Source organism: Bombyx mandarina, chromosome 08, assembly GCF_030267445.1.
Source record: "Bombyx mandarina strain Sakado chromosome 08, ASM3026744v2".
Taxonomy (NCBI): Eukaryota; Metazoa; Arthropoda; class Insecta; order Lepidoptera; family Bombycidae; genus Bombyx; species Bombyx mandarina.
Genome location: NC_143215.1, coordinates 6,154,882 through 6,211,555, shown reverse-complemented (window position 1 = coordinate 6,211,555; position 56,674 = coordinate 6,154,882). Strand labels below are relative to the sequence as shown.

Sequence of the window (56,674 nt, the reverse complement as noted above, 5' to 3'; positions counted from 1 at the left end):
TCTGGTTTGTCTGGATTGTTCGATTACACATCAAGATCTACGTGGTATCGTGTTGATCCCCAAAAATCCTGAGAGTTCAGTGAATTTCTCGAACAAAAAATAATTTTTAAAATTTAATGGAAGAAAAATGATCGAGTGCAGGAAAGTAAAAATTTACACTAAATTAAACCAAAAATGTACAACGAGTTCAATGAGTAACGAGGACGATCAATGTTTTTTGTAAATAATTAAAACAAATTAGGTATAAAATGAAAATCGTAAAACACATTACAAACGCTTTGGTAAATTTCAGTTATTCAACCTTAAACTAGACTTCTTGGAATCAAAATACCTATTCACGATGGCACCGCAACCAAGTAACTTTTGTATTTGTGATAATGGTAATAAAACCAATATTACATAGCGGTAAATGGTAAAACCGTTATTACGTCGTCGTAAAAAGTTTCAATACGTACTGATATACATTTTTAATTACCGTATTCTGCATTTGGACACGGTATCGCTGTGAATAAATAATAGCATTTTGATGTTATCATTACTTACGGAAACCTTAATATTTGTATTGACTGCACACTTGTTCAGTCAAAAGTTCAGTGTACAAGCCTATATTAGAACCTGTGATGTTTCTTACACGCTTAAGAAAGTATATTTATCCTCCGCGGGAGTCCTTAAATTTGCAGAATATATTTAAGCCGTTTTATGTTATGTTATCTTTATTAGGTTTATTTCCATATAGTATTCGATTCGTGGGCGGTAAAAAGTTTTTGATTAAACCTAAATCGATTTATACTAACGCGGTCTGTGCTCTTTCATTAATGCTGTCCATGACTTTGTTCTTGATTTTTCACATCGACCATATTATCTATAAATCAACTGAAGACAATTCTTTGACTGAAGGCTTCATGACCCAAGTGAACTATATAATCGAGATGTTAAATTTGGAGATATTTTGTGTCGTTTACTATTTTTCTTCGTTTCTCAACAGAAATAAGTTTGTCAAGGTGCTGAACACAGTGGCTGTATGGTCGGACCGTATCTCCATCTCCGGTATCAAAACTCTAAGTTTCCTACGTCTAAAAATTCATTTCACCATTGGAATCCTAATGTTCTTGTTAATAAGTCAAGTATGTGTCAACTTTACCCGTGTTGATAGCCTCTGGAAGAAAGTATTGGTTATGTTTACATTCAATATTCCTCAAATGATACAATTTACAGCCATATTGTTTTATTACATACTTGTTAACATGGTAATTATGTTGTTAGTAATTATCCAGGAAAATATTTCAACAAGCACGAGAGATACAAAAACAAGTTCTTTCATAAGAGTGGAACATAGAACGCCGTTATCGTTGAAACAACTGGAATTGATTTACATAAAGGCTTTTGAACTGAAAAGAGATATCAATAAAGCTTTTGAAGCTCCAATATTGTTGACTACAATGCAATGTTTTCACTCAATAGTAAGCGAGTCACATATCATCTACCACGGTGCGGTAATGGAGCCACACATGGTACTACATTCAATAATGAATTGCTCTGTTTGGATACTATATCAGCTATTCAAATTATATATTTTAGCTTCAACAGGTCATTTGCTACAGGAGAAGGTACTTTTATTTATATATATTTAACGGTTGTGTTCGCATTGAAAGAAAGTGCCATTGCAAGTACCTCAATGTGACCGATCCGTCTAAGACGTTTTAAAGATTTGCAGGTTTTATTAAGAAAAGAAAAAAATAATAAAAACTCTCTGTCTCATGTTATTGTTAATTTACAGAACCTTAAGATTGGCCAAATGCTACATAGTATACGAAAAGACAAAAACGACTTTCAATTGTTATTAGAGGTAGTATTTTTTTTTTTCGCATTATGTGCGTTTGCATTTTAAGTATCCCGTCTGATCCATGAAGGTTTCAATGATGGTAAGACTATTATGACCACGGCATGTTGCCTATATCTGCTGTGAAGCAATCAGTTGGAAAGGTGTAGTGGCATACGAAGAAAAATTGAGATTTTGACTTCATGTTTCAAAGTGGGTAGTAGTAATAATTTAAGGAATAAATATCTAATGATGAAAGCCAATAGTCACCAAGATGAATAACCTAGAATATCAGTGATTTACTCACATGCGCCTAACACGCGTAGTTATTAAAGATGGAGACAAAATACCAAAAACTTATCCTTTTAATATTGTAGAAGAATTTATATAAATTTTAAATTTAATTTAATCAATCTGTTCGGGTTTTTATTATAAATCACAGCTTAAAACCGCTTAAACAACTTAAGACTACTTTTACTTACTTTGAGACTAACTAAATCTGATTGCAGATACAACATTTTTCAAATCTAATACACTTCCATGGAAAAGGATTAACCGTGTATGGATTATTCCCATTGGATGGCACCTTAATGTTCAAAGTAAGCAAGTCAATGTTAATTAATTAAGTCTTGTACAAGTTTACTACAAAACTTGATCAAATTAAGTTAATAAATATGTATTCCTGTAGACAATCTATATTGGTGATCTTTGCTAATATTTTCATCGTTTTACAGGTCGTTGCTTCAGCTGCGATGTACCTTATTATTTTAGTTCAGTTTGATAAAAGAAATTAATGTAGGTACTAATTTTTTTTTGTAACTTAATGTCTTAAAATTATGCATTAATATTTAAGAAAATAAACAATTATTTGAGTTATGCAAGTGTAGGTTTTATTTTTAATTTTTTGTTTATAGTATATGAATTAAAAGGTGGCTTTTAACAATCGTATAGGAATCAAACTTGTAAAGAAGCATGAAATTCAGTGTTAACATTTTTGTATAAATTTTAGGAAATTATATTATATATTACTTTAAATAACCTTAAACTGTAATTCATTTTCAAAATAATATCGTCACACACTTAAACAATACACATTCACCCGTGCGTAGGAGGTCAGCGCGGACCGCTAGTTTTCAAAATCTCTTTTTGTGAGTTTTTGGATGTAAAACTTGCATCAACTTCGATAAATAAGAACACAAAATGATATCAAAATTAAACTATTATTCGCACACGACTAAGCCTTTCCTGTTCGGTTTTATATTAGTTTCTAGGTTACAAAAGTGTGATTCGTAAAAACCATTGATTAAAAGAAGGAAAATAGGTAAAAAGCGCAACGACCTGTGACAACTAGTGAAGATACTTTATTCATTAGAAAAATAAATTATGATAACTGCAACACGGCACCTGATAAAGCAGGCGCCAAAAACGTCGTAGTCTTTGCCCAGCGCTTGCCCATAGGGGTTTTCTTTAAGAGGCAGCCTTCTATAAAAAAGCGGTAACAGTGCGAGGGGGAGGAGTGGACGCCCCGTGGCACATTATCAGCTTACTAGCGCGAGGCCGTGTAGACATCAACAACAATGAACGATGGTTTGGCGGTGTATTGGCGATACGTCGGAGTACCAACTCCGCAGGCTGGTTTTCCTTTGAATGAGCTGCGAGTCTGGTTACGATGTTGAGCACCGTAACTCCCTACTTTTCCCTGGTTTCAGTCTCATTTGACGCTTGGGCGAGAGCACCGAGGAGTCGTTTAGTGGGTGGCTGCTGATATATTGCCAGTCCCACATACACCGCTCGCCTACTTAGCGTGTGAACATCGCAGGTTTGAACCACGGTCCAATAAAAAAGAAATGTATTGCAATCAGTCTAATTTAATACAAGGCGTCTTATCCTTAGACCACTACAACACCATGATGATTCATAGATGATACATCGATGGTGTAAATGTAAAAACTTTTAAATATAAAACTTAATGTAGCATTCAATTCAAACACCAGGAACCTCATTTCAACAACTTTATTTTAATTTCTATATTTTCTTGTAAGTCTAAACTTGCACAAGTATACGTGTTACGTGTGTGGTTGCCATTAAGTTTCGATATATAAACATAACTCGGATATAATCTTTTACGAACGTAAGATGGATACACACAAACAAGTTGGCTTTTTGGTGGGAACGCGAGGAGTGAAGTGGTGTGATTTTTTTTATTTTGTCTATTTAGTGTTTCTTCAGGTTTAAATGTGTAATAACGGTGGTTTATTAATTGTTTAATATCTGTGAAAGTGCGCAAATGTGCGAAAATGAACCAAAGCCGCTGGACATAACTTCTCGGGATCCTCCAAAAAGTCTAGGTACTGAAAAAAATCTCAGTAAATGACCACCATTTTACTGAGATTAGGTATATTTCATCCCATATCATCTCATCTTATTTCATTTAATTTCATCCCAGTTGATTAATTTCTCAAATTAATCATCTTCATTTCATTTCACTCCTAATTATCATTTTTCATAAAAATAAGAATATAAATTAAAATAAGATATGATTTATAGGTTTTAGTTACCAGGTCATAAAATCCCTTAAAAAAATGAAACAGTACCTATTAACTCTCTGCTGCCACCTGCTCAACTGCTCAGCTTTATTCTATTCTATTCTCGGCTTTATTACAAATATTTATTCATTTTTTTACAAGTATTCCGGCACACGTTGTCCTCTAAATTTTTTGTCCCCGCTAAACATAAAGTTGCTATTAACTATTTGTGGTGCGTACTTGGTGTTTGAAGAGCTTTGAATATGTTTTTTTCAAGAGATGGTCAGTATTTGTATCAACAATAAATAGAATTAATAGCAAAAAAAACTGACTCAACCTACCAATTTTTGTCACAGAGTGAATCCAATTTGTTTCCACAATTTAGCATTTTCATAAACAAATAAAAACATAATTGTTTATTTGGCGCCCAAAACATCGAAATTTTTCGTATTTTGATACTTTTGAATTAATATGGATAATGACTTTTTCTACTATCGATCAACCATAATGTGTGCGCCTATGGTGTGCGCATAGTTCTTCCGGTGCGCACCAGATACTTGACGGATAGGGTACACATAAAATATTTGACATGTGCAGGGCATTTTTTTATCTGTGGTCAGTTTCGAAATATTCTTAGTTCACTCGTTCATTTTCATTCACTCACTTCACATAAATTTAATGTGTAGGTTACATAGGTTGTTATACGAAACTGAAGATCTAATTCTGTTCTCTTTTATCTTTCATATTGTATCCGTTTCATTTTCAATAGCAAATTTCGATAAATACATTTGTAACTACGGCTGTGGGAAAAGTAAGTAACCTAAAAATATTTTGTTAATGTATCTTATAAAATAATGTTTAATGATTCTTAGTGTTCAGCTGAAAGTAATCATTAGTTATTTAGCAATAAAAAAAATATATCACGTATGCCGGTGTGAATTAGAACACGTAGCCATCTTGAAAATACCGTAACCGGCCGCCATGTCATGGATCACATGTTTCCTACGGAGTTAAGCGTATCGATCGCTATTTTTTCCACCGTGTTAAACAACAATAAATATAGCAGATTATTTATTAGAATTTAGTTATTCGTAAGTATTCCGACTATGTATGAATACTACTATGTTCAGAAAGTACTCATTATACGTAAATATTTAAAACTAATCATGTGGAACCGGCATCTTCATAGTAATTGAGAGCCATGACATAATAATCATTATGTATGTAATCATTCCGCTTTATTTAAAGTAAATTACGAATTTTATACGAATCACAAAAAACAGCTTAATTAAATTACACAAATTCAAAGTTAATCCTTTGTTTACATTTTTCATAAGGTGTACGAAAGGTCTAATGATGTTAAAAACTCGATTAAATATTTTGATATTGTAAAAACAGATGGAAGGGAATACGGTCCACCCGCATCCATCTGTGGTCCCGGGCTTACCACCCGGTGTTATCCATGGAATGACGGTGCACGGCAGTGGACCGAACGGTGAACACATTCCTCACGGTCCAAGACGCCGCTATCAGACCCGACCCAAACCTAATAACTTGCAAAGATTGCCTTTGGACGAGGCCGCCAAGAGGGTAATGCGGGTTTGTTTTTGATACTAGTTTTTTTGTAGAATAAGTCTACACTTTTTTATTCTCTAAAATATCAATCATAAACATTGCTGCTCATTGAAAATAACTTGAGAAATAGCAAAATTAAGTGATATATTTTTTGTTAGACAGATCGTTTATGAATATATTCACTAATATATATTTAATTAGCAAAGGTTGTAAATAAATTTAACCAAGGCTACAGAACAACTACTTGTTAACCAAGAACAACAACAGCACTTAAATTATCTCATAATTGTAAATTTATTGACATTAGTCTCCAAATGAATGAGTTGATAAGATTTAGAGTTGTGCTTTGAGTAATCCATTGAGCTCTATTCAATATACTTTTACCATTAATTAATTCAATAAGACCATCTAATTGATTAATTGTTAAAAATGAGAATTTAAATTATGTTACATTCATATGGTTTTAAAGTTAATCTGATACAGGTAACTTAAAAACAGTGTAGATAAGTTACTCTTTAGACAAGACATTAAGTAGCAATATGCATAATAATAATGAATATTTCGTCAGAAATTAAATTTATAAAACAATTGTGTTCCAGGAAATGGAATCACTTCCTACAAAGACTCCTGTCTCTGTTTTGCAAGAGCTGTTGGCACGTCGTGGAACTGTTCCTAAATATGAACTAGTCCAGATAGAAGGCATGATACATGAACCCACTTTCCGGTACAGAGTAACTGTGGCCGATTTAGTTGGTAAATATGGTTTCTGTTCATGTTTAAAGGAGATGTAATAGTTAATATCGTATTTATTAGGAGAATGACACTGCTAATGAGAACTAGATGCCAGTGAAAATTGTACCAAAAGTACTTAATTTACGAATTATTGACACATGCTTACATTTTTGCAATTCTGATAAATGTGAGGTGTTTCATGTATATTAGAGCTGTTATTAGTGGTGTTTCATGTATACTAGAGCAATACATCCAAGGTAAACTTACAGTAAAAATAGCTAATTTGTATGTTAAATTATTAATTGCTATAAGTTATTGACTAAATAAAAATGGCTGTTTTATTTGGGACAAAATATGTAACTATCAGTTAGAAATATTTTCCTGTTTTCCTTTGTAAAACTCCATTAATTAATTTATTCAATCATATGCAGTAAATTATAATGTGTTTAAACAGTAGGCCAGATACAAAATTTAAAAAACATAATATATATTTACAGCAATGGGCACTGGTCGCTCAAAAAAAGAGGCAAAGCACTCTGCAGCCAAAGCTTTACTGGACAAGTTAACTGGTGCTACACCAGCTGATCAGACTACCAATGGCAATGTTCCTGAAACGTAAGTTCTTCTTCTCAGTCGTTCACTCCTGGCGGAGTGGTCGTGGTTATGTAAGTCTTAATATTTGGTTGCGGCTTTTGAGAGGCTTCTCCATCTCTCTCTATTGTGGCACTTTTTTTACGTGCCAAAGTATTATTTATAGAAACGTAAGTACATTTCTATAAATAATACTTTTGTTAGAAAAATTTAATTTATATAAAATATTATCCAGTAAAAAGAATTTTTCAAACAGCCCACATCGATGCCTCTAATGAACACTACTCTAACTCAAAATTTTGAAATTTTCGTTTTCACGCGAATCGCTTCACTATTTTAAAAGTATTACAAATTATTATTGATGAGGTTCGAAGCAAGAGTAAATCAGCTAGTTACACAAAAAAAAACCAATAAATATATCTGCAATAATAAATATTTTATCAATTTTTTTCATTTAAACGCTCCTCCTGTAAACCTACGAATTTGGAGTTCATTGGAGGCATATCGACATATCCAAATTTATTGAAACATTTTTTTACAATATATTTATTATTATTTGCAATGCAATTAATATAAAAAAAATACAATTTTAGTGGTGCTGTAGTACCTACATTTGAAGATAAACTAATGGGTAATCCTGTTGGGTGGCTTCAGGAGTTGTGTATGTCACGATTCTGGCCACCACCATCTTACCATGCTGAAAACGATGACAATGTTAATAGACGTAAGTTTTCGTATTAATTTTACTTAGGTACTTACTTTAGCAATGGCTTTTTATTTATTAGCTTAAGTGACTTTTAAAAGTAGACATTCAACCATAATTTTGAGAAAAACAATTTCATACGCACTATTCTTCTGAGTCTTATTGTAGTCATTTGGTTGTCCATTATACCTAGTCAGGTCATAAATTCTGTCACATGTTTAATGTAAAATAATTGAAACAAGTTTATTCATTATGTAACCATTCATATACCAAAATGAAGTTAACAAAACATAGATTGTTATGTCACTAAAGTTTATTCAGAATGACCTCCGTGATTTTGAATACAGGCCTTCAATCTGCGCGGCCAGTCGTCTATCGCAGCACGAACGAGGTCCATGTCAATATCGGCGGCTGCCTTAATCAAGGATGTCTTGAGTGACTCCAAATTGGGATGAGGCTTTGAGCACGCCTTTTCCTCCAAGTGTTGCCATATCTTGTAATCTAACGGATTCAAATCTGGACTGGAGGAGGGCCAGTCTTCGTGCCGGATGAAGTCGATTTCACGCGCCGCCAGCCAGTCTTGTGTGCTCTTCGCTCTATGAGCTGGCGCCGAATCTTGTTGGAATACCCAGTGCCTGTTATTAAACATGGTATGAGAAACAGGTTCCACAAGGTTCGTCAGGACTGTATTTTGATACACAACTGCATTCGTTTTTACACCTTTCTCACAAAAATGTACCTCTGTTAAGCCCCAATAAGAAACTCTCAACCATACCATGAGCGAGGATGGAAGATGACCTCGTTGGACACGCGGAATACGGTTGCTCGCTTCTTCACTACTGTGTGCGTACACCTTATCATTTTGTTTGTTGTAGCTCTCTTCTACGGTAAAAATTTTTCATCCGAAAAAAGAATTTCCCCATATTTTTTTCCCGCGTACCGCTTCAACAAAGCGCGGCATCTCTTCAGTCTCAGGTCCATTAGACGAGCATTCAAACGATGTCCTGTTTTTCTTCGATATGCCCGAAGCCCTAAGTCTTCATTTAACACCCTTTTCACCGTGGTTCTGCTTAACCCCATCTGAAGGGCCAACAGTTTCTGCTTACGTTTGGGATTTCTTTGAATTCGCTCCTTCATAGCTTTTATCACTGCTGGAGTCCTAACAGACCGAGGGAGACCACTTCTTGACCTGTCATCTACACTAGAGTCTTCATTGTATCGTTTGATGGCACGATAAACGAATCTTTTGGTTATATTCAAATTTTTCAGTATGTTAAAAATTTGAATTGGCGCGTAACCGCAACGATGCAACGCAATAACTGCAACACGGTCTTCTTTAAGCGTCCACTCCATATTTAAAAATGAGTAAAATTCTAAAAGTATATATATTTTTATTTTCATGAACAATTCGAAATTCGAATTCAACAAGCTTTTTTGTGGCCAGCATTCTAAAAGAAAAGTTTTTACTGTGTGACAATACTTATGACCTGACTAGTTATTATTATGTTATGTTGTATGTTATTTAAGGAAACTATAAAATGATATAATATAATAGAAGTTGTACATTTCTATTACTTTATTTTTAATATTTGATAACAACTAACATTGTATACTTAAGTAGATTTAGATCTAAATAAATAGAAAAGAAATATATTTTTTACATTAATATAATTTTACATATTAATAAATCATTGATAATTGATAGTAAAATTTATGTGAAACATAAGAATGTGGGTCTACAATACTACAAAAATTGTAGCAGTTTCAGGTTTGCCCCATGAACGTCAATTTACGATCATTTGCACATTGCTCAAGCGCCGTGAAGTTGGTACAGGCAAGTCAAAGAAACTAGCTAAACGGCAAGCTGCCTACAAGATGTGGCAGGCCTTACAGGACAACCCACCAGAATCCTTCCAGAATGATGATGAGGTAAAGTAATATTAATTTTACTACTATATCGCATAAACTCACTTCAATATAGGATATAAGGGAGCTGTTTCCGATGCTGAAATGGTACTGCTTGATTAAGGGCTTGTGTTCACAATTTGATGACATTGATAACACAACTAAAACTCTAAAAAGTTAGTATTTTTTTTTTATTGCTTAGATGAGTGGACGAGCTCACAGCCTACCTGGTGTTAAGTGGTTACTGGAGCCCATAGACATCTACAACGTGAATGCGCCACCCACCTTGAGACATAAGTTCTAAGGTCTCAGGTATAGTTACAACGTTTGACCCGCCCTTCAAATCGAAACGCATTACTGCTTCACGGCAGAAATAAGCAGGGTGGTACCTACCCGCGCGGACTCAAGCTCTAATATTACTCAGGAACTTGAAAAGCAACTTCAGAGTACTAGGTGATTTGCCTGTTAGACTTGTAACTCCGAATGCATATCGACGCTTGAAAGGCAAACGTGACTAAGCGACAATAACTGCTTTGTACATAAATGATTGGCAATAACCATATTCGATGCGCAAAAAAATATATTTCTAGGTCTATTAAAATCATTTCAATCCTACAGCTACTAGCTAGATTCTACCACAGCTAGATTCGTTAAAATAAATTTTGTTTTCAGGTATTTCAACTTTAAATTAGTCTACTGTAAAGTTCACGCATTGTCGCTTAGTCATGTTTGCCTTTCAAGCGTCGATACATTAAAGTTCATATTTCATGTTCTCTGTCTGATTCAACCATATTGAGGCTAGATAAGTTTTATTAATATTAAAAGCAGTAAAATTGGTATTTGTATGTATGAAAAAAGAGGAATAATTTGTAGTCAGTTAAAAAAAATTGTGAAGCCAGAGTGTAATATAATGCTTTGTGTGTCAACAGAATAATTACCTGAAAGTTAATTACAATTATTTGATAAGTTGTCTTGGTGTTGTTTGAATGTACTTACCATCAACAGTTTATTTCAATTATTATAAATAATTATCTTCATGTAATAGTTGTCAATATCTATCAATTGATTTTTGGAACATTCCCCTAAAATAGTTATTGTTGTTCGCACTTGGCCAGGTATTTTACTATCTTTCGATTAGGTTACAGGCCTGAAACAACAGAAGAGTCAGTTGACAATAAGTTTTTTTTTTATGTTATAGGGCGGTGTTGCGGCCCGTTATGCCGATTTGAAAGATAGTAAAATCTCCACATTGACCACGAGCCATAGCCATAAAGTGTCGCAGTTCCACAAACATCTCAAACAGTCTGTTGGCCCCAACCTGGCCAAGTTGCAGGTATGAAACAGTTGTTTTGCATGAAAGTATTTTGATATAGTATTTTTTTGGCATGAATGTTGTCTTTTGAAATATTAATTTATTTAATTATAAAACAGGTGACGCCACTAAACAATAAGGATTTTAACTTCGTTCAGTTCTTGCAAGAAATAGCATCGGAGCAATCTTTTGAGGTGACCTATGTTGACATAGAAGAAAAGTCTATGACTGGTCTATGTCAGTGTCTTGTCCAGCTTTCCACATTGCCAGTAGCTGTATGCCATGGAGCCGGCCTCACCAGCAAGGATGCCCAGTCATCTGCTGCTCAGAACGCTTTGGAGTATCTCAAGATTATGACCAAAAAGTGAAATTTTCAACATCTTACGACATCAGCAAAGACCAGTGCGACGACCTATGCATTTGATCTATGGGCTCTAACGTTATGAGATTTAATTTTAATGCAGGCCATATCACTATGTGTTTTGTATTGATGTCGTTAGGTTTTGAGCCTTCATATTGTTGCATCACTTTCCATATGAATAATGGCATTAATAGTACGCATCTATGTACCAATAGTACTTTGGGCTATGCTTTATAACTGGCATGTTTGCAGTAACCAATTTGTTTAATTATTTTTTGGTTAATTTATGGTAGGCAGTTCGAAACTTATTGCTAAGATAAGTGAACGAGCTCATGGCCAATCTTGTGTTAAGGAGTTACCGGACCCTATATACTTCACTGAGATACTATTTTCAACTCTGTTATTGTTCCCCCGTTTCAAGAGATAATTTTCGCGATAGCTATTCAATTCTATAATTAACTCCTCACTGAAGTGTTAACAAAGTGCTGCGATATGAGGCTCATCAACCGAAGTTTAAAAACCGTTCTTAGCAGTCAATTTATTTTGTATTCCCCAGACATTTATTTCCACCAAGAGCCATAAACATTTAAGCGATTTTAAGCGAAACGGCCGTAAAAAAAGTGTCACTCTGGCAACTAGCATGGTGATGAAATTAAATCCTTTAATAATTTGCAAGTAAAAGTTAATTATTTATTAATAAAACTACTGCCAATGTGCGAGGATAAATTGCATAGCCCGTAATCTTAAAAAACAAAGTATGGAGTGATTTGTCATAAAATACAAGCTATACTTTGCATAGAATTAGTGTAATTTTCCCAGCGTGGAAATTACGTGTTATAAAAATGTAAAAAAAATGAAATAAAATGAAAATACAAAAAAAAGTGTGGATTTACATATATTTCCAGTTTAATATTCAGCATCTTAGGCATGTTTTTTGCATTCATATTTAATTATTAAAGTATAATCTCAATCTTAGCTTTTAATCTATTTTATCTATAAATTAACACTATTATTGCGGCGAAGTCAGTATGTTTGACTTATTTCGTAAATTCATGTTTAGGAACTATGAATTTTAACTATCATTGGTAAGCCTTTTTAATATGCTGAGCATTAAACGGAAAATAGTTTCAGCTAGTGTCTTGTTGACGAACTGCCCGACCTTTGCTTTGTAATAAGCTCCGACGTAGCAATTAATTCACTTGAACTTTAAGAACTTTTTACAAAGTGCAAGGGTTGGAACATTGATGGTATTGAAGGATTACATGTCGTTGTTCGTTTTGTTTGATACCAGTGATTGTGAGTTTTCTTTTGTGTACATGATGGAAAACTTTGCAGGGAAGTAGAATACTAAATGTATGAGTGAGATGCATCACTCACTGTAAAGAGTTTGTAAAGAGAGGATCCCTTGCCTGTGAAAATGGGCATTATTTTAATGCAAAGTATAGAGGTTGTAACAATTTGTACCTGTACAGTGTCGTCGTCGATGTTTGTGATCCCGGCACCGACGAGGAACCTGCACGCACCAAGTTTCTTTTAAATTGAATGGTGTGAGTTCAACCTGCCCTTATAAAACATCGCACTGTTCAAGTTAGAAAAGACTACTCGAGTAAAGGATTGGAGTTCTGTTCAACCAAGACCCAACTAAATAAAAACTAATATTTTGTCCGGCCGTAAGGACTTTGATTGTTCCACGTTTATTTTATTTTTCTTTAGTGAGTCTTGGTTTTACTTATTGTTATTAATTATAATTAAGCTCTAAATATAATAATATCATGGCTTTTTAACATTTGTCACACCTGCTAATAATATGTATGAAGTCTATATTATTTTAAAACATTATGAACTTCATATTATTTCTGCTGTAACTTCAATAAATTTTTGGTGTTGCCTAAGTAGTGTTTTAGTAGTTTGTATTATTTTACCTATCCTCAACGTCGCTTAGAAATAATTGTGTATGTAGACAAATGAAGCAAACCGACTTTGTTATAAATATAGGTTCGATGTATCGTAAAGGATTGCTAATATCGCTCGTACACTTCGAATCTTATCCTAAAAATTGCCAGATGTCTGAATAAATTATTTTAATATTACTGTGAACAGAAATTGAAAGTGAATATTGAAATTCCGAATCTTACAGCTAATGTCAGTGATCCAACCTCTGAGGAAGTTTAATGCCGATACCCTACTGGACTTTTGGTAAAATGCAAAAACAGGGTAAATGTTTCCCTCAAGTTGCTCCACAAGGCTGTCGGCGGCAATTTGGGCTGTTCTTTCTCGCCACTGCGCAACTCTGGTAATTAGCCCAAAGCGCGAAAAATATTGATCTCTTTAACCCTTAATCAAATAACGGGAAGTATTTTCCCACCTCCAAAAATCTTTCTTTTTTCATAAACAGCAACATTGACCAATACCAGTCTTAACAAAATAAATCTCGGATGTAATTCTTTTTTTTTTGTTTGGCAGCACTTTAGTGACGGTTAGTTTAAGTCGCCGTGAGCTAATGTCAAAGTCAAAAATTGCCCGTTTTTTTGAAAGTGGTCGGAGTGCAACGTTATTTTTTTGGAAATTGTTAAGAAAAAAATCTGGTAAGTACATGAACTTATTGTCAACTTAAACTAGACTCATTTTTCAAGGTTTTGGCTGTAAAATAACATTGATAACGTTATAATTTGACGGAAAAATATACTATTTAAAATGTGGGAATTTATTTCCCCTTGTCTGTTACTGACATGAAAAAATTCAAACTATATATATAAAATGTTTATCTGTCCAATGGGAATCACTTTGTAGGTTTTGGTTTTTTTATTTTGTTATTATATATGATTTTTTATGATTTTCAGCTATTTCAAAATGGAAAAAATAAATAAAAGACCACTCTCAAAGAAAGAACTCGAAATATGCATAGAAAATTTAGCGGATCTTTCAGATTTGTCCGAATGCGATGAAGAAGACGATCCTTGTTACGAAAATAGTATCCATTCTCCTTCTGTACACCTAGACCAACCAGATGCTCAGACAGAAAGTCAAGGAAGTACTGGATGAGACTTTTGTTTTTCTTTTTTGACGCCTCAATAATAAATGCGTATATCACCTACAATCATACACATATACCAACGCTGCATGGACATCGCGAATTCAGGTTGCGTTTAGCACGTTCACTGATCAATAGCTACACCACCAGAAAAGAAAACATCCAAAGTGTCGTTTATAAAAACAAAAAAGGTGGAGTTTTCGGAGTGCCGGATGAAATCCGTCTGATGAATGTGGGTATTCACATGCCGGACGTAATACAAACTTATAAGAGATGCAGGTTTTGTAGCACGAAAAAAATAGAAAAGAGGACCAATATACAGTGTTCAACGTGTCAAGTAGCCCTGTGTGCCAAAATATGCTTTAAATCTTTTCACGCTGCTCCTTCTCAGTAATTTATCTAACCTATTTTGTGTTTTTTTCTTTCCTATTATTGTCCCACTGCTGGACAAAGATCTCATCCAAACATAGTATATATGTTATACGTATAAGAGTACTTATTATTAATTGTATCTTTGTAAAGCTTAGTAAGTAATGAAATATTTCTGAATAATTATTGTTTTTTATTGTCTAAAAAAAAAATATTTACAAAAATCTGTGGCAAATCCGAGGTACTAACTAGTCTAAAAAATACTCCAAAACAATCTTAAGTGGTAACGGATAACGGGAACTATTTTCCCATTTGGCGATTTTTGTGTTTGCGAATACGAATAAGGGGAAATAATTTCCCACCGAAAAACACCCCCTTCCCTCCACTTTTTCGAAATTCCACTAAGATTTTTGGAATCTACGGACCTATTTTACTTAAAAACCAACCTTACTTTTAATTTATCTCACAAAAAGTTCCGTGTTTGATTAAGGGTTAAACTGCTTCCAACATATGTACGACTGAAGTCCTATCACAAAACATCCGAAATATGAGTTGTCTGAGTCACGGCTTCAGTATCCGCTTAACATCAGGTGGGCCGAACCCCACAATACAAGAACGTCATCCACGTAGTGTTTAATAAATATAATAAACGCGCTCGCCTTAAATCGGTCTTGTTCATTTAAGAATGAACATCTAGACGAGGAACTTCTCCATGTTCAAAAAGATACTACAGCGCTAACGCGCTCTATTTCGACAAAGCGGCGCGACATGATAATTTTCTCTTGTCGCTGCCGCCGCTAATAACATTTCCGACCCAGGCTACGGGGCAACGCACAGCCGCCGTCAAACGGAACATATTGTATGCGCTACTGAATGTGGCGTACACAACTTGAGATTTAGATAGGAAGAAATCACTGATAGTCAAAGAATATCCGTTTATTACATACTTCGCTAACAAGTAACTAATTCTATCTATGTATGTTGATGTGGTGAGTACCGCTGTATATGAACGACGTGCTGAACGTGTACTGGCGCTTTATACTACGATTTGAGTAAAGCGATGTAAAAGTGCTGATGTAAATGCGCGCGTGCCCTGTACGATTCATGATTCGTATACATATCTTGTCGGGCAGGCGAAGTAAAATGTCCCTTAGAAATAAGGTGACACTCTACATAACTTGCATACGCCCCGTCATGACCTATGCAAGTGTAGTGTTAGCTCACGCGGCCCGCACTCAAAATCATTCCAAATTATTCAATCCCGTTTTTGCAGGATAGCCGTCGGAGCCCCGTGGTTCGTCAGGAAGATCGACCTCCATGACGACCTGGACCTAGAGTCCATCAGTAAGTATATGCATTCTGCGTCGATGCGCCACTTCGATTAAGCGGCACGACACGAGAACCCTCTCATCGTGGCCGCTGGTAACTACATTCCCGATCCTGCGGATAGAATGGAAAGCAGTCGACGTCGCCGCAAACACGTCATTTCGGATCCTCCCGATCCACTAACGCTGCTTTTAGGTACTACAAGCACCGGTCACCGTTCGCGTCGAACCCGTCGCTTGCGACGAAGGGCTCGACGAGTAAATTAACCCTCAGACACAGCCCACTCAGTTTCTCGCCGGATCTTCTCAGTGGGTCGCGTTTTCGATCCGGTGGTAGATTCTGCGAAGCACGACTCTTGCTATGGTTCGTGTTAGCAACTTCGTCAGGTTTGAGCCCCGTGAGCTGACCTACTAGTTAAGGTTCCGCTGAAATAGCCTCAAGGCTATCAGCTTAAGTAGGAAAAAAAAAACTTGTCGGATCCCCCGGACCCGCTCTGTACTTTTAGGTTCCTCGAGCACAGGTCAGCGTGCACTAACAGTCCACTGAGTTTGTCGACGGATCTGCTCAGTGGGTCGCGATTCCGATCCGGTGGTAGATGTTGCGACTGCTGTTACTAGGGTTGGTGTTCTCTCAGGTTAAGTCCGTGAGCTCACCTATCCATCCGCGCGAAGCTGGAATAGCGCCTAAGACTAGTACTTAATGCTTTCCTGTTTGAAGTGTGGGATCACCGTTATTTAATTGCGTGGTGATGTTAAGAGGCTCCAGTAAACTTTGCTTACCTGCTATCTGCTTGCTGTGGGCCATGAGCTCGACCACTAAATAATGCAATAAAAAAGGACTGCTTCCACAGCGAAAATAATATTGGAATTAGTGCGAAATTATACCATTATCAGTCTTAAGCAGAACATCGTCAGAAAATTAAATGACGCGAAAACAAATAAATAACGACATCGCTCAACTGTTACGAAAATATCCTCTTTTTTCTCCTACCTACGTCGAAAGTTCCGTTTTCGTCCCGCTGTACAGGGAAGAAAGCGTAACTTTTCCTCCCGCTGTACAGGGAAGAAAGTGTAACTTTTTCTCCCTGGGTACAAGTGCGCATGCGCGTTAGTGTCTACGTCTGCTCTCACGCACCTAAAGCTCTCCGCCATTGTTGTGCTCGGGTGATTTGCAATATTATGTTTAGTGTAAAAGTGAAATAAACAAAAGGTAACAAAATTTAATAGTGAAGTATTAAACAAAGATGAGTTCATCAGACAGTTCTTATTCAATTAGTAGCAGTTTATTTAAAAATTAAAACAGTTAAATTGTTTTTTTTATGAGTACCCCGGGCCAGGGCTTCGCCCCTAGACCCCACCGGGGCTTCGTCCCGGGACCCCGGCTCGATACTCCACGATCTTTCGGCCTGGTAGGAGAAAAAATAGTATGTGCACCGCGGGAGAAAAGTTGGACATTTCCTCCCGCGTGTAAAATTGCCACCCGAGCCGAAGTCGAGGGTGGCAAACACGCTGGAGGAAATGTCCAACTTTTCTCCCGCGGTGCACAATGTACTATTTTACACCGAGCTTATACTGTCACTCAATCTATAAATTCAACATATCTACGTTTACTCAGAAAAGGTTAATTAGAAACAACCTCAATCTTTTTTTATTTTATTTTATTCGCTGTTTATTGAATTGGGGGTAGGATTAAATAGTGATGAACAATCTGCGGTTCACTAGGATACAGTAAAGAAATCTAGTCTTGAAAATAATCGACAAAAGTACATACAATCTTGTTTGTTAATACATAAAATTCTGAGCTTTTTATTAAAATGTATTTCTTCTTACATTTTTACTAATATACACAGTATATGTGCAACAATTCGACAAACTCGAGATATTTTTTTTGGAAATAATACCTATATTAACTAAAATGCACCAAATCTTAATAAATACAAGGTAGTGTAGTAATCTTAATAATAGATAGCGTCGTTAAGTAACGTTAATAATAATTATTGGTACAATAATTGCACTTAATAATAAATGACTAACAGAATAGGAAGCCAGATTAATGGTTCATTTTCATTTTATCTTTTCGGTCTATTTTAAACTGTTCTAATATACGTTTAGCACTTACAGATTGATTCGATAATCGAAATGTTTCTTGATCCATTACTGAGAAAGGCTGAACAGAATTCATTTCAAAAGATAATGGGCTAACCGAATCGTAAGTATTGATAGATGTCGTTTCTAAATTATCAGGAGTTAAATTAATGTCATCTGTATCAAAAAATGCTGTTTCGGTATTTTCGTTTCTAGTATTATTACTCGAATACTGACTTTGAAATTTCGGTTCCGTGTTACATTCAGAATCTAAAACTGGAGAATAATTTGAGACGTAATCTGAGAATTCCTGTGGTGGTGGTATAATCGGGTCAACTTCGATGTTTTCATTACATTGCAGTAATAAGGTTTTTGGGTCAAACATAGATTGGTCTATATTGTAATTATTAGGTTCATTTTGGAAATTTAAACTAGGGATATAATACTCTTCATTGACTTGTTCGACTTCATTTAGTATTAAATCTGGTACATTTAATTCACAACGGCGTTTGATAACGTCTTTATCTTCAACAACATTTATCAAATTCTCATTTTTATATGGCATATCGGAATTATCGTTTTTTTGGTTCAACAACCGGGAATAAGTATACGGTGTTTCTTTGCTACTCGTGTCAGCCACTATCAATGAATCAGGGATAGGAATGTTTACATTATCTATCTCGGTAATCCTGAATGGTCGTTCAGATTTTGGATATCCTTTTCTGAATTTGCTTACTTCTGTCACGTTTGAAACATATTGATCTTGAATATCTTCTTTTCTTTCCCTTTGGCTGAAACCCCAGTATCGAATTAACCATTAAGCCGATAAAGATCTATAGTATTTTAAGACTTACCTTAATATTTGGCTGTATTTCCGGAGTACTTTGGCAATTTTCATGTTTTGTTTCGTGGAGCTTTCCTTGATAGATTCTATTTTACGATTCGATATTGGATCGCAGTCAATTTCATTATAATTAGTCGAATCACAGGAATCCATCGAACATTGTTCGTTACTTTTCACGCCACTTGTTACGTTCAATGCTAATTTATTTTCTGCTTTATATCTATCTAAATTGTTGCATCTAATTTCATTTCTGTGCGAAGATTTATCAATATTATCACCGTTTGAAAAAAAATTGTAGGTGTCTTGGTTTGTTTCTGTATCTAGAGAAGACTGTTTTTTCTTCTCCATTACATTCATTTTTAATTCCGAAGAATGTGAATTCACCACATCTAAATTTGAATTCGAACTGAAATTTGTCAATGCTTTTTCATTTTTCCAATCCGTCGTTTTTTTGGCCACTATTTCAGTTATGTCCAAATCTACCTTCAGTTTCCTAATAACTCGAACGCAGTAGTCCGGCATGTTTTTACTACATACATCAACTTTTGTAGCCGTATAAGAATAGCTTTTTATAGATTCTTCGTTAGTACTAAATCTGTTATTTGTTTTCCAAGTATCGTCGTTTTCAGATTCACTACCTTTGTTCATTATTCTGTCAGTAGTTAGTTCATTAGAACATTGACCTTCGTTAGCACTACGATCAGCATTTTTTGAATAATCGTTTCCGATATTGTCATAACTATTAACGATGTTCGCATGTAATGGAGGTGTAATGATTTCTTCGAAATTTTCTAGATTTCTTTTCATCTCATCTAAAGTCAGTTTTTGTTTTTGTTCATTATTTTTGTTTGTAACTTCACCTTCACGGGTATTAAATTCTTCAAATTGATGACTGTCAAGACTAAGATCGTTGAAATTATCAGCCAATCTATTTGCCAAGGGTTTGTTTCCCGAGACACATGGATAAGATTCTAATGCAGCACATTTTTCAGTGTTTTCGTGCGTTTCTTCGTGTTTGTTGTTGATTTGAAGGTTGTTTGAATTTTCAGACAAAATTCTGTGATTATTAGACATCAAAACATCTTCATCTCGATTTGTAGCAGCTGATCTTTGACTGTAACCATCAGCCTCCATTTCCGATAATTCTTTTTGTTCTAATAGTTCTGTAAGGCCTAGTTTTAGGACATCTGCCTCTTGACGAGTGTCCTTCAAATACTTGGACAAACCGTACTTGATAGCTTCTGAAAAGCCAGTATCCGTTTTCGAAGAATTTTCTTCTTCAGTGTCACTCAAACCTACATTTTTTTGGAGCAAATCTATAAAGTTATAATTAGATATTGGTGGCTTCCTAGCTCGGCTGACTGGTGTTTTATATCTTAAAACACTAGTTAGTGTGTTTGGTTTTTCAACTTTTTTAGTTACAAGATTTGTGGTATACATTTCTTTCGAGTTATTGTGTTTTACCTCTCTATTGGACATTTCATTTTCGATTTTATTCAGCAAGATATTTATATTATTAACGTCGTTGTATTGATCTGACATAAAGTCATCTCCGTCAATGTCTTGAGCTGCAGTATTGAATTTTATTTGATTTATTTTTGCCGACCCATCTTCTATTGAACCTTTATTTTCAAATTTTGGATTAGGACTGTCTGTGTTTTTTGACTGAGTAAATTCTTGTAATATTTTATTCGAAACGAGTACACTCTTATTGAAATCGTTTTTAAGTTCTCTAGAAGTGACACCAAACGACTCTTTACGAGAATTAAATTTTTCTACAATAGCATAGTCACGTTTTTTCTTTTCCTTCGGTTCTGTTATGTCATTATTATTCTTTCTCTTTCGATATTTGAAGGTATCCGTTATAGTGGCTTGTTTCATTGTTTGTTTATTTATTTCTGTACCAGACGTAGTTAAGTTAGCATTGGTACAAGGTGTATTCAAGTCATTAAAGACATGCTCACAATGATCATCAATACCAACTGTAACAAGAGATTATGGAAGGTATACACGCTGTATAATTCAATCAATAAAATTAGTTTTAATGAATAAACGGTTTGATGTTGCGTTTACTGTATTCATTCAACCCCGCACCTAATGGGCGCGTGGGGTCCGTGGGACTGGTCTGCGACTGCGGACCGCGGGCCCAAGGATACGAATTTCGGAACCCAACCAACTGAACGACTCTTTTGCACTCTAGGAAATAGAAAGTTGACGAACAAGACAAAATGTATGTAATTAATAAATTTCAACATACCAAAATTGGAGCTGATGCAATGAGCAAAGATTTTATGTTCGAAGCTGTGTTTCCGGGTAATTTCGTACGTGATGCTTCCATCGTACACACTTATCAAATCTTTATCTCTGCATGTAATTGCATAGACATGTTATTATATAAATTAATATGGAACGTAAGGTTTTATGGACGAACAAAGTTCGGAATATAATACACTTTTAGTCATTAAAGTATGAGTATATAATATTGTATAGACTTATAAGACTATAATGTATTTTCAGCAATTATTAAGAATTACATATAAAGCTATTTTAGTAATTACTATAGACATGATAGCATACAAAATTATTTCGACAATTATTAGGACATGCACACAAAGGGTTTCATAAGTCTGTCAGAGAATTACACAACAAATAGACGAGTCCTTTGCAAATCATGAATTTCAGGATTATAACGGACCGTTTTAAAAATGCAGTTTTTATTTCAGAATATTATTGAGTCGTCTTAATCATCGCCCTGAAAATCTGAATCGTAATTTCTTAAACACCTATTTCATGTTTTCTAATCTACGTCTCAGTATAGTAAACACCACTTTTGTTTAGATATATATCTATAATACATACAGCGTTGTCCTTTTATATTAGCTGTCGTTCCGGTTCAAATCTCAGAAAAACGATACGCAGTACTTCAATAATTTGACTAGGTTCATTTTTACTTTGTAACTAAATATCTAAATTAAAATAACGACTAAACTAACTTGAAAGAACTGATGTGTAACAAATAATTTTGGGAATCGCCAACTAAAATATAACTTTTGTGTGATTCGCCCGCAGTCAAATTTTCTAGATTCTCCGATAAATAAGATTGGTTTAACAATATTAATTTGATTGTCAGCGTTCGACTGTCGACAGGAGTTGCTGTTATCTGATATTTAGGTAGTAAACTGACTTGTTTGCGAATAACGTTACCAGCCGGCGGACCTTTGTTCATTATCTGTTGATAAGAAACAATTTTCAAACGCTTTAAATTGAAGAGTTCGCGATTTAACCAATGCTTAACGGCCATGTTAGAAGAATTCATGATTTCACCGATGCTAAATGGGCATGTGCCCCTCATTCTGCTCTTAACACTGAGCGCATGAATAATTCTTGGTGTAAACAAAAAAGACTAACCCGTGAGGTTTTCTGACTAGCTCTATCGCCAGTACTCAAGAAGGGAAATAGAGGATCCAGTAGAAGATGTGAGGAAAAATATGATAAAGAAGCAAGAAATTAGTAGTAGGTACTACTAGAGACTAGTGGTGGGAAACGATATTGCATCATCAGCGTACAGACATTCACCACTGGACATAGACCTCGCCCAAGGTTTAATGAAAAGCTAGAAACAAACTATTGCACAAAACAGTTCTTGAATTATTGAAAACTTTTTTAGTACCATTGTTATTTGAAACTCGATGGAACAAACGAAAAACGATCTTATGAGAGACAAAGATAACCTTTCGGGTTTTTAGGTAATCTTTAGGGCTTAAGAGAATGAGTTCGGTGATTATTTCTGAAGGTTCCACTTCTACCGTGTGTGAACTGCAGACATATTTTTCGTTTTGATAAGTAGGTATATATTCGTGTAACCTAATACTTCGTTCTGCACACCTCGAACTTAGATTGGGATCACCTTTTCCCTATAAAATCGCTTTTGTTCGGATTCGTTTTTTTTCTTTTTTCCTACCTAAACTTGAGAGGCTATTTCAGCGTAACCTTAACTAGTAGGTGAGCTCACGGGGCTCAAGCCTCACGACGTTGCTAACACTGGCCCTAGCAAAAGCCGTGCTTCGCAGAATCTACCACCGGATCGGAAACGCGCCCCACTGAGAAGATCCGGCGAGAAACTCAGTGGGCTGTGTCTGTGGGCCGGATTCGTGTTTTTTATTGCACCGATTGTGTTTAGGAATTCACTGCCCATCTCCAGTCAAGTTGTTACCCAGGATCATCGACTGCAATGTGTCTCAGCTGTATAACGACTATTTCACCAATAAAACCGGATCGGATCGAATGTTTTATTTGCTTTAGAGAGACGAAGACCAGTGCTACCAACTCAAACGCTACTCTTCTAACCTTCCGTTTATATCATTAATTTTTTTTATTGCTTGGATGGATGGACGAGCTCACAGCTCATTTGGTGTTAAGTGGTGACTGGAGCCCATAGACATCTACAACGTAAATGCGCCAACAACCTTGAAATATAAGTTCTAGGACCGCAGTATTTTAGGCTTTACAAAGGCAGTGCCCTTCAAACCGAAACGCACTACTGCTTCACGGTAGAAATAGGCAGGGCGGTGGTACCTACCCGTGCGGACTCACAAGAAGTCTTACCACCAGTAAACTACTAACTAACTTACCCTTTCCAAGTCCCTCGGATGGCTTTCTTCTAAAAGCATAAAATTATTTTTTCCCGCAGTAGCCAACAGAGTGCTAAACGTGGGACCGATTCCTTTCAACTGTCTACTGACAAACGTCGAGTTCTCCCACATGTGAGCCGTTACGCATTTAGCTAAGATCAAAGAGTTCAATATGGCAGAGTAAAAACGCAGGTTCCTTGAAATTAATTCTGGTTGAGTTGCGTATGCCACTAAACCTGTAATTACAAGTTTTTTTTTAAATTATTTTTTAATGCATCACGAAAAAAGAGCGGCTTGCCTAGTGTTAAGTGATTATCACATATCACAACGTGAAAATTGTCACTTACTTTGAAAACTATAGTATAGAATTTTTAATGGAACGTTTCATTATGTAAGTAAATTGATTTGGCTGACAATTTTACTACCTATTTCTAACTCACACCAACTCTATTGGGTAAGTAAAGTGGGCATTTTATTTGCAAATCATGATACCATTAAGTTTGTAGTAGATGTCCATAGAATAGAAGATATACTATGACAGATAATCTTGAATCGCGGTAACGTAAATCTCAAGATAAGTTCGCATATATATAAATCTATCTTCATATGTCTATCACAACTACATCACAACCATATTCTGACCGTCGGTGTACCGAATAACCGGTCAAACGATTTTCTATTTATTTTTTGTTTGATGTGGTCGAACTTTATAATTACAATTTATTTTTTTACAAAGAATTATTCTTTAAAACGGTCGATTACAAAACAAAGGTGATAATGAAATAAAATAAAATACATGAAATAAATATAAATCTTGTGGTGTCAGTAATTATTGTCGAATTTCCATTATTGGACAAGCACTGGTTACAGTCAACATAGCTTAGAGTTTGTTGCCCATTCTTCTTAAAAGTGGCGTTTAAAATCACCCTTTAAGGCCTAATCGAACTGATATTAAGCATATGTATTAGAAATTGTATTTATATTGTCTAATAATAAATTCAAATAAAATTACTCACATTTACAAACTCTGTCTGCGATCCTCATTATTTTCATGGCTTCCTGATTCAAAGAGGGATCCGGTATTGGTAGGCAACCAAGTATAGCTTGGATGATGCTGCGTTAAAATCCATCGAAAGTGTACAGTGAATTATGATAAGTTTTAGCTACATTTAAACTCATAGTAATTCATTCAAGGTTGTCTTACATCTTAATAGAATTTGAGAAAGCAGACGCGATTATTTTGTCATGTTGGTATATCACTATTAATACAAACACGTCTACTTTATTACAAAATAAATGACTTAGAAAACGTAAATTCTATTACTGTGTGAAAATTCTATGTGAAGGAAGTTCACAGTTTCCTGATGATGTTTTGTTATTAGCTTTTTGCTTGTAGCTTCACCCGCGTGGACTACGCTTTATATCGCGTGGGCGGAGCCGTACCCAGAGCAGTGGTATAAAAACTAGCCGGCATTATTATTCTTTACCCGGGTAGGTATAAGCTATTTATATATGAATTTTGTTTTTAAATCGATACAGTTGCTTAGGCGTGAAATCTTAGCAAATTGACAGAGCTATTTTAGTATATTAATAATACTATTTATTATGTAACATCTAAAATAGAATAATACAAAAGTTTCCTTTTTTTGCAATGTCGGCTTTCCAAGAAAGAAAGAACCCTTACGGATAATGAACGTAGCATTATTAACATTTGTGTTCCATAGAACTATATGAAAATTGGTCAGCACTTCTGTAGATGTGTTAAAAAAAATTTAATGATCCCCCTTTCAATTCTACTATTTAATATAAATAGATAAAAAGACAGTGGTACATATATGCTCCTCGCTTCTTCGTTTAACTAAATCACGGTAACTGAGAGAATCCAAGATTCGCAACTACCTACTTCGAAAGTTGAATGCATACCAATTGAGTTTCATCTGCCTGGTCGTGATCCTGCCCTTCATGGGGAAGCGTATAGTGGGCGCCGCGTTGTTTCTATTCAAAGAGTTCAAGCAACGGCGCTCGTCCACTCTTAAATGCATGTCGGATAATTCGTGGCTCTCGCAAACTATCGTTAGTAAGCGTTCTAGAGTTTCAGTGCCATCGATCTTGAGGGAAAATAGTGTAAGGATTCCTTTTATTATGGAGTCTTATAACATAGAATACACGAATTCATACAAGTGACATGACGCGAACTCAAAAAAAAAATTAGGTGTCTATGGGTTTTTTTTATTCATATTATAGTAGATTAATCTAGAATGGATAAGCAAGCCTGCGGCCTACCGTAATTTAACTGGTTACCGGATCCTATAGACAATGTCTATGGGTTTTTTTTCATTCATGTTAATCTAGATTAATCTAGAATGGACAATCAAGCTTGTGGCCTCCCGTAATTTAACTGGTTACCGGAACCTATAGACAACGTGAATGCTACCATGTGCCTTGGGACGCATTATTGGAACTCATAGTTGTTTTGCGGCAAAAATATGCATACAATACATCATACCACTAGAAAAAACCTAACTTCGGTAAAAAGTTAATAATTTTATAAAACCAACAAAGTTGTTTAGACAATGTACTGTGTGACAAAGAGCCAGAAAGTAGCTGGAATATTTTAGGTTAAATTTTGACAATAGTGTCTGTCAGATCAATGAGAGAAATAAAAAAACACACAAAAAATTGAGAAAACATAATACTACTGTCCAACATAAGTTTTGAATAAGTTCGTATTCTGTGGGTTTAAGCTTTTTCTGTTGACTTGAAACCTTACAATTTAGGAAAGGTTTCTGACAAAGAACGATTAACATGTAACAGGTGATTTGCGAGTACTCGCAATGAATGTGTGAATATATTTTTATTATATACATAGTTCCCAATCATTTACCTTATAAAAAAATTGTCATTAACATTTCATCATAACGAACGAATATTCAAATAAATTTTTATTTCTAATAATGCACCAATGTAATCAGACACTATACGACATTAGCACCTACATTCACATACCTTCATTATATGTCTCATAGTCTCCAAATCTAGATAATAGATCGACATGAGTCGACCCGCTTCCGTTGACTCAATGCAACTCGCTTCATCCATCGTTATGAGGCCAGACGTGGCCAAACCATTCATAGCTTTTACACATAGCTCTGGAAACGTTGAGTTTGGAAAAGTTTGTGAAATTCGATGTCGAAGTCTCGCAGATTTACGCGCGCTAAATTTGTAAGTTATTAAGAATGAAACAGAATACGTTTTCCCTTGAATAAAATGTTGATTCTGTCACTCTCTGGCACATAAGACACTAATCGATTTTTAGATACGTTGGTACGTAAAATCACAAATCAGCAAACACTGTCGTAGTTATTACAGGAGCTATACCCGGCTCTGCCGGAATTATGTGTTTTATTTATTTATTTATTTATTCAATTCAATACAAAGTCAGGCTTACAGTTTGCACCAAAACGCCTGACTCGTTAACACAAAAAACATTATTAAAATTATTAAATACTATTATGATGCTAAAAACAACATTATTTTGGAAAAAAGTATTCCGCAACCATCAGCAAACACGTCAGAATCCTGGATTTCGGACAGAAATTCGTTTAACAGCGCAATTGCCTTGGCCGTTGGACAGTTCCTAGCTCTACGGGTTCTCAGCCCCGCCAACGCCGCGAATAAGTGGCGGCGACGGCGCACTCCCGCCCGCGCATACTGTTGCGGGACGAATAGTGTCATTTTCCGTAGTGCCAAGGGATGATTACCATAATACAATTATCCTATGTGTTAATCCAGTTTATAAAGTACATCTGTGCGAAATCTCATCCAAATCCATTCATCAAGATGACTTTCAGATGTTTAATATTACTATAGGGTAACTGGTTGTAGGGCGTATAGGAGTAAGTATCACCATCCTGCCTATGTCTACCGCGAGGCAGTTATGTGTTTCGGTTTATAGGGTGTGGGATTCCAATACAACTGGGAATTCGACCTTATACCTATGTCGAGGTGAGCGACGGCAATCACCTTGTGGTATTTATGGGCTGCGGTAATCATTTAACACCAGGTGCGCCCTGAGCTTAATCACCTATCTATGCAACAAAAATAAAACTAATATTTTTTATTACTGCGAACAAACAATTGAACGCCACGCATACCAAATCAATAACTTCAATTAATCGTGATTTAATATACAATAGCCACCACACGTAGCACACGTAAAAAATTGTTATGAATTTGTCAGTTTTATTACCTTTTTTTATATTTATCAAATTATATATATTTATATTCGTGTTTCTAAATGCATGTGTAGAAGCCAATATCATAGTACAACCAAAGTAATCGATATTTTTTTAAATTAGATACTTAACTCTTAACAATCCATAAAGTGGAATATCCGAATCACTGAATTCCTTTGAGCACGCGTAAACCATACGAGACAATAACACGTTAACTATACAACGAAATAAAACAAAACGTGTCAAAAGTAGGTTAGGGCATTTGAGTAGAGGCTCACCTTCAATTTTCTTAGAAATCAAATGCTGTGAAGCCGTCGGTGGTAAACCGAGGTACCTGTCGAATGGTTGTGGAGATTCTATTAACTCAGAATTATTTTACTGATTAACTATGCAACCTTTTTTTTATTGCTTATATGGGTGGACGATCTGACGGGACACCTGGTATTTATAGTTATATAGCTATATACTTTATATATTTTCAATGCCCATGTGAAATCAAGGAGAGCTTACTAGACGTTAATGTTTCTGTTTTTTCATTTGTTTCTTTCTCGTTTTGCTAATAATAAGTACCTTCATAGACATAACCGAGTGACCAGAATTAGCCATCGAGAAATTGCCTTAAATAACGATCGTGTTGATTCCGATTTATTTTTATTTTTTATTGCTTAGATGGGTGGACGAGCTCACAGCCCACCTGGTGTTAAGTAGTTACTGGAGTCCATAGACATCTACGACGTAAATGCGCCACCTACCTTGAGATATAAGTTCTAAAGTCATAAGTATAGTTACAACGGCTGCCCCACCCTTCAAACCGAAACGCATTACTGCTTCACGGCAGAAATAGGCAGGGTGGTGGTACCTACCCGCGCTGACTCACAAGAGGTCTCACCACCAGTAATTACGCAAATTATATTTTTGCGGGTTTTTGATTTTTATTACACGATGTTATTCCTTTACCGTGGAAGTAAATAGTAAACATTTTACCATTTTTTAATATTTCACATTTACCTTATTACCAATAGTAACCTCAGTCAGTTCTCGGAAATAGTGATATAGGGCTGATAAAAAGGATCAAAACTTGTAATTAGCTTAATAATAAGAGTGTTTCTTTTAAATTGTAGTTTGTTATTTTTACCTTTTTGGATCCTTAGCTGCTCTAACGTTTAAAAATGTCGAACTCAACCATTGAACGCATTGAGAAACATCTCCGACCGTCTTCAAAGCTACCTCACTGTTAAGGTTTTCAGGTAAACGTTTATGTAAATAGCTTTGCAATGGTTCGCTCCCACCTACTAGTGCTTGGTAACGAGGCTGTTGAAAGAAAGACGACTTTAATACGAAGAGGTTGGTTAAGTTCGATATAGATTAATTGAATCTTTTTCTATTAACAAACGAATGTCCTGCTAAAGGATTTATCTGCAGTGTGCAATTTTTTACTACTATATGCATCGATTCATATAGATCAATAGAGATTGGATACTTTTTAGGAAATTTTATGACAACACCCATTTGATTGACGACATATAAGAAATAATGGATGTCAAAATAAAGTAGCATTTTCGAAAATTTCGTAAGAAATCACGTTCTATGCTACAAATAATAAAAAAAAGAGACTGAAATATTTACACTAATTTTAATCTCTTTAAAAATAAATAAAAGATAAAAATAAAAATGGCACCAAGTAAAGCAGAGAAAAGGGCTAAGAAAGAAGCGAAGAGATTACAAAAATTAAAAGCTGAGGCTGAGGCACGAAAAAAAATAAAACGTGAGGAATTACAACGAGAAATGGCAGCACAGGCGATGAAGAAAGGCGAAATAGACAAAACTTGGAAGGAAATAATGCTAAAGATTAAAGAGCCAGTATTTAAACAAGATATTGAAATCATGTGGCATACATTTGAACGGGCTTATGATAAAAAAGATCACCTCATAAAGTACATTATTAAGTTGATGAACATAGCGGATGATCAATTTCAAAGAACTGTTGCTAGTTTTTGTGACACAATTGATACCATGATTATTAAGTTTCTTGCTGATTTGGACGGGATGTCAATAGAGAACAATAGTAGAACTGGTGCACTTTTAAAATCTGGAGAAGTCGATGCAGCAAAAATTTCAACAGACCATGATTGTGCAGAATCACATCTTCAGTTGTTACTATATCATGCTCACACTACTTCCGATGCGCTTGCTTGGTCTACCAGAGGAGAAAATTTAGTAAAAGAAGATGAGGACAGAAACAACTATGCTAGTGAACGCGAAAACTTACGGGCCCTATTAGAAAATAATTATAGTAACATGTGGGACGATTACAAAGCAGTGCTTAAGCAATACGTCATAGAAACAGCTGATAATCAAAAGCAGGTACGTAAACTTCGTGTTAAAGAAAATTTAATGGCCGACATTATTGCATCTCAGGCAAAGAAAATTGCAAATAGTGATGGAATGCTCAAGCGCCTTCGCACAGAACTTTCAGCTTACGAATCCGGGACCAAGCAAGCAGTTTTTAGGGATCGTAGAAATAGACATAGAGCTGCTTGTCATCGTCTTAAGAAAAATCTGTACGATGGAGTCGCAATCGATATGAGACAATTGGCAAAATTGGTGCGAGATTCTGATGATGCAGTAGAATGGCTGGAATCGGCTCATAAAAAAGTTGAAAAAATACTTCGTCTTGCTGCTTTATGCCGTAAATTTGAAACACAACGCGAAAAAGTGTTGCCTTTTGGTATTAATGACCCATACTCACCAACACAGTCACAGATTAATGTTCGGAAACAACAATCAGATGATTCGCTAGTCGTTAATGCTATGGCCACTACTTGTGGTTTAACTCGATTGTGGCAGAAGATATCGAAAGTAGAGCTATCCAAAAGAGCACTTATGCGAGAGAAAATCTTGTTAGAACACGAAAACGCGATCATAAGATCGAGAATTACTGAATATAACGAAAACAAATTTGCACCAGAAACACAAAATGTTTGTTTATGTACAAAATCTATTCATGAGTCAAACGAACGACCCGTTGCAATTGAAGGTGCTTTAGAAAAGCGGAACTTTGTTTGATGTAATCCATTACAACTATTACCCAAAATAAAAGCATCTTACGGCTTATTTTAGTATTTGTATTTACTTCAAATGCAATTCTAAAGGTTCTTGATTATCTTTGAGATCGTGAATCGTTCTCGAATCTCGTAAGAGATATAAGCTTCGTGTTTTGTAAGAGGCTAATGCAAATAATGGCATTTTGACTTTTCCACTTAAATAAAATGTAATCGTTCACCAACACACCAAACTATTCCTTTATAAGAATTTCTTTAATGATTACATATCCAAATTTTGTCCTTAATCCAATTTTTATAATTACCAGTGTTTCATACATACTTTAACTTTATTCACAGATTAGTTTTGTAAAATTGTTACTTTTAACAAAAAAAAATTTTTAAGTTTATCGTTCGAACGAATTTCACTATCGGAATGCCAATTCGGAAGACATCAACAAGGCCTCCGACTCTCTCAAACATGAGCTCAAATTACAACACTCAGCTATTACCGCGATAGGCAAATATCCTTTTTTGAATAGCGGAGGACGAAATAATGAATGTATTCTAAATTTTTTTTTTGCCTATACCTGATGTGTCGATGTGTCGTTAATGTAAATAAGTTGACCTGTTTATGCGAGTATCTCAAAATTTGACTTTTATTAGTTTAATACTGACTCACCTTTCAAACCAGAATGTCACAAATCTATTAATTGATGGCCGTTATTGCTTGTAAGATAAAGTAAATATGAGCTCAGTAATCAATACTTAAAGCCAAGTTCAAGACCGTGCTTAAAGAATATCATATTCTGAGGTTACTGCAGTTATACATAGTTATATGATATAGCGCAGATTAGACAAGTCACTTTTTTGCTTTGTTTTATTCATGTACATGGAATTTTACTAGCTTAATGGGCAATACGGTGTTTCGTCATCATATTGTCGCTTGACGAAAATATATAAAAATAAACTCATTTCCTTTTTTTTTTTCAATTAACAATTACCCACATCGCCAGATCTGAAAGGTGCCTAAGTAAGTTAGGTCTGAATACATTAAAAATTTTTTTATATTTTGAATAACATAGTTTTAGCAAGTATAATAAATAAAGTCGACAAGTTCGGACAAGACAAGAAACTTATTAATTATTCGTTCCGCAAACGATTGAGAACAGAATGGTTGGTATCAATTGGTTTTTATTAACAAGACTGCTAAAATATGTTTGGTAGGTCGTATTTTGAGCCTAAACGGGTAATTTTATACTATTTTTCCTATTTCATATTTTAATTATTCATACGTTCCAGTTCAAAACATAGGTCACCTGTTTAAGACTTTGAATTCGTATCAAATGGGGTGGCGGCATTTAAAGTCCTATAAATTAAGGTAACCGTTTGATGATATATTGATACTTGATACTACTTGATGGGTCGTGAGCTCATTCACCCATCTATGCAATAATAAAAAATAGTCTCGTCGTTTTATTAAATAGATCATTGTATGGGACAACGTGAATGCAGTCACCTTCGGCTGCTTCGTGGCAGATAATAAGCCGGATGGTAGAACTTTACCCGTGTGAGCTTATAATACGCCCAGCCATGAGCAAATTTTAACGTTTTAAATAACATCGGGTATTTTGCTAAAATGAATTTCTCATTAATTTAGTTTCTCAATTACATAATTTTAATATTTTTGTAATTGTGGACGCGCGGGAGAATTGGTGTCATACATAAAAAGTGAACTGTAATACTATTGTATAATTTATCACTTAATTCAATACACAAAGTGTAATGAAAATAATAGATTGTATTTATCGAAATGGTGATCATACTTCACAGTTACTATGTTATTAAATGGAGACCTTGCTCTTCGCGTGTAGGTAATGTCAAAAGTAGGTGAACACTCAATGAAATAAACCACTGTGATATGAATCTTTCACACGTGATTTTAAAGGATTTTTAATTTTGCAACAGTATATGTAATAACCGCTAAGAAGTAGTTTAAAAAAGTCACGCGACATGATAATTTGATTTGATTAAATATTTCTTTTTGATGCTCCTACTTCCGAAATAATACGAGAGCACTAATAAATTAAAACCTTTTATTTTCTACATCCAAACGATTCTTATATTATGTTAATGTCTAAGGTGACATCTTTTCGGTATCCATTATTTGTACACAAAGTACTTAATAAGCATCTTAATTCCTGTTTTATTATTTTTATGAACTTTAAAAGTATCCTCTTAATTTATGTTTATTTGCTTCAATATTATTTGGGTAATTTTGTTAAACATATTTTACTGCTAATATATTGTCATTTTTTTGGAAATAAATGTTATTTGTTATTTATTTACCTTACATTCGCCTTTACAATTATTTAACGATATTAAAATCGATTTACATCTATAAAACATGCCTATCTATGCATATTACAGTATACTTCCTCGTCGTGATCTGAGAATGACAACTGATAAACGCTTTCACCATTGATGCTAGGATAGTCACAAGGAAGAGGGCTTGCCCTACATTGTAACGAATTGAATTGTACTGCGTCTTAACACAATGTACCATTACTATGAATTTGCATTCACTGAATGTTCTCTGAAAACTGTAATAAATACCATTTTGGCAAACTTTATTTCGTGGTTAATTTTCCCATTCACAAATTGTTTCATCAAATATGACCAATTTACGAATAAAAACAAGTAAAACAATTAGGAAATACATTTATATTTAAAATTCGTTACTCACGCGAGCGAGACTTCCATAATTAAAATAAAGGTTCACGGTCGCATAATTTGATATTTTAATTTGTTGATAGCCGAGAAGCAAACGCAGTGTTTGCATTATGAAATAATTACTGATACAATGTCGGTAAAGGCCTCATTTTATTACAAAACCAATGTTTGGTTATCTTAACACGCAATGAATAAAATGTATGTTTTAATTGATGACAGCGATTAGTCCTAGGTTACCTTACCTTATATCAGACGAGAACAAATGGTATGAAATTGTTCAAACAAGTATCCCTCATTTGAGTTTTGAAAATGTGTAAACATGTACTATTGTAAGCAAAGAAAAAATATCAATCTTTTTATTGCATTCGTATAGAGACGAGCTTATCCCATATATGATAGTGAGTGATCACTGTCGCCAATTCAGCAATGCTAAACCGCTGCCTACAGGTGAGGACTCTCTGCAAAACTCATTTGAAGTAGTAAATGTCTGAACAGTTGTACAATGAATGCCTTTGTTTCAGTTGAATCATAAATTCAATTAAGCTATGAAACATTCATTTCTTTTTTTTTCAACAGAATTTTTAATTTAAAATTTATCGGTATGAAAATATACAAATTATTCGCGCAAATGATCTTATGTTACGGTGACCGACGTATCGCACCGATCACCGAACGCTGACCTCTGCTTGAGGGACACACATCGCGTCAGCGGTTAGGGCGTCCGCGACATTACAGCATCTCCGGTGAAGCAGGGATCCGTGGGGTGCGTATATAAGTACTGGAAGAAGCCGGGGCGCGATAACATTCGTCTCACACTCTTACAACGATCACGGTCGATGTCTAACGATTGTTAAGTGTAGTGTTACTGTTGTGTCTATCGTGTCATATCTAAGGTAAGCATTGTAGTTAAAACAATAAAATAATATAAACCAGATCTTGCACAAGTGACACGTTAAATTAAGCCGTGTGAATAAATTTTTGCTCAAGGTTTAGGCTCTATGAATGGTTTTTGAGATATTTACAGAAGCAATTAACTTATTTTTTAATTAATTATCTTATACAATAGGGAGATCTAAAAAATTTTTTTACTTGTCAAATATTTGAAAAATTATAGAAGAATTTAACATTATAATTGAATTCAATAAACATTCCATGTTACCAGATAGTCTAAGCATTGATATATTTTTCCAAACACCTAAGAGATGTCGGAAGTCCTTCGCTTCGCTTATTCGCTTATTATTAGATATGTTATTCCACATTTAAAACATCAATTGAGACATGAAAACAAATAACAAAATCGAACTACAAAAAACGTGTGACAACATTGACTAACTGCACCTACCACAGTAACGATCATAGAAAATTGAGCAAGCAAACACAACACCATGTCGCCACTAATGCAATTTCTTCCTATATCTCGGGAGCGCCGGATTCTGTGAGTTTTCTCACGACAATCAAATGTTGACATGATGTCAACATAATAATTTATAGTTTCACGTGAGCGATAAGCAAAAAACATGGAAATATCTAATAGGATAAGACTTTGTATATCCGTTTTTTTTTATATATTTGTGTACAATTTCAATCAAGTAAGTTATGTGTGCTATTAAGAATTGATATTAGGTACGTTTGATGCTCTTTAAAATTCACAACATTGAATTGAATTAAATAGAAGAATTGCCACAATCGTCCTAAGATACCTATTTATAAACTTAATTAGAGATAGATTATCGTATTATTTTATTATTATATTGTTTTTTTTCTTTTTTTTTAACTTTTTACTTGTTTTCTTGGGTTTTTTTTTTTTTTTGAAATTTCGTACCTACTGGTATCTACTTTTGAAATATAATATCTGCTGCTATTTAAGAAACTTCGACTATAGTATTTAGACGGAAAAGTTAAAAAAGAACTTCTCCAATATGGGCGTTCTTATTATTACTTTTATTAATCACTACATAGTATAAAACAAAGTCGCTTTCTCTGTCCCTATATCCCTATTTATGCTTAAATCTTTAAAACTACGCAACGGATTTTGATGCGGTTTTTTTTAATAGATAGAGTGATTTATATGTATAATAACATCCATTAAATAGTGGAGAAATCAATAATAAATTACAGTTTCCGAAGCGAAGCGAGGGCGGGTCGCTAGTATTATATATTATTACTAGTTTACGTTCGTATTTATTTTTCATAAAAATAGAATCAAATTCGCGCAACTACGCATTATTTCATAATTGAGTCCTTGAAATATAAAAATACTATGATCGTAAGTCATTTAAAAGGCAAATCATAACGTAAATGACCAACTAAATTGATCATTAGCCCGTAAAGCGAGATGTTTTAGACGCTATTTTACGACAGGTTAACTTGATGCGTATTTTCTTAATATATGTCTTAAAACTGTCGTTATCTGTGTAACAAAATGGTATAAAGGTATTTACGTTCCTTATGTAAAACTCCTAAAGAGATGATAAACAATCCTCAGGATGGAAAGCCTTTTTGTTCGTCTTAAGTGTAAGTTTAATTTAAGGAGACGTGTTCGAAATTCGACTACTAGCACTGACCGTTCAAGATTTCGATTCACTTTATGTTTTCCTTTTCTTTCTTATGTTTTTTTATTGACATTTTTTCTGGTAATGTTGGGGAAAAGGTTAATATTTGTTTCGATTTTTTTTTGTTTATACTAATTTTATAAAGTGGAAAGATTTGTTTGTTTGTTTGTATTGAATAGGCTCCGAAACTACTGGAACGATTTGAAAAATTCTTTCACTGTTTGGAAGCTACACATTCCCGAGTAACATAGGCTATAATCCATTTTAAAAATTTAAAAATTATTAGAGATCCTTACTAAAACTCCAATAATGTAACCCAAAGTGTAAAAAATTACCTAAAATATTCTTTACATCGCGTGCGCTGCGAAAACTATTAAATGATGATGATGATAGCCGTTTGTCATTAATAAACCTAGAGTCCGTCATTAGGCACTAAAAACTAGCACAGTTTGATGATAAACAGAGAAGAAAATGTTACTGATACTGCCCTCATAAAATAAATTTAAAGGGTTGACCTTTTTCGTTTTGTAGAGTGAATTTTCGAAGTGGAGTCGTTCTAACAAAAAAAGTTTTGGAATAATTTAATCACTATATCTTTTCACCACTTTACTAGAGGAACTAAAGTACCTTTCTAAGTTCTATTATATATAAATATTTTACCATATACCTATTTTGTGCATAGAAAGGTGAACTGTGCAACGTGAATTCCGTCACCCTGCTTGAGACATGTGATCGAATTCTCAGTGGAATTCTAAAAAAACAAATTTGAGTCCAGTCTCTTTATGTGGTCATTATTAAATCAATTACAGTGTAGTAATTAAATGAATAATCTATACTAATATTATAAAGCTGTAGAGTTCGTTTGTTTGAATGCGCTAATCTCAGGAACTACTGGTCCGATTTGAAAAATTCTTTCAGTGTTAGCCCATTTATCGAGGTAGGCTATAGGCTATATAACATCACGCTAAGGCCAATACAAGCGGAGCGCCAATAAAAAATGTTCCAAAATTGGGGTTTTTTCCCTTTTGAGAGCTTCCGCTGCCTGCGCAGCAGTAACGGTAAAGTTTCGCTAACATAATGTATGACAGAATTGTTTACCTTTGAAATATCTAAAAACAGTCCGCGACAGCACATGTCTATATGTTAAGGTTGGCTCACTATAACGTTTTTTATGCTAACCAAGTTTGTTCTAAAATAAAACATTATTTATGAACTATTTATTCCACACGGACGATGTCGCGAACAAAAGCTAGTTTAACATATAACATTTAGTTCAGTTTTACAAGATTAACATGTAACTAGATTATATTAATGCTAAGCTCTAATATAAGAAACAGTTTAAAATATTATTGAAAGAAATGTTTCACTTTTCCTGCTCAGTATAGACAATACAATACACACATCCGATTGCGTTTTTGTTTTTAGCCATGGATATAAACATTACACCACAACTCGCTAATTGCATTTCCCAAACAAAAACATCTACATACATATATGCAATCAAATGTCTGCGAGGCGGTGGGAGACAAACTAATTTCCTATAGGATTGATCACGAAAGGCCAAATCAATCTCGCTAACAGCACCCCGTCTATTTTATGTAGATTGATTAATGTTACAACAATACCTACCGGTTGCGTGAACTGTACTTTTTGTCATTAAGTATATTAAATTATTATTGTAGTGTAGTTTTTCTTTTCTCACATATGGCAGTATTTTTAAAATAAAATTTAGCTTTTCCTTTTTTATCGAGCCGTGTCAGAGATCTAAAGATGAGTTTACAATATTTGGATTTGGAGAAGGCTATTGACAGTTTATTTTTGATTACCTTATTACTTATGATTTGTTCAATTTTGATAGTGTTATACAAATATTTATCCTATTTATTTATCAGGCATTTTACACGATGAAATGTTTTTTTTTATAATGCACTCCTTTCTGCCTGTAGCTTCACCCGCGTGGCATGAAGGTAGTCAGGGTTCAAAAGTATTTCCAATTCGAATCACGTCAAAATTAATAGCGTGAAAACATATCAGACAATTACTTTTGTATTAGGTAATAATATTATTTTCTTCTACTCTAAAAAATGTTTTAAATTACGACTACTTTTTTGCGATATCAGATTTTAATGAACAAAGTCTATTATATATTCTTCTGCACTACCCTTTCTACCTGTCAAAACTAGATGAAAATACGTTTAGTAATTCCGTAGATGTGCGTGAACAAACAAACGGACAGACCAAACTGAATTTATAAATACGCTGGTTTATTTTATTTTACTATACATTAGTGCTTAATAATTTATTATTTTTATTCATTAAATAGTCAACTTTATTATCTGTATTGATATACAGGCAAATAGAATACACATAAATAATAAAAACACATTTTTTCCGCTTTGAAGACGAACGAAGCTTTGTCCTAAAAGCGAGCATCAAAGTATTCTATTGTTCTGATATCTATACTAATATTATAAAGAGGAAAGATTTGTTTGTTTGTTTGTTTCGAATAGGCTCCGAAACTACTGGACCGATTTGAAAAATTTTTTTTCTATTAGAAGCCGACATTGTCCCTGATGAACATAGGCTACTTTTTTTAATTTTTTTTAAATTTTTTTTTTGTTTTTTTTGTGTTTTAATGTTTCCGAAGCGAAGCGAGGGCGGGTCGTATTATTTAAATTTAGAATTTGTTCGTTTCTTTTGTTGGTCTTATATCGAGGCAAAGGTCTAAGTTATGGACAAAGCCAGGCTTTAAAATACATATCAAATTTATGTGATCGTGTTTCCAGTAAACTGATATGACCAATAAAATTTGTAATATGCTAATTTGAAAAACCCAATTCGTTTCATCCTGTCTCAAACTTATTTTTGTAAAGTTTTCTTTTTCCTGTCAGAAGATAATATATTCAATGTCTAGAGTTTTTTTTAATCATAGCGATTGTTATTTTTTTTTCAAAATGTTTTTCAAGAATACGGTCACTGCTTCTTTTTAGTTTTAATATTAAAAGCGCGTGCCGCCATGATGCAAAAAAGGAGTTGTTATTAAAATCCATCCATTTTTATTTTAGATATTTATAATGATATCTATCTATATAAAATGATTGTTTATTTTCTGTCTATGAATAAATTATTCGTCCATCATCATCATCTATTCGTCCGATTGTGATATAATTTGGTTCGGTTGTTGTTGGCACTCCAGGAAAGGTTTCCGCCATAATGCTATTATGTACGTTGGCGGGAGAGTAATTTCAGGAAATCGGTATTTTTTGTACAATTAACAATAAACAAGCAGAGCTTGACTGGGCTTCACTAGTATCTTTTAAATTAATATTTTATTTGTTTCCGAGAGTATGACACTGATTTCTAAATTTCTTAAAGCTTATCTTAAGCTGTAATCATCGTAATCATTTATTTTATTTTTTAGATGAGTATATCAAAGTGGTTAGCATGCGCTCTGCTGTTAGTATGCGTGAGCGTACGACAATCGATTGCGGCACCCGCGCTACAAGAAGAACAGTATCCCCCTATGCCGGTAAGTACGCATTTTATTGCAGTAAAAAATTAAGTCTTGCAATCTCAACGCAGTGGAAAATAGCTTATGGATCAATTTTGTCTCAATTTTTCCATACACAGAGAGCATATAGTCAGAAATCTTAATGAATAAGAACGGAATATGTACTGGCAATTTTATTTATTCACGTAGTGCACATTGTCGTTAAATCCCTTAGTACCTGGAATGTGTTTAACAGAGGCTGCGGTGACGTCAAGGACGCGATGTGCAGGCAATAATTCACAATCGTGATGTACCTTTGACCTGACGAGCACAATTGTTTTAAAGCCAGACATTTGAGTTACGATGTAGCGTACTTGAGTTTACTAGTACCGTTTATTTTCGTGTAGGCTTATGATATTCAGTATTCATTTAGATATGCACTAAATCTTCAAATTATTTATTCGCACTTATTAATAATTAATAAACTGTAACGTGATAAAAAAAATCGAAAAAATAACCTTTACTTAATATCAAATAATCGTCAGAAGCACACGGATGTTTCTCGTGTAGATTATACAAGGGAATCGTAGTCGTGATACTAGAGGAAAATCATTGTTTCATAATGCGGCCACCGAAGACAATCACTCAGTAATAAATCTTGAGACAATCTTCGACAAAAGTTCACAAGACAATAATTACTTATTGACATTCGATTGGATATTCCGGACTTCACGTTTTAGAGGAAAATTTTAGTAGCTCGTTTGATTGTTACTGATTAAATAATGATGCCAAGTTTCGTACACGACACAGACTCTTGGAACTATTGGTAAACTAAAAAAATAGGCAATTTGTAAAAAAAAAAAACAGCAAACCAAACTACGAAATTTGTATTGTTTAAAAATTATTTTTACTGTGTCATCATTTTTTGCTGATTGACTGACTGTATGATAGGTTCATGAATAAATTAATTTTTTACTAAAACTAAATAATTCATGTTTCGGTCTCTTGAATTGTGAATAGGAGATTTAGAATTAAATTTAAATGGCCAGATACAGCATGATTTTCAAACACTCGAAATTCTGCGCCTAATAAACAGGGTAAAGTAATGAATATACACTACTGAAGATTTTAATAACTAAAATTTTACTGATTTTGGTCCTCATTTAATAATGCATCTTATGTTTCAATAAATTGAATCGTAGTTTCAATACCACTGGGTACATTTTGTGATATAAATGTGTAGTTATTATAAGTACTCATCGTAATTTTGCGTTATCATGAAATCTCGTTTACAATGTTGATGTTAAATTAAAAATAATTTAATTAGTAAAGCAAGAAACAAGTTTCCTTGTTTAAATAATATAACTCATTACTACTTACCTACTGGTCGAAACATAGTATTTTTCGATTTTTAAAGAATATGCAGGACTTATGAAGGTTTTAATTATAAAAAAAATCAATCTCTTTATGTTAATTCAAATATGCTAAGTTAAAATTTTCAATTGTATTGCTGTCCTATTTTTTAAAGAGAAATGGATAATTGGTACATTGCGGAAATATACAGATTCGTTGTACCTTTTCGTGCGGGCGGGCACACCCAACTCTCTAACTCCAGTAAATTTATGTAATAACCTAAAACCTTGGGATACATCTAATTGGCTTTATGCGTTTTACATTAACAAAGATTGTTATCAAGATGAATTGTATATAGTATTTGTTGTTATTAAGAAGTAAAATTATCCTCCAATATAAAGGATTTATAAACGAGTTTTCACGTAAAGACGTCTTTAAATTGAAATCATGGAATTTTCAAGCGAGTTATATATATAGTTTGTGATATTACCACCTCTTAGTTGATATCATATACGTCACGGAAAGCCACAATCTACGCTGGGGAACCCGGGATATAATCCTGGTGTTATTGGTGTGATATTATAATACTTAGTATCTCTGTTTGATTTTCTACCCTATCTATACCTTTACCCTCTTGACGACCGGACACCGTATCAAGTTTGTCTACTTTTGTTTTAAAACTTAAGACGACTTTGACAAAAACATTACAATATTTAATAATTTAAATATTGTAATGTTTTTAAATATTGTAATGTTAAAGTTAATTCTTATCCTCATGTAGTCTCATCAGACTTAAGGCAAGCGTCATATTTTTAAAGCACAGTCATAATTACAAATTACAAAGTCCACTTAAATCATGATAACGACACAAGAATGAGGAATTATTGCCGCATAAACGCTGACAAAAACTACATTTAGTATGCAAGGAATTCAGTAGAATCGCGGCAGTAAATAAGATTAATCAAACTGATACATCTTAACGCGAGATTTATTAATGCTGTTCTGATGTGAATTCGTTCGAGTCATCGAAAATTTATGTGTGGACATATTCTTGTGTGGGGTGGACATATTAAAAACGGTGTTACGGTTTAATCTCATATTTGAATGTATAATATTAACATATAGCATCATAAACTTCAATCATGTTGGTACTTTAGGGAAGGTTTCTGAATTTGTAATGTTTGTTCGTTTTATAACATCTGTGACACTGGGGGTAACTTTTAATAAAGCTTGTCCCATTGGCACATACGATCTATTTGGAAGTTTAATCTGTTATAATCATACAAAAACAGTTTAAGTTATTTTTATAGCCAAACAATTGCCTTTGGCCCAATCTTTTTTTCGTAAAAAGATAAATTGAAATATCTACTACAATTATTTTTAAAATCCCTTAGTATTCGTATTTTTTCACTGACATGTTTATTTGTAACCAAATTAAATATGTACCATGTTTTTGTTGGGATCGTCTAGAGCTGTAATAGTTAGTATACTTATTGGCCGATTATTGGCACTTTCTGGGTTATTGTGTCATATCTAAATATGTATAGTGTCATTATAACCTTTTCACTTTTTTTCACAGTACGAATACAAATACGACGTTGAAGATCCTGAGAAGACATTGTACTTCGGCGCGAACGAAGTCGGTGACGCTGAAGGCAAAGTCGTTGGGGGGTATCGAGTGCTTCTTCCTGACGGTAGACTCATGACGGTCGAGTACACAGTACAAGGCGACAGTGGCTTTGTACCCAAAATCAGTTTCGATAGTAACGCTAACCCCTTCGGTCAAGGAAAGTAAAGTTTCAGCAAGATGTTTTCCGGCTTGTTTGTGTGTTTTGTTTCCGAATACCGAAAATAGCAGAAAATAACTATTTTCAAAATTTTTTTTTTTCGAGTCATTTACTTAACTAACAATTTTGCAACTTAACTTCGTTTCAGGCATAATGTCAGTGATAGTGTTTTTCTTGTTTATTAAAATTATTAGTCTAGAGCGTTTTAATTTTGTGGTCTCTGTTTATTAAACAAGTAAAACGGCCAATCTAAAACCACACCAAATTAATCGCGAGATTCAATCATTTTTTACTCTTCGAGTTATTTCACTTTCATTTATTATTATTTTTCATTTCATTGCCCGTTACGAATTAATAAATGATATATTAATAAGGGTTTTATAAAAAAAATAGCTGCGTAAGTCTAGTCCATCATTTCAATCGAAAATAATGTAATGCATATTGTTTTGTGTAAAAGGCCAACGATCTCAGTTCAGGGTTTTAAAACAATTGGTTTTACGAAATATGTTACCAAATTTGCGATTAATTTAGATCTTTTTAATTACTTCTCATAAGGCTTGCGAATATTCTCAGGTCTAAAGGTCATTTGGAATTAATTAAGTAATGCAAACACATTATGTACAATTTTACTATTACTATTAGCATTAGTTACTCATTCCTGTATACTAACAGCGTTATTTTGATAAACGATTTTTATATTATTTTGTTTGTTTTATTTTTTGTCCTGAATGGCTCGAGTTCACAAATCTGTTGTTAGGGCAAAACACCACAACGTAATTATTGCTCTTCATAATACTAGTGGTATGGCAAGTTGTAAGTCCTCAGGAATTAGTTTCCCGTTAGCCTATTTCTACTACAGTTGCTGTATAATGACTGCCATGTATGAAAGATGGAATAGCTGTGACTCGAATTTAATTTTGTTGCATTATCATTAATAACTAATTTCAAATGGCAAGGTATAGGAACGTTCACTTTGTGGTCTCGAATTACAGTTTAATGTTAAGAGGGCCGTAGCTCATTGCACTACTAAAAGTCGAAGATCAGAATACATTGAAGTAAGATATATCTATTAGTATACTTTCATTGAAATCGAAACACATGATTGTACCGTGCCAAACCTAATCGAATCAGTGGTACTGAGAAATCAAACCGTGTTACCTAACAATGTGTTTTACCTTATAAGGTATTCGAGATTTTAAATAATTATAATAGTCTACGATTCTTGCCATGTATCGATCGTAAAGAAAAGTCTTCACTGAGAAATAATAAATATATATATATTTAATACCTGTTTTAAAAATAAAACAGATAAGTATTATATTTTGTCAAGCGTTTTTGTTTATGATTTTGATTATGATCGCTGAGCGAATACTAGTAGAGATAAAATTCATACATCCCTAAGGGATAGTATCGTGTTCCGGGTAATGACCATTTTGAGTTTTTGTGCGTACACACTACTATTATAGTTGATCGAATTTATAAATTTTATTTACATTGTGCCAATAGGTAAATAATTATAATGAGGCTATAAGGATTCCGTGATTTTAATATACACGGAACTCGCAAAATTTCCTACAAAATCCATTCTCTAATTGTCTGTGCGTATATATACACAACTTGCTTTCATTTGTTTGACATAATAAAAAAATTAAATTAATAAGTTTCATTCTCCACCTTCTAGAATCCAGATAAAACATAGTAACCGATATTTCGTATGTACATCTGTGTATACACACGTTTGTTTTTTATACGTTCCTAAGATATTAATTTTATATAAATCTTTTTTAATGCACTTTTAGGCAGATGAGCCATAGATGTAGATGAGCCAGACATGGTGGTGAGTGGTTATCGTCGCTCATGGAAATCAGAAATGCCGGCACGGCTTAGTAGTTGCCTGTACTCTAGAGTAGTAGTAGAGTACTCTGCGCAAATCTCGTTCGAAGAAAGACATAGCACTCAGGAAACACCGTGTAGGGGAGTTAATTCCAAAGCCGGATTGTACGTGACAGAAAATATAACTGGATGAATCCAGTGATTTTTGGCAGTACGGACGACAAAATACAATTGTTGATGGCACTCCCGGCGAGGTATTTGTTATACTACCGTTAACTTACGATATTTCTCATAACATTATCGATAGTCAACGTAAAGGGTTACCGGGTTTCATTGGTTAGTAATAAAAATATGTACATAAGTATTCTTGGAATATTGAATTTGACAACACAATGATTTTTTATTGATGTGAGATCAACATTCATCTAATGAAGTACACATATAATATACTTAATGCTAATTAATATCAGGACTCACCTTATCGGCAAGTCTTGTCATTATGACGGCGGTCGCTTCGGTGTCGAATTGCGGTCGTCCAGCTCGACCGACCATTTGCAATACCGTACTTATACTGTATTCCTATAAATGTGTACGATTTTAAAAAAATCTATAGATTTAGAGAGATTCGATTACATTAGAGTTTACGAGAAATATGTGAGAGTCTAGTGTTCTTTAAATTTACTAATTTTATGCGGTACTAGCTGACCCGGCAGACTTCGTAGTGCCTCAATCGATAAATAAAAGACCTAAACTTTTGTATAAAATAAACTTAAAAGAAACAAAAGGAATCCGTCCGATGGAGGGCACATCAAAGGAAAAATAAAATTGTTATTTTTATTTAATTCCGAGCATTTCCATATTTATCTACCTTTTAAACCTTCTCTGGATTTCCACAAATAAATTAAGACCAAATCGGTCCAGCCGTTCTCGAGTTTTAGCGAGACTAACGAACAGCAATTCATTTTTATATATATAGATTGATAGATAGAAATACTACACTATTTTCCAAGCTATGAATGGTTTTAATAATGCGCGTACGACAGAACCATGGGCGAAAACAGCTCGAGTCCGTTTCGCCCGCACAATCACAAATCAGCTAATCTATTTTTACCCAACTAATTTGTGTTACATTACGGACCGCAAAAAAACAGATTAAAGTGTAGTGTAGTTTCGTTTGTTTTTTGTCGGTGTTGTTGGAAAAATACTAGCTAAAATACTTATATGTTTAAATGAAACAAAAACAAATGTATTGAATGAAAATTATACGATAAATACGTTTGTATGATAATACTGAACGTCACAAATATGGAATGATAGACACAGGTCTGTGCGAAAGACTCTGATTGACATTTTTTTTTTTTTATTAAAAGTGGATTAGAAAAATATGTATTAAACACTTGTGAATGTACCTGATAAGCTCCGTTAACGTATTGCTGTGTATTCTTGATGATCACTAAATGAGCCGGTAAATTTACGCCCATAGCTGAAATATCAAGTATTTTACGGTTAATATTTACTATCCAATAAGTTCAAGTCTGCCTGCTAATTTAAAGCCTGTTCCATCTATAGACTAAAACGCATAAAATATTTATCTGTGGACGTTTCCTGCATATGTCAAACGTAATATTTTTGTATGATTCTTTTACAAGTAACAAAACTATGAGATACAATATTATCACATCGATATTACAGCATCGACTTACCGAGCGTGGTGGTGGTAATAAGTATTGGTAGATCTCTGTTTCTGAACGCGCTCTCAATGTACATTCTCTCTTCGAATAGGAGCCCGGCGTGGTGACAGCCAACGCCGCTAATGATTAGAGACTGCAAGTGCGGAAACACTGCTCTTAAGGAATGAGGGTAGGCGAACTTTTAATGGATTTTAATGCATTAGAGACTGCAAGTGCAAATTAATGGATTAGAGATTGCAAGTGCAAATTAATGGATTAGAGACTGCAAGTGCGGAAACACTGCTCTTAAGGGATGAGGGTAGGCGACCTTTTGATGGATTTTAATGCATTAGAGACTGCAAGTGCAAATTAATGGATTAGAGACTGCAAGTGCGGAAACACTGCTCTTAAGGAATGAGGGTAGGTGAACTTTTAATGAATTTTGGATGGAGCCCGCAACGGTAGGTACCATTAACATGAAATAAAGATTCCGGTTTGAAGGGTACAACAGTCCGTTATGCTACTCAACAGACCGTTATGCTTATGGGACTTCAACCTCAAATCTCATGGCAGTTGACAGCATTTACGTTGTGATGTCCTATACATAATAATATGTAGATACTGGATAACAATAAATACACAATAATGTCGAAGTCGTCGTGGCCTAAAGGATAAGACGTCCGGTGCATTCGCATCGAACGATGCACCGGTGTTCGAATCTCACTGGCGGGTACCAATTTTTCTAATGAAATACGTACTCAACAAATGTTCACGATTGACTTCCACGGTGAAGGAATAACATCGTGCAATAAAAATCAAACCCGCAAAATTATAATTTGCGTAATTACTGGTGGTAGGACCTCTTGTGAGTCCGCACGGGTAGGTACCACCGCCCCGCCTATTTCTGCCGTGAAGCAGTAATGCGTTTCGGTTTGAAGGGTGGAGCAGCCGTTGTGACTATACTGAGACCTTAGAACTATATCTCAAGGTGTGTGGCGCATTTACGTTGTAGATGTCTATGGGCTCCAGTAACCACTTAACACCAGGTGGGCTGTGAGCTCGTCCATACATCTAAGCAATAAAAAAAAAATAAAAAAAAAAAAAAAAAAATGTTTTATTGCCACGAAGCGTAAAGCTTTAACAAGCGTTAAGCGGTAATAAAACCTCTCAGATATTTTTTTACAGCCTACGAGATCATGTGTGAGTAGTCTCCGGAGACTCCATGGTCATCAAAATGTAGGTGCCGCTATCCATCATGAGATATGAAATAAATATACTTTTAAATTATTATTTTACGGTAAATCAAATTTTTTGCACCTGCAATTTTTTATTCTTTAATTTCGAAGCTAAAGCCGTCAACTTAGCTTTCTGCTCAGAGTTGAAGTTTATCGTGATCTCCCGCGATAGAGTCTCGGCTGTTAGTGACACGCTTTTCCTAGTGTTGCAGAATATCTGAAACTGCTTCATGAAGTAATAATGCCTTAAGCTGTTCTTATTTGTCGTTTGAAGAAACACATTGTCTACGTGTAAGGTATTGGGAGTCCACACGAGTGGCTACCACGGCTCCGCCTATTTATGTCAAAGCTGTGACGTGATATCCGTAGGTTTCATTTAACGCCAAAAGAGTTCACATTTTCATTTAGAGCAAAAACACATAATTTTCTAAAAAACAGTAGTCGAATGTTCCAGAAATTGAAAATTAAATTTATTTTCGATATGTAATCGAGCAAGAACAGTGTAACCAAATCTGATTGTGAATTAGAGATGAAAACGAAAAGTAATCTAGGTGTGAGCCTTTTTAGTGAGACATTTAATGTGTTTTCAACTATCCTAAAATATTTGATGGCTTCATTAGTCTAGTATTCTGACTACGGTACACAGGGATCGAAACCAATAATTTTATTAAACACATTTGATATTCGGAATTTGACTATACTTTTGATACCTTGAGACCTTGAAATGTTATAATGTAAAAATTACATGCCAGTTGACTCAGGATCGGTTTAGAGGTCTCGATGTCGAGATTAGTCCAGACAGACAAAATAACGAATAAGAAATTCACTCATCTGAATTTTAATTGTTGTATTCGACTTTAATACCTACTTGTGGAAAAAAGTTTATTTTAGTCAATTCTCACCAATGTCGGCTTTCCGTTGTAGTATTTCTGTATAATAGGCCACAGTTTATAGTTTAAGATAATATCGAACTTAAATATACTCGTCCCTTCGGTACAATGGTAGCCTTCCACTATACGTTTTAGTTTTACTGGACGACATTCGTCACCGAATCTGTACCCATCACCAAAAAAAAAGAAACAATGGTCAGTGGAAATATTAATGATAGAACACAGAAAATAATCGTTTATTTATGTAAAATACATAATATAATTTTCTGAATTTATTTGCCTGTGTTACCAACTTCGGAAAGTGGAGGCTGATAGTTTTAATTTAAAGTAAACAAACGAATATATTATGTTTGTGATCGCGGGCAACTAAAGTGTCTTTCGTTGATATTTGAATACTAATGCAATCTGGTGTACAAATAAAGTTTATTCTAGATCTATTCAAATTTCAAACGTCTAATTTTTTTGGTAGTAAAACTGTAAAGTATGCATTTGAAACGTCGGAAATACATAATAAAATTAAAATAATAAACGCAAGGTTAAGTCGTAAAATTTAATTAGGTACACGACTCGCTAAAACCGAAGAACACAATGTTATTGCGTATTTCTTCTACGAGAAGCAAACCGCGTCCCGACGAAAGAGTGGGAGAGATTGTTGATAATGTAACGATACACGCGAATAGATAATCGATACGCACTTGTAGAAGACCGCGGGTTTGTCTGCAGTCCCGATCCATGCGGCCACGTCTTCCGGATTACTGACCGTGGCAGAAATCGCCACAAATCGAATTCTAGGACACGCTTTCGAATCATCAACGACTTGATGTTTCTTCTTTAAAATTTCTATATGATATGCGGTTTGCAGTGACGACTGTAATTTTGTAACACAAAAGATTTCGACGCTTGGAATATTGTTCATTGATACGTGCTGAAAACGTTGCTTGCGACGAAGGGCTCGACGAGTAAATGAACCCATAGATAGACACAGCCCACTGAGTTTCTCACCGGATCTTCTCAGTGGGTCGCATTTCGATCCGGTGGTAGATTCTGCGAAGCCCTGCTCTTGCTAGGGCCAGTGTTAGCAACACTTCCGGTTTGAGCCCCGTGAGCTCACCTACATGTTAGGGTGAAGCTGAAATAGCATCTCAAGGCTATCACCATAGGAAGGAAAAAAAACTTAAACAATATTTTCGATATTACCAAAAAACTATAATTTCTAATGAAAAATTCAACGGACATTCATAAAAAGCGCTATTAAACGATTTATTTTTATTTTTTATGAATTAAAAACTATTGGCAAATAAGAAATTCGTATCGGTACTTCAATGGTCTTCATTCTACTGACGACGGTCTCTAGTACAGGTCCTCTTGTTTCGTCATTCAGTATGTGAACTTCGTCTATTAGGAACAGCTTGATGACTTCGACCAGAGCCCGGTGGTCGCGCCAACGACGCGTCAACATGTCCCATTTCTCGGGGGTAGTTATTATTATCCTGAGTTTGAATTGTGTAATGATTGTGAATTTTTATTTATTTCTTTCTTAGACGAATTTACGGACTCTCAGCTCATCCGGTGATCGAAGAAACTCATAGACATCATTACGTGATTGCCGTCACTGACTTTGAGTCATGAGGTCCAAGTTTCAATTGTGAGATATAACAACTGTCCCATCCCTCAAGCCGGAAAGCATTGCAGGTCACTTTCAGTTCACTCATATCATTATCCTGCCCTTCTCCCAGTCACCTGGGGTCGGCGCAACATGTTTTCTCCTTCCATATTCTTCTATCATATACCATTTCTTCGCTCACTCCCCTCCTACCCATATCGTCTTTCACACAATCCATCCATTTCTTCTTAGGTCTACCTCTTCCTCTAAATCCTTCCACATTCATAGTTAACATTCTCTTAACAACTTCATTTTCATTCCGTCTCATCACATGTCCATACCATCCCAAACGTGCACTCCTCAGCTTCTCTGTCACAGGTGCCACTTTCAGTTCACTCAATCAAAGTAAAAAGAATTTCGCTTATAAAAAAAAATTAAGATTTTCTAAACATGGGACTGTTTTCTATTTAGAAAAGGTGATCACCCCATGCTCTTTTTCTTTAAGTGGCTGCGTTTTTAACTTTTGTACAGTTTATGATGTCGTTATATTCTAGACAGTAAGCTTAAGTGTTTCGTATAACTTTAAAAATACCTTGAGACAGTTGTTAACGTGTAATTACAGTTATTTAATAAACTTAACAAATTCTTCATTGGGTTTTTATGCGTATAAAATAAGATATGATATAAAATGAGATATGATATGAAATAAGATAAAATAAGATATAAATATTAAGTAATTTATTCAGCAACTAATTAAGCACGATTACTTTTCACTGTGACTATCACTAGTTGTATGAAAAACATCAATTTCCTCAAACTGCTTTTTTATTTTTATTTTTTATTATTGCTTAGATGGGTGGACGAGCTCACGACCCAACTGGTTTTAAGTGGTTACCGGAGCCCATAGACATCTACAACGTAAATGCCACCACTCACTTTGAGAAATGAGTTCTAAGGTCTCACTTGTAATAGTACAACGGCTGCCCCGCCCTTCAAATCGAAACGCATTACTGCTTCACGGCAGAAACAGACAGAGCGGTGGTAGCTACCCGCACGGACTCACAAGACGTCCTACCACCAGTAAAAATCGCCCCATCTATGCTACATTAATGTTACTATGACAGAAACATTCCCTGGAATGTCGACAACAATATCACAATTACAAAAGCACATATGCCAAACATACACAAACATACATACAAAAATAGATTTTTATTTCAATAGATAACATAATGGCATCGAGTGTACCTGTATGGCTGCAGTTGTGAGAAGTCAACATCTGTGTCTCCAGTGACTTCTATACAGAGAAGGCCAAGCTTTGTAAATTTCGGATACCATTCTGTTAATCTCTCCGTGCACAATGCCTTAATTGGTGCCACTTGTGAAAAAAATATATAAGTTTCATTGGGAAATGTTTTAATGTCGGTTAATGACTTTATTATTAAAATCATTCGTGTCGGTTAAGTGAACTATAAACACCGATCAATTAGCACCATGATTTATTCATATATTGTAGAAAAGTTTAACAAATAAAATACATTGTGAAGTATTTGTGAAATGGCTTCTATCAGAAACATCTTTCTAACGCATGAACTATCACAGTTGTTTGTGGGTTTTATAATAAAAAAAATGAAAGTTGTAGAAATGTGGACATTAAATGACGTACTGTATGAACATGAGGTCCAAGTTTCAATTATATCGTAATAGGGCATATCCTAGATTTGAAACACGAACGGATAGCTTGGTCGCGGCCGAAATAGGTAAGACGACGAAATAATTTCAAACCACATCCATTCACTTAACACAAGTCCACATCAGATAAGAAACGGAGGAGAGTTGTGTAGGAAAAGAAGACGAAGAAACACTACTGTGGGCGGATGATAGGGAATGACTAGTAAAATAAAGTCTCATCATGATACCTATTTCTGATAAATAGTCGGATAGAGCATTAAAATATAAAATCTTTTGGCATTTAATATACGCGGTAGAAAAGACGAATTATCTATCGCGTGTTAGTAGATAATTTGAAGCATCAGGTATGACTCTTGTTTTTCGACGTCTTTTAACGTCGGGTACTCTCATAATTTAATATACAAAATAATATACAAAATGGGTAGAGTAATAAAATACATACTGTATATAATTTTGAAGTCTCCTTTATAATTTTTATCATCTAACTCCATTAGTAACTGAACTATAGCCATTTCGAAAACAACCGTTTTCCCAGAACCAGTAGGGGCACATACTACCATTGATTTGTCTGCAATAGGATTAATTTAATTTCTCATTCTAAGTTTATTATTTTTATTATTCCTATTTTCTGACAAAAATAAACGGCTGAAATTTAGAAGGTGTGGACAGTAAGCCGCCTCTTAACATTCGCTTGAATTCGCCAATTATTTAAGTCTTGGGACTGGTATGGTACTTGCGGAATGACTTTTCTGTTTGTACCTACTTCACGTAAGTGGTATCGGGATCAAAATGTGTCGTTATAAACGGAAGCGCAAGGACATCGGTACTAAAAGCAATGGATTTCTTCGGACACGTTTCGCGACGAGATGGCCGGTGCATAGAACGCCTCGTTGTACAGGGAAGGGTTGATGGTACAAGACCGTGCGGGAGGTCACCAATGCAGTGGACCGACCAAATTAAAACTGCAGTGGGAGGTCCCCTAAATGAGAGCAGTAGAATGGCCTCGAGCAGGAAAAGATGGCGGGACATCATGAGACGCCCCAAGTCTGCCCCTTCCAATATTACATGACGATCACGACCACTCTGTCAAAAGTGACACGATTGAGAAGAAGAAGACCAAAAGCAAACAGTCTGATCAATTTCTTGCCAAGCCCACTTGAGTATGACTTTAATTTTATATTAATTACTTTTATGTTCAGGAACAACTTTGCGAGCCCGCACGTACATGTATGACGTTGTTTATCGAATATAAGTATTGTCGAGTATATTACATACACACTCGACACTCACTCGAGGTAATATTATTTTATTTTTCAAAGATAAACTCACGGTTTAATCTTGTGTTTATTATTTTCATTTTATTCTTTAGGATATTTCAACTACTTTACGGTTTTTGGTTATTACGAACGACTAAGGTGTCACCTGTTGATATTTGAATAATGAACGCGAGATAAAATCGTTAAAATAATTTTAATTATGTATTTTCACCTGAATAAAGCGCATTTTCAATCACCCTTGACTGAACCAAATTGAAGTGCTGGTACGAAAATACATGACGATATTTTTCATCTGAAAGTTGATGACATTTTTTTTTGAGAATCTGCATTAACGGTTCACTTGGAAGATGCCATACAGCACGATACTAGCGGAAGAATCTATTGTATTTTAATACCGCTATGCCTAACCTTGAACTTGAAACTTATGAATGAATTACGTTCCTGCTGGGTACCAATACGCTCCATCTCCAGTCATTTGCCAAATTAACATTTTTTTATTAACAAACGCTGTAATTTCTTCACGTCATAGAAATTGTTCAAGAACACGTTTTAGGTATATATTATTCATAATATATTTACTTAAAACTGGTACCTACCGCCCCTAACGGAAAGCTACAACTTGAGTAATTAACTGTTACTAATAAATATACTAAAATAACAAAAAAGTTTATAAACCGATCTAAAACATTAAACGGTTTCTTTATTATTTAGGTTTTTTTTTATTGCTCAGATGGGTGGACGAGCTCACAGCCCGCCCGGTGCCAAGTGGTTACTGGAGCCCATAGACACCCACAACGTAAATGCGCCACCCACCTTTAGACACAAGTTCCAAAGTCTCAGCACAGTTACAACGGCTGCCCCACCCTTCAAACCGAAACGCATTACTGCTTCACGGCAGAAATAAGCAGGGTGGGGGGGTACCTACCCGCGCGGACTCTCAAGAGGTCCTACCACCAGTAAAGCTACGTCGCCTTGTTGGTCTCTAATATTGGTTGTGAACGACTAGCCCAACATAATTTTCCAAAAAATATGATTTTTTTTTATTTTACTATCTAAATTTTACATACCTATTTCATCAATGCTTCGAAAAGGTCCACATTCTCCAGTTCCTTTATCTGGACGAAACGTGCTCTTATCGTGTGTACCATAAGGATTGATTTTATAAGCATCATGATCATTTTGCTGAGTTACTTCGGATTCGTACGACGATGGAAACGAAATCGGTTGGGAATTCGTAATGTCGTCATCCAAAAGGTCAGTGAAACTTGAGCTTTTAAGATGAATTTTTTTTTTACAAGTTAATCGTTTTAATCTTATTATTCGGGAAAGCAGTTAGCGTAGCATATGAATATAACTAATAGGTTATACGCGGTAAAAAATTAAGCTTCAATTGCACTGGCACAAGAGTTAATAATATACCTAGATATGTAAAATGATACATTGGTTTCAAATCACTGGTTTCTGTGGTGGCTTGCAACATACTGTCAGGATTCACGAGGATACTGTTTTTGCGAACTGGTGACAGGGATTTAATATATAGGTAGTAGTGGCTCGAAGATTCCGCCTAAAACTATTATCTTCTACCCAAAGAGACTATTATTAATTTAACGATATCTTACGACTTTAAGCCCTATGGTGATGATTAATGAATTTGATTAATTAATTAATTAATCCAAACCATCAAAGACTAGTTTTCCTCTCATCAGCTAATCGCAGACGATTTGCGGGCGTTATAATATGTATGTATTCAAGTAACTCATTCATACCACACTGTTTGACGCTGTGGGTTTAACGGTGTGAACAAAGACAGCATCCAAAATGTATGCTTTCGTTTTCCTTTTAACATAAGAGCTAACTAACAACAATATTATAACAAAATTCAACAATATTATAAAACTATCTTGCTTATAATTTTTTTCAGTTTTTGTTGGCGGGAAACTTGAAATTTTGAATATAGCGTGCCATCATGCCAAAATGAGAAAGTCGTTTTATACTTTTCAGTAGCTTTAAAAACGAAGTTAAAATCAAAGCGATAATGGCAACTTAATTCTACAATACAGGGAACCGGGAACAGTTTATTGAAATATTAGGTTCCTACTGGAAGATATGGTCGCCCGCGCCTACTCGTTTAATGCAAAATAGCTCTAAACGTGTATCTTTAGAAATTAAATATTGAATCACGAAATAAAAAACTTACAGATTATTCATATTATTTTCTCTTGTTCACCATATCTTTTGACATGTGTAACAATGTAATGTATAACAAATTTCATAAGTTACTTATGTTTAAAGTTTTCCCGCTAAAGAAGCAGATTTATTTTTGCTTTTTTCAGTTACTTCTTCGGCAGAAAAGCAAACGGGTCACCTAATGTTGGGTAGTTTATGGTTCAAGAATATCAATATTTCTTTTTAAATTAGATACCGTACATAATGGGCTTCATTCTTGTTATTTTATTTTAATATCCTGTGATATTGGCCTATGATATATTATATATACTATGATGTGTATATGTGTAAATGAATTTGAATTGAAATAAAATTAATTGAAATAATATCGGAACGAATCGATATGCGCGTCGAGCAGTGTTGGTTGATATCACCAGTCTTCATGACCAGAACCTCGTAAAGGCAGTAAATGACATTTTAATAAATATTTAAAGCTGGCTAACTAGACTACCGCCACGTTGCATGTGCCGATAGTTATGTCGATACATATTATAGTTTGATTTTTTTTTATTGCCCTTGTAGGAAGACGAGCATACGGCCCACCTGATGGTGAGTGGTTACCGTCGCCCATGGACTTCAGCAATGCCAGGGGCAGAGCCAAGCCGCTGCCTACCGTTTAATACTTTCCACAAGCCTCGTTTGAAGAAGGACATGTCATAGCGCTCGGGAAACACCGTGGAGGGGAGCTCATTCCATAGCCAGATGGTACGTGGCAAAAAAGACCTCTGGAAACGCACTGTGGATGACCGCAGTGGCTCCAGGTAGTATGGATGAACTCTATTCCGGTGGCGGGCGGTGCGATGGTAAAAACGAGATGCCGGTATCATCTCGAACAATTCCTCAGAGCACTCCCCATGGAACATACGGTACAAAATACAGAGGGAACCGAAGTCCCTCCGCAGACCCAGAGGTTCCAAACGATCCGTGAGAATGGGATTATCGACAATCCGAACGGCCCTCCTCTGTATGGAGTCAAATGGAAGAAGCTGGTATTTGGGAGCCCCGGCCCAGAGATGGGAGCAGTACTCCACACGAGGCCGGACTTGTGTTTTATAAAGCAAAAGCCTTTGTCCAGGCGTGAAGTACCGCTTCGCTCTGTTGAGGACTCCCAGCATTTTGGACGCCAACTTGACTTTGCCTTCCAGATGACTCTGAAACTGGACATCGCTCGAAATGTCGACCCCAAGTATCCCAATACTCTCGGAAGGTTGCAGGGATACTCCTTGGAATTGCGGCGCCATGACAAAGG

General features: G+C 34.9%; 5 protein-coding genes and 1 long non-coding RNA gene across 23 annotated transcripts; 5 read left to right on the top strand and 1 right to left on the bottom strand.

The window, feature by feature from the left end:
• Positions 1 to 516: 516 nt before the first annotated feature.
• Positions 517 to 2,613, top strand: Gr68 (gustatory receptor 68). Its single transcript, XM_089728943.1, has 4 exons — positions 517 to 1,607; positions 1,778 to 1,846; positions 2,329 to 2,418; positions 2,554 to 2,613. Exons 1-4 carry the CDS (start codon positions 621 to 623, stop codon positions 2,611 to 2,613), a joined length of 1,206 nt encoding a protein of 401 aa, XP_089585069.1. The 5' UTR covers positions 517 to 620.
• Positions 2,614 to 4,911: 2,298 nt separating this feature from the next.
• Loqs (loquacious) lies at positions 4,912 to 13,415 on the top strand. 18 transcript variants are annotated; one of them, XM_089729067.1, is made up of 8 exons: positions 4,912 to 5,155; positions 5,743 to 5,934; positions 6,519 to 6,672; positions 7,149 to 7,266; positions 7,836 to 7,966; positions 9,705 to 9,874; positions 11,049 to 11,183; positions 11,282 to 13,415. In XM_089729067.1, exons 2-8 carry the CDS (start codon positions 5,743 to 5,745, stop codon positions 11,528 to 11,530), a joined length of 1,149 nt encoding a protein of 382 aa, XP_089585193.1. In that variant the 5' UTR covers positions 4,912 to 5,155; the 3' UTR covers positions 11,531 to 13,415. The 18 variants fall into 18 exon arrangements, with proteins under 18 accessions (XP_089585193.1, XP_089585199.1, XP_089585198.1 ...); XM_089729073.1 differs by having other exon boundaries at positions 4,916 to 5,155; positions 9,714 to 9,874; XM_089729072.1 differs by having other exon boundaries at positions 4,916 to 5,155; positions 9,708 to 9,874.
• A 559-nt stretch (positions 13,416 to 13,974) lies between these two features.
• LOC149502500 (uncharacterized) lies at positions 13,975 to 15,106 on the top strand. The gene is made up of 2 exons (XR_016323395.1): positions 13,975 to 14,108; positions 14,364 to 15,106. It is a non-coding gene; the product is annotated as an uncharacterized LOC149502500 (long non-coding RNA).
• Positions 15,107 to 18,135: 3,029 nt separating this feature from the next.
• Positions 18,136 to 55,407, bottom strand: LOC149502497 (uncharacterized). Its single transcript, XM_089729061.1, has 22 exons — positions 55,397 to 55,407; positions 54,267 to 54,469; positions 53,411 to 53,491; positions 52,365 to 52,490; positions 51,479 to 51,608; positions 49,946 to 50,117; positions 49,323 to 49,495; positions 48,640 to 48,790; positions 47,820 to 47,954; positions 46,536 to 46,656; positions 46,242 to 46,315; positions 45,310 to 45,411; positions 29,179 to 29,354; positions 28,322 to 28,377; positions 26,815 to 26,957; positions 25,732 to 25,916; positions 24,825 to 24,922; positions 23,809 to 24,044; positions 22,171 to 22,406; positions 21,435 to 21,541; positions 19,188 to 21,159; positions 18,136 to 19,124 (listed from the first exon to the last, which is right to left on the bottom strand). The coding sequence occupies exons 1-22, from the start codon at positions 55,405 to 55,407 to the stop codon at positions 18,299 to 18,301; spliced, it is 5,514 nt and encodes a 1,837-aa protein (XP_089585187.1). The 3' UTR covers positions 18,136 to 18,298.
• On the top strand, positions 29,671 to 31,109 carry LOC149502499 (dynein regulatory complex subunit 2). The gene has a single exon (XM_089728942.1). The coding sequence runs from the start codon at positions 29,715 to 29,717 to the stop codon at positions 31,107 to 31,109; it is 1,395 nt and encodes a 464-aa protein (XP_089585068.1). The 5' UTR covers positions 29,671 to 29,714.
• On the top strand, positions 34,551 to 43,700 carry CPH5 (cuticular protein hypothetical 5). The gene is made up of 3 exons (XM_089729062.1): positions 34,551 to 34,710; positions 39,791 to 39,898; positions 42,792 to 43,700. The coding sequence occupies exons 2-3, from the start codon at positions 39,791 to 39,793 to the stop codon at positions 43,005 to 43,007; spliced, it is 324 nt and encodes a 107-aa protein (XP_089585188.1). The 5' UTR covers positions 34,551 to 34,710; the 3' UTR covers positions 43,008 to 43,700.
• Positions 55,408 to 56,674: the final 1,267 nt, after the last annotated feature.

What these genes read in the sequence shown, in the direction of transcription:
- Gr68 (XM_089728943.1), top strand. Translation starts at nt 621, where the DNA reads ATGTTTCTTACACGCTTAAGAAAGTATATTTATCCTCCGCGGGAGTCC. An exon ending in ACTTTCAATTGTTATTAGAG is followed by an intron (nt 1,847 to 2,328) that starts GTAGTATTTTTT and finishes ATCTGATTGCAG; the next exon opens with ATACAACATTTTTCAAATCT. An exon ending in ATGGCACCTTAATGTTCAAA is followed by an intron (nt 2,419 to 2,553) that starts GTAAGCAAGTCA and finishes ATCGTTTTACAG; the next exon opens with GTCGTTGCTTCAGCTGCGAT.
- Loqs (XM_089729063.1), top strand. Translation starts at nt 5,743, where the DNA reads ATGGAAGGGAATACGGTCCACCCGCATCCATCTGTGGTCCCGGGCTTA. An exon ending in AATGGCAATGTTCCTGAAAC is followed by an intron (nt 7,267 to 7,835) that starts GTAAGTTCTTCT and finishes ATACAATTTTAG; the next exon opens with TGGTGCTGTAGTACCTACAT. An exon ending in CGATGACAATGTTAATAGAC is followed by an intron (nt 7,967 to 9,704) that starts GTAAGTTTTCGT and finishes CAAAAATTGTAG; the next exon opens with CAGTTTCAGGTTTGCCCCAT.
- LOC149502499 (XM_089728942.1), top strand. Translation starts at nt 29,715, where the DNA reads ATGGCACCAAGTAAAGCAGAGAAAAGGGCTAAGAAAGAAGCGAAGAGA.
- CPH5 (XM_089729062.1), top strand. Translation starts at nt 39,791, where the DNA reads ATGAGTATATCAAAGTGGTTAGCATGCGCTCTGCTGTTAGTATGCGTG. An exon ending in AACAGTATCCCCCTATGCCG is followed by an intron (nt 39,899 to 42,791) that starts GTAAGTACGCAT and finishes TTTTTTTCACAG; the next exon opens with TACGAATACAAATACGACGT.
- LOC149502497 (XM_089729061.1), bottom strand. An exon ending in TGACAAGACTTGCCGATAAG is followed by an intron (nt 29,355 to 45,309) that starts GTGAGTCCTGAT and finishes TTCTTTCAACAG; the next exon opens with CCTCGTTACCAAGCACTAGT. An exon ending in ATCCGAGGGACTTGGAAAGG is followed by an intron (nt 22,407 to 23,808) that starts GTAAGTTAGTTA and finishes TCTTATCAACAG; the next exon opens with ATAATGAACAAAGGTCCGCC.